The 72,089-nt window shown below is 44.2% G+C and overlaps 1 protein-coding gene across 1 annotated transcript; it reads left to right on the top strand.

Moving 5' to 3' along the window:
• The first annotated feature begins 36,737 nt into the window (after positions 1 to 36,737).
• Positions 36,738 to 63,884, top strand: LOC128502341 (acyl-coenzyme A amino acid N-acyltransferase 1-like). Its single transcript, XM_053472114.1, has 4 exons — positions 36,738 to 36,932; positions 44,287 to 44,780; positions 62,108 to 62,310; positions 62,804 to 63,884. Exons 2-4 carry the CDS (start codon positions 44,318 to 44,320, stop codon positions 63,380 to 63,382), a joined length of 1,245 nt encoding a protein of 414 aa, XP_053328089.1. The 5' UTR covers positions 36,738 to 36,932; positions 44,287 to 44,317; the 3' UTR covers positions 63,383 to 63,884.
• Positions 63,885 to 72,089: the final 8,205 nt, after the last annotated feature.

Genomic DNA, 72,089 nt, shown 5'->3' with positions numbered 1-72,089 from the left:
GCTGCAGCTGGGGAGATGGGACGGACGTCGCATCTCCCTGGAACCCTGTTGCAGGTGCTGGGCAGAGGCCAACGGCACTCTGCCATGTTGCCAGCGCTTCATCTGGGACCAAGGGACCTTCGGGTCCGGCCTGTGGCATCCCCCGCTCCCATCTGCCCCTTCAGGTATAGATTTACAGCTCCTGGTGTATGTCACAAGACCTCAATATGTGTTCAGCAACATTTACCGAGTTCTCTGATACCCTCATGCAGGGGTTGTCGGTTATTTGGGAGGTAAAACGGCACATTTAGGAAGTGCGCATTGTTTTACTTGGAAGTTTTACATCTGGTCCTACTGCCCCAAGTCCTAATAGGGCCATCTTTGAAGTCGGCTAATTCAATTTACCTCATCATACCATACGTTTTCAAAACTAGACACCCCAGGGTATTTGAAATGCTGGTATTTTAACCCTTTCCATGCAAGAGATTCTACCACCAGCCGTTGCCAAAGATTGTGGTAGTAATTATTTTTGTATTTCTTTTCCACACAAATTTTACTTCAGGTATAAATTTATAGCTCCAGGTATACGTCACTATCAAACAACACCTCAATATGTTCAGCAACATCTCCTGAGTACAGTGATACCACACATGCATGGGTTTGTCTTGTGTTGGGGGGCTAAAAGGCCACATTTGTGATCTGCGTTTTTCCCCCCATTATGGTCAGTCTGTTCCTATGCCCTATCTTTGAACCCGGCCACTGATCGTTGATCGCCTCCTAAAAAACACGCGTCCGCCGCCATACAGTGTAACGCCACGGAGAGGGGCCAGACATGGCCCCTGATGCCGATCTCGGTGTTGCTGAATGCCTTGATATTGCGGCATTACAGCAACACCGTTTAAGCCAAAAAAAGTGATTGTGCACGTCATTGGTCGTTACCTGACCGTTTGTGTCTGATGTGCCTGGGCCGTCATTGGACGGTAAGGGGTTAACAGATACGGAAAAGGCTGAACTTGATGGACGCAAGTCTTTTTTCAGCCTATATAACTATGTAATTATGTTCCCTGGCAAACCTGAGGAAACCTTTTGCAGCTACTTGCTCCTCTGGGTAGGTGTAAAAGGGAGATATATTTACAATACTTGGGCATTAAGATTTGAGGAGTCTAAAAATTTCAAGTCTTACTATGACAAACTTGAGGAATATGTTATGCCCAAAACTAATCCAATTTTTTGCCACTAATTCTCAGAGAGAAATTACTTAATCTGGGTGCTGATTTGACACTTGAAAAGGCCATTAATATAGCACAGTGGCATGAAATTGCACAAGACCAGCTAAAGACAATAAATTCACATGCGATGGCAACCCAGTTAGCTCATGCAGTGTGTAGTAAAAGAAAAACACCAACCCAGCAAACGGTCTGGGCAACTTTGAAAGAAAGCAACAAGAACATCGCTAAACACAGGCTATGCAGTCATTGTGCTCTGCAACACAGCCAGAAAAACACATGTCCTGCAAAAGAACCACTATGCTAAGGCATTCGTGTAAAGACCACCAGATACACGAAAAACTGTTAATACAATTGAAAACACAAATATTGAGCAGCTATATGAACTGTTTATTGATGCAGTTAACAAAGAGCACAGAGAATGTGAACAGGATTTTACAGAAGTTCAGTTAGGGGCACAAGCAGATCAGAAGAAAAATCAGGAATTATTGCCAAAGTGCTTGAACCCACTGACTGGGTCAATTCCCTGGTTGTAATAGAAAAACCTTGCGCTGGAAAACTTAGGGTTTGTTTAGATCCTTCAATAAACTTGACTTCAATAAAGCAATCAAGAGGCCACATTACCCTTGTCCAACCTTCAGTTTACTGGATGCAAAATCTGGATACTGGGTGATCAAACTTTCAGAAGGGTCATCCAAGCTAACCACATTTAGTACAGTGGCGAAGAGATACAGATTTCTCCATTTACCCTTTGGACTGATTTCAGCTTAAGACGAATTTCAGAGAAAGATTGATGAGATTTATGAAAGGCTTGATAAGGTGATAGCCATTGTTGACGATATACTTATTTTTGGGGAAACAAGGAACATGATGCAAACTTGCATGCCGTACTGAAGAGAACCCTTGAAAAAGGAGTATGCCTTAACCCAGAGAAAAGTGTTATATGTTTCTCAGAGGTAAGTTATTTTGGGCACAAGCTATTACTTGAAGGCATCAAACCAGCATGTTGATGCGGCAAAGACTGGCCTAGGCACCGTATTGTTCCAAGAAGGTAAGCCAATTCCATATGCTACTAAATCTCTCACACGAACAGAAGAAAACATGTTCAAATTGAGAAGTGGTTATATGCTGTGGTGTTTAGATGCAAATGTTTTCAGACATATGTTTATGGCAGAAAGATTGTTGTTGAATCTGACCACAAACCTCTAGTACCCATCCTGAAGAAACCCCTCCACTGCAGGAATGATCCTGCAGTTACAGAGGTATAACATTAAAATGATACATTGTCAGGAAAAAGAGCCAATAATAGCTGACACCCTGTTCAGGAAATCAATTCCATCTCCCTGTAAGTGGCAGGAAATTGACTGACATTCGAATAGCTACTGAACAGGATCCGCGATTCATTATGCTGAAAAATGTGGAATGGTCAGTGTGATGGGACTGACCTGTACCCCGACTGGGTACTCCCGCCAATCGTTGCTTCCTTCTGCCGGGACACCAACAATTCACCCTTTCAGCGCCGGGCAGAACCAGTGTTGTAGATAGAAGGGGGGACGTCGCTGCACCGGAGCTGCGTTGGCACTGTGGCTATCCGAAGCTTAGCTACACAGTGTGGCTATTGTCCTGAAAAGGACAATAAAGGATCATAGCAGCCCACCCCAAGCATCAGGCAACACTCATGTTGAGGTGAAAACAGGTCTCTTTTATTTAAACCAAATACAGAGCTATATATACAAGCAGGAAAAAGGGGCAAGACAAATATTACATGATCTAATTACCATGTCAGGAAGGAAGTAATTAGATCAAATCCTGCAACACAATATCCGGGGGAAGAACAGAATGACATGAGACATAAATAATTACATTAGTTGGGGACATAGATATGGAATGATGATAGACATATAATTGGCTTGAGACAGGCAATGGCCAGGACATAGAGATAACAGGAGCTCACAGGATTAACAGCTACCTGTTGTGTAATTAATAATTAAGTATGCAGCAGTGACACCTAGTCATACCTACAAGGGGTCTTAAGACAAGGGCTAACTCACACAATAACAGGGGAAACACTTCATACCTATAAAATCAACAATGCAACAACAAGACAATCAGCCTTCTTCCTACAACAGGATGTCCAGCTGACATTACAGTTTTGAGACTCTGAGTAGTAAAACATGGGGCAAATCAGTAGAAACCGACCCCCTGTGTCCACATACAGAAGTCTCTACAAGGCCTGGGCCCATAGTCGATAGGGAGGTGGCTCTCAGGCCTCTCCAGGGCCCCCGGTGATGGAGGGTTCTGTCACAGTCAGGACTACTTAATAACTGTCGACTACTACAGCAGATTCTTTGAATTAGAAAAACTCTACTGAATCACATCAACGACCATAATCCGCAAGCTAAAGGCTATATTTCCAAGACATGGTATACCTGAAAAGGTAATTTCAGTTAATGGTCCTCAATACATATCTTGACTTTGAAAACTTTGCAGTTTATTGGGACTTTGCACATGTAACATTCAGTCCCCACCATCCTTAGCACAACCACAAATACACCTACAAACACAGAAGAACTTAAAAAAGACACTGACAACTCTAAAACATCCATAACAGGTTTTCAGTTTACACGATTCTGGTCTTTATATATAAATGTGTTAGTTTCTTTACAATACAATCTTTGCGTGTTAGGTATTTATATAAATTATAGAGATCATATAATAGTGAATGTGTAATGTTATCAACATGTCATTTGTTATATTTGTTTATTTACATACCATTACATAAGTTATGGTGGGTAAAGGTGATGGAAAACCCTTCCACTAAAATTAAGGGGGTAGTAGAAGCTTTGTCTAAAGGCTGTCCTGTACAGCGGACAATTACTCTCAAGGGATCCATGTGTAAAGTGGATATAGAGGCAAAAGGTGATAATTGTTGACCTTATTTGCATGCGTCTACCCAGAATCCCTTGTGGGTGTGGCAGCACCATGAGATTTCTGAGGGGAAAAAACAAGCTGAGAGAATTCCCCGGTGAGGGGAACTCTGATCTCTGATAGCCGGGGAAGGTCTGCAGCGTAAGTTGTCTACGCGAATCGCATAGATGTCTACACGCTGCGCCAGCTACACACCGGGGACTCAGAAGCGCCGGTAAGTTGGGGGGGCAGAAGGCTCTAGGTCCCCTGCAGCATAGCGGGGGATCTGGATCTTAGTCTCATAGTCAGACCTATTTGAGGTCTGATTTTAAGACGACCCGATTATAAGACGAGGGGTATTTTTCAGAGCATTTGCTCTGAAAAAAACCTTGTGTTATAATCGAGCAAATACGGTATGTTAACAATTTCAGTTAGGATTAATAAACAGTTGGTGACTAGACGCAGATCTTTGATAAGACACTAGTTTGAGTGACTACACAATAACAATACAGGTCCACCCTGTCTTTCTTGCTTACTCCCGTGTCCCAATAACACCACAGCCTTCCTCGACCTGATCCAGAACTGCTATTCTACCCTGTGTTAGTCCAAGGTCAGAGGCATAGCTATCCTAATTAGTAAATATCAACCCCATGAAGTACTAAGTTGATATCTGATCCCCATATTCCTTATATTGAAGATGCCCTTTCCATGTGCTTTGTTTAGTATGGTCCTTTGCTTTGTGGAACTATCCAAATAATGATGCATCTGAAACTTTAAATGCTGTCAGGCCCCATCCGGGCTGCAGAGCTGCATGTCTTTAGTTTCCTTGTCTTGCTACAGTTTCCCTAGTCCTTGCTATAGTTCTCCCTTTGCAGAAATCCTTTCCTGGATTTCCCTATGCTCTGTCCTGCACCTCTGATTCCAGTATTCCTCTTTGCTTTAGCTCTGTTTCCTTTATAAGGTGTGCCTCATCCATGTGTTCTGTTTGTCTCAGTCAGCAGTCTAAAGGTATGTGTTTCTGATATGTGTTCAGATTTCACGTTTGGTTTGTTTAGTACCTCTGTAAGCAGGGTTTAGCATTAGGACCCACTGTCATTGGAGTACTTTGGCATAGTGGTGGGCTAAGCATACTATGACCATATGATGTGACGGAATCTCCAATTGTTATCTTATAGTCCTGTATCCATGTGTGTCAGTGTTTTGTGTACCTTTGCCCTCCTACCCTGAAGCATCTGAGGAGTTCGGTTCCTCTCTCCTCTCCCCATGTCCCAGTTAATATGCCCTATCCTTGCTTAAAGGAGAAGTGTCCGAGGACTCTGGCTCCTCACTCCATCCCCTGTGGTCCTTGCCTTGTTTCCTGTCTTGTGTTGTGCCCTGTATCATGTATGTCTTGTCTGGTTATGTTTCTTGCTTGTTCTCCCTGTCCCTTGCTCCTTGCTCTGCCCCCCTTGCTCGCTCTGCCCCCTTTGCTTGCTATGTTTCTCCTGTACTCTGCTTGGCTTCCCTACTCCCAGCCTGCAGCATCCTGCCAATTTCTATGTTCTGTTATGTCTCATACCTGCTCCAGGGTGCATGCAGGTTATTACTTTGTTTTGAACTGGATAACATCCGCTGTCCCGGGTCCTTACAAATGCACTGACCTCTTCTGCATTTTTTTCTTAATATTTATTTTCAATACAAAACGCATATAAAAAAGACTATAACACAAATAACTAACACAGTAAGGCATTAAGTGAGCTATAAACCGTTTTGCTCAATCAATTTAAAGTGCATATAATTCTTCATAAAGCAATATGTCTATTCTTACAACAAAAGTCTATTATAGTACATTAACACAGGGGCGCCCAACATGCGGCCCGCCGGACCGTGTGAGATCCGCAGGCAGGGCAACTGGGATCGCAGAATCGCAAGGGCCCTGCTGCTTTCCTGTGGGTTGCTCGCACAGCAGTGTCTTTTGTACCGCACAGGGGAAGCGGAACCCAGCGGAGTCACGTGAATGTATGACTCCGCTCCAATTGCTGCTTCCGCTGTTCGGCACAAGAGAAGTTGCTTGCGAGCTACACAGTGGGAAGCAGCAGCCCCTGCATAAGTCTGCGAGAGAGAGATCTGCAGTGCAGGTAAGAAGGTGGGGTTGGGGTTGTATGCGTGATTGAGGGAATGAATCTGTGAATGAGTGTACGTGTGATATCATGGATGTGTAAGTGGGGGGGCATGGTGTCATGCCACGGCATGAGTAACTGGAGCTTGGCACTGAATGGGTTAAGGGATTTGACTGATGCTAGGTCCAGTAACATTTGTTCACACCTTTCCTTTTGGAGCCAGAACCCAAAATAAGACTTGATTACCCCATGCTGGGTATTGTCACAGGGACAGGAAGGGATTCCTGTGGAAGAGTGAAAGGCCAAACATCCTGGCAACATCTCCCTGGGGTGTGGAGACAGGGTATCAATGGACACATGGTAAAATTAATAAATGCATAATGTCCAAAATATGATGAGTGCATAACTTTTGGGCCCCATCGTACATTGCATCCTTATGCCTGTGATGTGCTGTTTTCAGGGAGACCAAACACGCCATGCAGGCATGTCCATAGCAAGTGTTATGCGAACGTGTCCTTGTGCCAACTGATACAGGTGTGAAGTTTGGTATGAAAATGATCACTAGGACCAGAGAATTATGATGATCCTGGTGTCATAATTATGCCAAGCTCAGCCAGCGTCATATTACATATTTTGTGATCCCAGACCAAAGTTGAGAAGATATAACCCCGCCTTCAGAAGGTCATAGTTCTGAACCCCCTACTCCCATCCCCTTGCTCAGGTAACAGGAAAAGGGCGGTCTTGGGGGGGGGATAAAAAGGTGGGCAATTGGTAATGGAGAGAGAGCCTGTTTTTACCATCAGAGAGACAACATCAAGGTTCCAAGGAAGTGTGGTATGATACTCTGTTTTATCCCTTTTATTTTATACTGTTTTGTACTTGTACTATTTTAGTCTATGTCTCTTTTTATATGCATTTTTGTATAACAGCACTGTGACCCATTTTATGCTCAGATTAAACATTTTTAATCAGTTCTGTCTTTGTTCTCTAATCGAACTCAGCCTAGAGATAGCCTTTTGTATACATATAAGTCACGTTACTAAGCGGTTAACTATATAGATATCAGTTTGGGGATTGTGTAGTTATCGCAGTCTAATTGTTTTTGGGTAACCTAAGACGCCCGGTTTTAAAGTTCTTGGTGGTGGCAGCGTGTTTTACACTGGGGGTTTTGGGGTGACTGGTTGGGGTTGGTGGTGGTTGCTTGGTGCCCTGCGGGGAAAGTGACCAAACGCGCCGGAAGTCTGGTTGGCGTTTGACCCTTGTTACGCCCGTACTCCCACGTCACGGCTCGGCCGATAGCCCTGCCTGTGACACATGGCACAGGAAGTCTGTAATTGACCCTATGCTGCTGGCAGCGTCAATACACAAGGGGCAGCTAGCCAGGTTTTAACATGTATTGGTTGACTTGGAATGATAGGAGTGTGATTGCTAACAGCAATCACAGTCCTATCATGCCCAGGTTCCTGAATTTACTGGTTGCCAGGGCATGATAGGAGTGTGATTGCTGTTAACAATCACACTCCTATCATGCCAAATCAGCCAGTACACGCGCGAACCTTGGTATGCCTGGGCATGATAGGAGTGTGATTGCTAACAGCAATCACACTCCTATCATGCCCAGGTTCCAGTATTTACTGGTTGTCTGGGCATGATAGGAGTGTGATTGCTGTTAGCAATTATAAATATATTAATATTGTTGTTATTGTATTTTATTGTTCAATTCTGGTGTGATAACACCAAACTTTTATTAAAAGTAAGTAACACACCAAAACTGGACAAAAAATACAATAACAATATTCATTTTTATATGATTAACAGCAATCACACTCCTATCATGCCCAGGCAACAGGTACACATTGGAATTTGTGTGTGCTGTTAACAATCATATTTATATATATATTAATATTATTTAATGTGTTTGTACAATTTTGGTGTGTTACTTTTAATAAAAGTGTGTTTTTTAAATCTTATTTTTTGTCAGGACCGGGGTCCGTTACCTACCTCGCGGCGGGAGTCGTCGTCACGGGGAGCGGATCCCGGGCGTCAGATGCCTCGCGGCGCGATCGCCCGTCCGCGGGGCAGGCCGTATCCCCGGCCTCGATTCCGCCGCGTACCGCGCTTAGCCAAAGCGCGCGCTTTCCTCGTGGCGGGGGGGCGTGGTTACACCCCGGAGGCGAGAGATGGACAGAGGGAAGATGCTAATCAGGAAGGGAGGGGGAGGAGCTTGCCTCCCGCTCCCATACTCATTGCCATGCCCATGAGAGATGATCAGGTGTGCAGAGGAGGAGACCAGGTATGCTTTGAAGGGGATCAGGTGTGCAGGGGAGGAGACCAGGTCTACTCTGAAGGGGATCAGGTGTGCAGGGGAGGAGACCAGGTCTACTCTGAAGGGGATCAGGTGTGCAGGGGAGGAGACCAGGTCTACTCTGAAGGGGATCAGGTGTGCAAGGGAGGAGACCAGGTCTACTCTGAAGGGGATCAGGTGTGCAGGGGAGGAGACCAGGTTTGCTCTGAGGGGGATCAGGTGCGCAAGGGAGGGATCTCCAATCAGAAACACTATAAAGACCCTGCAAATCCTACACTAGTTGCTTGCTAGTTGAGCCGTGTTCCTTGTGGATACCCTACGACCTTCTGCTTGAAGATTTTGGATGTTCCCTGCTTGACTTTCTGGTGATTGAACTTTGGCTACCCTTTATTGGATTCCTCTACCTGCCTTTGCCCCTTTAATTGGAACTGCGCCTCAGGCTTTGAGAACTGTGCTGCTTACCTGTTGAACCTGGAATTGTTTGCTAGACTACGGTACTGTGCTTGGTGTCTTTTGAACTGTGTGTTTAAATCTACCTTATTCATTAAAGCCTTTTGGTTACCTGATCCTGCGCTACGCTCCGTCTCTGGTTCTGACAAAACTAGCAAGCCATATGGAGCCTGCAGGAATGATGGACGCTATCCAAGCTCTGACCCAGCAAATAGCTGTTATTGCCCAAACTTTGCAAGGGGTACAAGACCATCAACTGAACTTACAAAACCAAGTACAAGCCTTACAGGGGGGGCCGCTTCCTATTCCAGCGGGTCCACCCCCTGTTCCACCCATGGAGCAACCAGGAGGAGGTGCTGCAGCAGCCCCTGAACCGCAGGTACTGTTACCCGAAAGATTCCATGGAGACCGCAGCAAATACCGAGCCTTCATTACATCATGTGAAATGTTGTTTGTACTCAAACCCCGAACCTATGCTACAGACTTTGTTAGAGTGAGAACCGCTATTTCCCTGTTGTCCGGAGGCCCCCTAACCTGGGCCCAACATCTCCTACAGACTCAACACCCTGCGCTGGACACTTGGGTCCAATTCCGCCAAGCCATGGACATTTTATACGAGGACCCCCATACCAGAGCTACCGCCGAGGCGGCGATCCACAACCTACGTCAAGGTCGCCGACCCGTTGAGGATTATATCACCGAATTTCGCCGCTTATCCGTCGAAATAAACTGGAATGAACCTGCCCTACTTTGTCAGTTTCGATTAGGCCTAGCCGAGGCCCTCAAAGATGAACTAGCCCGAGTAGAGGCCCCTGATACTTTGGAAGCCATGATACATACAGTAACCCAAATGGACAGGAGACTCCGTGAAAGGAGAATGGAACGTACACCTGTACCAGGATGGACTACTCGTACTCCCACTCGTCCCCAGACAACCCCAGCGGGGTACCCTTCACCAACCACCTCGGGAGACGAACCCATGCAGATCGGGCTGACGAGGGGACCCTTATCTGAGTCCGAAAAGGCTCAAAGAAGGAGAAACAATCTCTGCATGTACTGTGGAGAACCAGGACACATCGTTCGTGACTGTACCAAGTTGGCCGCCCGAGGTAAGACGACTCCCCTGATTACTCCTGTCTTACTGAGTGGTACCTCCCGGCATTTATCCATTTCGGTCTCATTACAGTGGGAAAATAAAGAAACCTCAACCACCGCCATCATTGACTCAGGAGCCAGCGAGAGCTTTATGGATATCACGCTGGCCCAGACCTTCAAGATCCCTACCCGTCCAAAATCCAGTCCATTAACCGTCCAGCTGGTAGATGGAAGAGCCATTACATCAGGTCCTGTGACCCTAGAGACTGTTCCTATCAAATTATACAGTGGTCCCGGACATATCGAAGTAATCAGCTTTAACCTCGTCCAGTCTCCTCTGTTTCCCCTGATCTTGGGTCTCCCGTGGCTTCGGCAACATGACCCCCTCATTCGTTGGTCATCTGGAGAAGTCACTTTCTCGTCAAGGTTTTGTCAACAACATTGTCTCTCGTCTTCCCTTATTGCAACAGTTCAAGGAGAAGAAGGGATAGAAGCACCTAAGATACCCAGTTCATACAAAGAGTTCAGTCAAGTGTTCGATCCCAAAGAGGCAGAACGACTGCCACCCCACAGACCTTACGACTGCCCCATCGACCTTCTTCCAGGAGCCGCCATACCGTTTGGAAAGATATTTCCACTCTCAGAACCTGAACTAAAGACTCTCAAAGAATACATAGACGAAAACCTGAAGAAGGGCTTCATTCAAACCTCCACCTCCCCAGCAGGTGCGGGGATATTTTTTATTGAAAAGAAGGATGGAGGCTTACGTCCCTGTGTGGATTATCGAGAACTCAACCACATAACTATTAAAAACAAATACCCACTGCCATTAATCCCGGAGCTGATGGATCGACTCAGAGACGCTAAGATATACACCAAGATCGACCTTCTAGGTGCATACAACTTGGTCCGTATCCGCAAGGGGGACGAGTGGAAGACGGCGTTCCGCACCCGGTATGGCCATTATGAGTATCGAGTCATGCCATTCGGCTTATGCAATTCTCCTGCCACCTTTCAGCATTTTTTGAACGATGTGTTCCGGGACATGTTGGATACCTTCGTCATAGTATATTTAGACGACATTTTGATTTATTCTCCTACTCTCACCGAGCACAGAGAACACGTCCGGGCAGTGTTACAACGTCTCCAGCAACACCACCTATATGCTAAACTGTCTAAATGCATTTTTGAAGCTGATAGAGTGGAATTCTTGGGGTATGTCCTCACTCCCGGAAAGATTGAGATGGATCCTAAGAAGATCACTACCATCCTTCAATGGCCAGTACCTACCTCCGTGAAAGCCGTACAAAGGTTCATAGGCTTTGCTAACTTCTACCGCAGATTCATCAACAGTTTCTCCCGTATAGTTCAACCCATCACCGCTTTAACCAAGAAAAAGACTTCGTTTTCATGGAACCCCCAAGCCCAAAAAGCCTTTGAAATCTTGAAACAACGCTTTACAACGGCTCCCATCCTGATGATCCCTGACCCCCAGAAAGCTTACTACTTGGAAGTAGATGCGTCAGAGGGTGCGGTGGGTGCCATCCTGTCACAGCGTGATGGGGAGAAAGACTCTTTACATCCTATCTCATTTTTCTCTAAACGACTGACCCCTGCAGAGACCAATTATAGTGTGGGGGACCGCGAACTCCTAGCCATTAAGATGGCTCTGGAAGAGTGGCGACATCTCCTAGAAGGGGCCATCCATCCAATCACGGTGTTCACGGATCATCGCAACCTCGAATACCTCAGGAAAGCCAAGAGACTATGCCCTCGACAGGCCCGATGGGCCCTTTTCTTCACGAGATTTCAATTGCACATCACTTATCGTCCAGGTACGAAGAACACTAAAGCTGATGCCCTATCCCGGTTGTACGAATCAGACGCCAAACTCCCCACCACGGACACCATACTACCCACATCTCACTTTCTGGCGCTTCACTCTTCGATGGTAGAAGAACTTAGGGAACACAGTCGAGTTCTAGGCGACACCTCGGAAACCTCCTCCTTACAAGCCGAAAATGGACTGTTTTACCGAGGGCGTCAAATCTACGTTCCCCCTTTAACACGTAACACCGTTCTTCAGTACATCCATGATCATCCTTTAGCCGGACATGGAGGCCAAAGACAAACTTTAGAACTAGCTACCCGATCCTTTTGGTGGCCTACCATGAGAAGAGACATACAACAATACGTCCGCTCCTGTTCAACCTGTGCCTGTTCCAAGGGAAGTAACTCTCCACCCGCCGGTCTCTTACAGCCTCTCCACGTTCCAGAGCGACCCTGGCAGGACATAACCGTAGATTTTATAGTGGACTTACCTCCATCCCAAAGACACAACACCATCATGGTCGTGGTGGATAGATTGACCAAGATGGCCCACTTCGTACCCACCATCAAATTACCTACCTCAGCGGAAACGGCCGATCTGTTTATTAACTTCATTTTTCGCCTGCATGGTATCCCTCATTCAATCTTATCTGATAGAGGGGTCCAATTTACCTCCAAATTCTGGTCCGCCTTCTGTAAAGGATTACAAATCAAGAGACGCCTGTCCTCTGCTTACCATCCCAGCACCAATGGTCAAACAGAAAGAATCAACCAGATACTGGAACAATACCTGCGATGTTATGTGACACATCAGCAAGATGACTGGTTACAGCTGTTGCCCATGGCGGAGTTTGCCTATAACAACCACACTCAGAAATCTATAGGCATGTCTCCTTTTTGGGCCAATTATGGGTACCATCCGTCTTTTCTCATCGACTTACCCCCAGCCCGTAATGCCCCACCAGTGGGTGACCGTCTTCAGTTGTTGCAACAGATCCTTCCCATATTAAAGACTTCGCTTCGTAAAGCACAACAGGATCATAAGAAGTTTTACGACAAACACAGGAGTAAACCCCCTTCCTATCAAGTGGGAGATAAGGTGTGGCTCTCCTCAGCACACATCAAGACTACAGGTCCTTCAAAGAAATTGAGTCCACGGTTTCATGGACCCTTTCCCATCACGGCCTTGGTGGGTCCTGCGGCAGTTCGTCTACAACTTCCTCCATCATGGCGCATCCATCCCACTTTTCACGTTTCTTTGATTAAACCCTGGGTCCCGGAATCCACTCCAAGAAAAGGCCAACCACCCCCTCCGGTTAGTGTGGAGGGATCTGAGGAGTTCGAGGTTGAAAGGATTCTGGATTCCCGCATTTGTAGGGGGCGTTTGGAATACCTTGTCTTGTGGAAAGGTTATGGCCGAGATGAATGTACTTGGGAACCTCACTGCAACATTCACGCCCCTGCGAAACTCAAGAAATTCCACCAATCACATCCAGGACGTCCGGGTCCTAGAGACGCCCGGAGGTCGTCTGTAAGGAGGGGGGTATGTCAGGACCGGGGTCCGTTACCTACCTCGCGGCGGGAGTCGTCGTCACGGGGAGCGGATCCCGGGCGTCAGATGCCTCGCGGCGCGATCGCCCGTCCGCGGGGCAGGCCGTATCCCCGGCCTCGATTCCGCCGCGTACCGCGCTTAGCCAAAGCGCGCGCTTTCCTCGTGGCGGGGGGGCGTGGTTACACCCCGGAGGCGAGAGATGGACAGAGGGAAGATGCTAATCAGGAAGGGAGGGGGAGGAGCTTGCCTCCCGCTCCCATACTCATTGCCATGCCCATGAGAGATGATCAGGTGTGCAGAGGAGGAGACCAGGTATGCTTTGAAGGGGATCAGGTGTGCAGGGGAGGAGACCAGGTCTACTCTGAAGGGGATCAGGTGTGCAGGGGAGGAGACCAGGTCTACTCTGAAGGGGATCAGGTGTGCAGGGGAGGAGACCAGGTCTACTCTGAAGGGGATCAGGTGTGCAAGGGAGGAGACCAGGTCTACTCTGAAGGGGATCAGGTGTGCAGGGGAGGAGACCAGGTTTGCTCTGAGGGGGATCAGGTGCGCAAGGGAGGGATCTCCAATCAGAAACACTATAAAGACCCTGCAAATCCTACACTAGTTGCTTGCTAGTTGAGCCGTGTTCCTTGTGGATACCCTACGACCTTCTGCTTGAAGATTTTGGATGTTCCCTGCTTGACTTTCTGGTGATTGAACTTTGGCTACCCTTTATTGGATTCCTCTACCTGCCTTTGCCCCTTTAATTGGAACTGCGCCTCAGGCTTTGAGAACTGTGCTGCTTACCTGTTGAACCTGGAATTGTTTGCTAGACTACGGTACTGTGCTTGGTGTCTTTTGAACTGTGTGTTTAAATCTACCTTATTCATTAAAGCCTTTTGGTTACCTGATCCTGCGCTACGCTCCGTCTCTGGTTCTGACATTTTTAAAGACGGGGGGGTCATTTTCTGTTTCGGTTTCGATCCAGAATTTTCATGTTGGTGCATCCCTAGTATAAATAGAACTATTTAATTTTTACGCATCCAGAAATAAAATGCCCTCCTGAATTTGTAGTCATGTCAGAGAACAAAACTTTCTAGACCCAGAAATCAGTGAGAGGCATTGTAAAGGATTTTGTGTCATTTACTTTATTTAAATCTGCGTGTCTTATTAAAGGCCAACGAGTTGGATTACCGTATTTGCTCGATTATAAGACAAGGTTTTTTCCAGAGCAAATGCTCTGAAAAATACCCCTCGTCTTATAATCAGACCTCAAATAGGTCTGACTATGAGACTAAGATCCAGTTCCCCCGCAGCGATGCAGGGGACCTGGATCCTCCTGTGTTATGCCCTCCGCCCAAAATTTACCGGTGCACCTGAGTCCCTGGTGCTTAGTCCGGGCAGCGTGTAGAGCTCTACCCGATTCGTGTAGACAACTTCCGCTGCAGCAGAACTTGTCTACGCAGATCGCGTAGAGCTCTACACGCTGCCCGGACTAAGCACCGGGGACTCAGATGCAGGGGACCTGGATCCTTCCCCTCCAACTTACCGGTGCTTCTGAGTCCCTGGTGCTTAGTCTGGGCAGCGTGTAGAGCTCTACACGATTCGCGTAGACAACTTCCGCTGCAGCAGAACTTGTCTACGCAGATCACGTAGAGCTCTACACGTTGCCCAGACTAAGCACCGGGGACTCAGAAGCACCGGTAAGTTTGGAGGAGGAAGGGGGAGGGAGTGTTAAACAGGGGGCATAAGGCATTTCTGGAGGCAGAGTGCTCTGTGAAATGCCTTTTAACCCCCTTAATGCCACTCTGCCTCCAGAAATGCCTTTTAACCCTCTATACGCCACTCTGCCTCCTGAAATGCCTTATACCTCCCTATATGCCACTCTGCCCCATAATATGCCTTTTAACCCCCTAAATGCCAGAGTGGCATATACGGGTAGAAGGCAGTTCTGGAGGCAGAGTGGCACATATGGGGTCAAAAGGCATATCATGGGGCACAGTGGCATATAGAGGGTTAAAAGGCGTATCATGGGGCACAGTGGCATTTAGAGGGTTAAAAGGCATATCATGGGGCACAGTGGCATATAGGGGGTATAAGGCATTTCTGGGGCAGAGTGGCAAGCCTGGGGGCAGATGTGCATAACTGGGGGGGCAGGTTGTAAAAAGGAAATAAAAACAAAATATTTTTCTCAATCATAGCTTTTATTAACAAACAATTGTTCACATAGTTTACATGAATCAACATTTACAGGTAAAACTTTTTTCCTATAGGGTCATCTTATATTCAGGCTTTTTCTTTTTTTCCTAAATTAATATTCAGATTTTGGGGGGGGTCGTCTTATAATCAGGTACTTCTTCATTATCTTTTTCGTTATATGTTACGCTATGTTTTATTTTATTTATTTTTCATGTTAACAACCAATATCAACTTGAAAGAAGAATCGTGGAGTGATATATATATAGATCCATGAGTATATTTTTTATATTTTATCATGGTGGTGTTTTTTTAACACAATTTTTTTTATTAATCACCTATAGCTCACCTACTCTCACCTGATATCTGGGGCACAGAGTGGCATATCTGAGGGGCAGAGTCGCATATAAGTGGGCAGAGGGGCATATCTATAAGTAAGATGCATTATGAATTAAGGGATGACCTTAAAATGGCTATTGGTTTTCTGTCTGTATATAACATATGCTGATAAACCGTATAATAGATTACAAAAATGTTAAAATACATGTATTCCGAGACTTCCGGGAGGCGGGCCCCTGAGATGGCTGCTTTTTAGATGAGCTCCGTGAGGGCTAGCACAATCGGCATCCATCCACGCTTTTGACCCGTGACTTTTGCACCAACTTACCATCGTTGCTGAGGTATACCTACTTGGCATTGGATCGCGGGATTATTGGCTACGCTGCCCTCTTTTCTTCACTCCCCGGGAGCCGTGTGCGGACTGCACATGTTAGGCCTGGAGTGGGGTGATTCCTCTACTCTGCCTTACCAGATCCAGCCGCTTCGACGGTGCCGTCCTTCCACTTGCCTTCTGCCGTTCCGGTGATGACCTTTGCCTTTGCCGTGGTCTTCTGTGGCGGGCGACGGAGTTGGGGCTGTTTCCCTTCCTCGCGTGCGCTGGATGAAGGCCTCTGCTGCCCGGCTACTCTACACTGACGACCGCGCTGTGCCTGCGTCTGTATTACACCCTCTGCTGCTGCTCGACGGCCTTACGTTCCACTGCACCTCACTGTATTGCATCTTGCGGCTGACCTCGGTACCTGGTCAGGTAGGCCCCGGCAGTATACCTGCAAGGCTGGTCTATTTTTATTATTTTACTTTCTCTTTTTTCTGTTTTTAGTTCTTTTTCATTTGCCATTAGTTAGCGGGGGTACGGGAGGGTTGTAGTTAGGTTGGGAGGGTTGGGAAAGGGTGTTGGGGACATATTGGGGACATCTTATTGTTTTCCACTTCACTATTCCTCGGGCCACTGGACATTCGGCTGAACTGTCTGCCTCATCATCACGGGACTTTGGGTTTTTTTTTTTTTTTTTTTTTTTTTTTTTTTTTTTTTTTTTTTTTTTTTTTTTTTTGCTCATCATTAGTTAGGTCAGGGTTACGGGTGGGCTCTAGTTAAGTTGGGTGGTTTGGGCCCAATTTGGAAGGGGCGTGCATCATATCAAGCAGGACTGCGTCACGTTCTGACAGCGCGGGGTCATACCTCGGAGTGACTACACCTGGGTATCTTACCTATTGTTGTGATACACTCACTGCTTTTGTGCTATATCCATATGTATATGTATGTTTGACTGCTTAACCTTATCAACATTTTTTGTGATCAGATTGTAGTTTTGTGTCGTATCTCCTTGTGCTGTCCTATTCTTTCCTACTCTTGGGGGTGAGTTCCTCACGGCCTCTGGTCTACACATGGAGAAATATATGGATCCACCACCTAAAACATCCACTCGACAAAGCAAGACGAGAGATAAATCCGCAGCGTCCTTCAAACCGGCTCCGTCTCCTGGGCCGGGCTCTGTTGTAGCGGAGGGCCACTCCGTGTCCGACGCCTCTTCCAAAGATCCACTGACGGCTCAAGACCTTATTGGTGTCATATCTCCACTCTTGGATGTCAAGCTTGAAAAATTGTCTGATTCCATTAATGCCGTTCTCGCTGAGTTGGTCTCTCAAGGACAGAGAATTACTACTTTGGAATCCAGGGTCTCTGACGTAGAAGATGGGAACGTCTCCATGGCTGCATCCCTCCGCTCACAGGATCATTTAATTACATCATTACAGGAACGTATAGACGATCTTGAAAATCGTAGTAGGCGTAATAACCTGCGTCTGGTTGGTCTGCCTGAGGAGGTTAAGGGCCCGGCGCTGCATGACCTTGTAACGACCTGGCTCCCCAAGTCCTTGGACCTGGTGTTTCCTCAAGGTGAACTGATCATCGAAAGAGTGCATCGTATTGGTCAATTACCAGTTTCTACTACATCTCGCCCTAGGGCGGTGATCTTTCGGGTCCTGAACTATACTGACAAGGTCAAGATCCTGGACGCTTATAGAAAGGTTACATCACTCTATTATCACAAGAATAAGCTCTTACTTTTCCAGGATTTTTCTGCGGCGGTCACAGCCAAGCGACGCCAGTTCTCCGAAATCTGTACGGAACTTTACAGTAAGCGTGTGAAATTCGCTCTCCTCTACCCTGCTAAGCTCAGGATCACCCATGAGGGACGTGCCTACTTTTTTGACACCCCTCAGGCAGCAAAAGAATTTCTTCACGCTGGATCCAGATCTCCTCCCTCTCCGACTGAAAGTTCAGCAGTGCCTGAGGCCTCCCCCCCTCCTTCTTCTCGCTCTCGCCCTGCTTCTCTGCCTCGTTCCTCACCACCTGTCTCTCCTAGGGCTCGAGATCTTTGAAAGCCGTTGGTGTCTGGTTAGGTATCTTCCGGCTCAACTTTATTTGTCAATGTACACTGTTTTGTTGGTTCCTAGTTGTTTTTATTTTTTTTGGTTATCCTGTTGTGTTTCTAGGCACACGATTCATTGTGCCATGTTTTGGTTTATGCAAAAAAACAAAAAATGGGAGAAGCTTAGCACTTTACAGCTAGTGATGTACAGTTTTGTTCTCTACATGGTCTGTTGGGTGTTTGGGGGGGCTGGCTGGGACCTCCCTAAGCCACAATGTTCCAGCTCACTCTTTGCTTTATCTTTTCCTCAGCGGGGCATTGGATGAAATCCTGGCTCCGTTGTCACTGTTGTTGTGATACCGTCAGATAATGGATGTGATGCGCCATCTTCTCTGCGAATTGTGTCATGGAATGTGGAAGGCTTAAATACACCTGTTAAGCGTAAAAAAGTTCTTACCCATCTCAAACGTATGCGTCCGGATGTTATTTATCTCCAAGAAACCCATTGGTGTGACCCTGTCAAAAATGCGCTAAAAGCTCCATGGCTTCGCGCTTGTTACTCCGCCATGTATACAAAAAAATCTAGAGGTGCCACTATCCTACTCTCCAAACGGTTGCCCTTTGTTGTAGAGTCTGAGGTTGGTGACCCGGAGGGACGATATATTATTCTAAGGGTTAAGTTGTTTACGGAGTCTTTCACCTTTGTCAATGTATATGCTCCCAATTCTGATCAGCCCGCTTTTCTGGCCAAAGTTTATTCGCTCCTGCTGGAAATTTCGGCCCCTAACGTCATTTTGGGGGGTGACTTTAATTTAGTGGCCGACGCTTCTTTAGATGTGTCTGGCCCTTCCTCTCGCCCGGTCGGCCTCACCTCCTTACCTATGCTGGATCACCTCCGTTTGCGGGATACTTGGAGGTTTCTTAACCCGACGGATAAACAATATACATTCTACTCTCATCCCCATAACTCCTTTTCTAGGCTGGACTACCTGTTCATACCCGTGTTATTTTTACACAGGCTACAGGATGCCCAAGTTGGTCAAATTGTAATCTCTGACCATGCACCTATCTGGGTAGATATCTGTCTGGCTTCCCCATATCAGGTGTCCCGTAATTGGAGGTTTCCTACTTATTTATATACTTCAGAGGCGTTTAAACAATTCCTGATTGCAAAATGGAATGACTATGTCGATGATAACCATGAACATCTCGATGACCCTGATCTATTCTGGGGTGCTTCTAAGCCGGTTTTGAGGGGCCATATCATTGCTTATGTTGTGGGACGCAGGAGGGAGGCCGAAGCCAAACTTGTCCAACTCTCGGCTGATCTTTCCAGGGCGTATGCTGCCCATACAACTCACCCAAGTCCAGATACCCTAAAAACGTATAAAGAAATTAAATCCCTCTACGATGCTTGGGTCACTGAAAAGGCGCAGCTTTCTTATAATTATACTCGTAATACCTTTTTCCGCTGGGGCAATAGATCCGGCAAGCTTTTGGGCACTCTTATCCGTCACTCTAAGTCTAAGTGTCATAATGTGACTCGGCTTCAGGACACTTCCCAATCGGTTGTGACCGAACCTAGTGCAATTACACAACTCTTTGCTAAGTACTTTGAGGATTTTTACTCCTCCGAATCCAATGACCCCGACATGATGCTTCAGATGTTTAGGCAGGCTAATATTCCAAAACTGTCGCCTGCGGACCGCGAGCGTTTGATTAAACCGTTTACCCCTCCTGAAATTGCCGCTGCTATAAAATCCCTTCCTAACGGCAAATCCCCAGGCCCTGATGGCCTGGGGGCTGAATACTATAAACTTCTTTCTACGTGCCTGCCGACACATCTTACTGATGTTTATAACGGATTTCTGCAAGGCAGGATCCCCCCGAGGGAATTTACGGCCTCCCGCATCATAGTCCTTCCCAAACCTCACAGGGACCCTACCTTGCTCTCCTCCTATCGCCCCATTTCCTTGTTGAATCAAGATCTAAAACTATTTACCAAAATTATGGCCTCTCGATTGCAACCTATTCTAATGAAACTCACCTCCCCCTCTCAAACTGGTTTTGTTAAAGGGCGCCACTCCACTCACAATATTAGAGGCCTTATCTCAGCTATCCTTACTGCCAAGCTTACGAATCGCAGGGCCTCTATCGTAATTAGTTGTGACGCTGATAAGGCATTTGATAGAATCTCCTGGCCCTACCTTGTTAGTTTTTTTAAATTCCATCATTTTGGTTTACCTTTCATTCAGATGTTTCGAGCATTGTACCATTCGCCGCTGGCTCAGGTTACGGTGAATAATATGAATTCCCGTTGGTTCTCCCTTGGCAGGGGTACTCGTCAAGGTTGTCCCTTGTCCCCTCTACTTTTTAATCTGGCAATTGAACCTCTAATACGTGTCATTGAGCGTTCCGCCGAGCTTGAGGGAATCAGGGTGGGTGATGTTGAACTAAAGATTGCTGCCTTTGCTGACGATCTTTTGTTGTATCTTTCTAACCCCAAAGCAGCGATGCCTTACCTGCTTGACTTATTTGATCGATTTCATAAGGCCTCAGGTTTCTTGATAAATAAGCTTAAGACTGAGGCGCTTCCCATTTTCCCCCAGGCTAAGCGCGGATGGGGTGGGTCGTTCCCCTTCAATTGGACTCAACTTCCCTCTTTGAAATATCTGGGCCTTACTATTCCCACGAATTTGGCGCATCTTTATAAACTAAACTTTCCCCCATTGTTGCGTCAAATGGAGGACTCTTTTAAATCCTGGTCCAAATTTAATCTTTCCTTTTTAGGTAGATGCCACCTCTATAAAATGGCCTTTTTCCCCAAACTATTATATCCAATCCACATGCTGCCCATTACCTTGAAGAAGAAGGACATCCAATATCATAATGCGTTGCTGCGTAAGTTCCTGTGGTTTAACAAAAAAGCTAGAATTTCGTTGGTGAAACTCCAACAGCCTGCTCATAACGGTGGGGTGAATTTACCTAACCTACTGGACTATAATTTGGCATCAAACTACCGTTATGTGGCAGATTGGCTGCGTGGCAGGTCTAGATTCACTAATGTGACTCTGGAGCAACAGCTCTCTCCCACCATTTCTTTGGCCTCTCTCCTGCATCTGTCTAAGGCTAACTTACCATCGGACGTTGTCTCCAATCCATTGTTATTTCATACGTTGAAGGCCTGGGAGCGTGTTAGACGTCGCCTGGGCTTGGAGGTTCATTATTCTCGGTTCTTGCCCCTGGTCCGTAACCCGCACTTTCAGCATGGGAGGGAGGATGGTGTCTTTAAACGACTCGCCCGGGCGGGGGGTCGCGCCGTGGGTGATTTTCTTGACCCACGAACGGGTAAATTATTGTCTTACTTGCAGTTCCAATCTAAATACTCTACTATTCAGATTCACCCTATTCACTACCTTCAACTCCGTAATTATGTTAACACTCTACTTCCTTACCTTTCTGGGGCTAATTCTAACAACCCTTTAGACCAGATAACAATGTTGTCCCCCGCCACAATGCTCACAATGTCCACAATATATAATCTGATCCGACCGGTCATCGATTGGGAGTCCCACAGAACGGGTGTTACCTCCTGGAAAGCCGATTTTCCGAATTTGAGTCCAAAACGGGTTCTCCAGGCGTACGTGTGCAATTCTAAAGTCTTGGTGTCTAGGGACTATAGTGAGATGTTCCTTAAGATTTTGCATAAAGCATATGTTACCCCCAAGCTCCGGTTTTTAATGGGCTTATCAGACCATTCCCGGTGTCTCAAGTGCCACTTGCCTGAGGCAGATCTTCTTCATGGCCTCTGGTCCTGTAGTTCTATTGCCCCGTTTTGGAAAGCATTACAATTGTACATTACCGACACCCTGGGCATTCGTTTTGCAATCACTGTCGAATGGGCGATTTTTGGTGTACTTCCTGACCATGTTCCTCCCACTGTAGCGAGAGCTAAATTTATCTTGCTCATTCTCTCAGCAGTGGCAAAACGGGCTATATTGTCGCAATGGGTTGCTCCCCAGCCGCCAACGCTACCTTTGGTCCTGTCGCGGTTGCGCTTTTTGTTTCAAATGGATTGGCTTGAAGCCGTTCTTCATAAAGAGAGCAAAGTTACATTTTTGTTTAATCGTTGGTCCCCATATATTGCGACATTAGATGGCGATACCAGGCTGTCGTTATTTCAAACATTTAATACTACTGGGTGGTTTTGCCTTCAGGTCATGAAAGGTACTCGCCCCATACCAGGGTTGTGATCTCGTTGACGGACGGGTTTGTATGTGTGTGTAACATGTTTGTTTTTGTTTTTTACGCCCTATGGTTGATTCCATGATTGTCATCTGCCTAAATTTATATTCGGTCACTCGGATTATTGTTTGCACTGTCTGTGATACTGTATTGTGCATCACTTGTATCTGTATATGCCTATTTTGTCATCTTGTCTGTCTATGACTTTGTCATTATGCTATATGCTTTGTCTTCTCCGTGTAATAAAGAAGTTTAAAAAAAAAAAAAAAATACATGTATTCCTGTTCATTAGATAAAATACTGTTTTACCATTCCACTAATGTGTATTTTTCCTTTAAAAATATATTTTTTTAAAATAGCACCAAACTTTAAGGGTGCGGCCTATATTCGAGCCAATACAGTATCATGAACCCTGAACAGTACCTCTCTGAATGTTCTCTCCCTTGCATCTAGTGGCAATTGAGTGGGCAATCCTGGTTTCATCTCTTATTCTGATAAAATCCATACATTTTGAGTACAGTTTCTTAGTATGTTGTAGATTGCATAATTTAGAGAGGCATTGTAAGACTTACCCTTCTATATTTTGTACGTGATTCTTAACACTCTCAAACATTTTAAAATATCAGTGTCAGGTATATTAAATTGCTGTATCAAAATAGGAAATAAAATAATTTGTCTCTGTTGAATAGCTGCTATTTTTATCCCAGAAGTCCTCCAATCCTCTAGGTCCTTTACAACGTTTTCTAACAAGAAAGAGATCAAGGGTTTCTAAAACTTTGTCTTTTATACCCATTTTTTCTTAAGGGAAAACCATGCCAGAACTATCCCCTCTAGAATCATATTTTTTCCTTTTAGTAGGTTAATCGCTGCTGCAGTATCTAGTGAACAATCGAATTTAGATTTTTAACTCTGCAAGCCCTACATTCAATCCCATACCATACTTCTAATTCAGAGGTTTTCATTTGTGTTTTAATTATATGAAATAATATATTTGCCTCATATAATTGTTTAACCAAGGGAAAGCCTCTTCCTCCATCCTGTCCTAGCCCCCATCGTTTTTGCATTAATACTTGGATGTTTACCCTTCCATACAAAGTTAATAAAGCTAGTATGCAAAGAAGAGCGCCTAATTGAAGACTCCTCATGCCGCCTTGCTTGTTCCCTAAGTGCCATTCTCCTGAATGGATCCGCAGGAGGCATAGAAATCATAAAGCGCTCTGGGGGAGAACTGACAAGCTCCATTACATTACATTACTTTTATTTATAAAGCGCCGGCTGATTCCGCAGCACTGTTGCATTCATTAGAACAATTTATAAACACTGGTGCAAAGGAGAAGAGGGCCCTGCTCTTGTGAGCTTACAATCTAGTTGGTGGTTGAGGGGAGTGAGACAATACGAGAGGGCTGCTTGGGTGGGGATGAGTTTATCTGGTTGCGATGATGTGTTGAAGCTGTTTGTTCAGATGGCTTTGATTAGGATGATGGTTGGGAGCACTGTAAAGGAATGTTGCACGCTTCCCTGAACAAGTAGGTTTTCAGAGAGGTTTTGAAAGTCGCGTACGGGGGCGTGGTTTGGACAGTGATGGACTAAGTCGCATGGTAGAGGAGCTCCTCCAACATTCTTTTACAACTGCTGATTTTACTTGGTTTTCAACGAACTACCTGTGAATTTTTATACTCCACGTCTCGGCAATGTCTACCGGTAAGACTAAATCGTCTTCCCGTAATATTCCTACCTTTTCCGAATCCAAATCGAAGAGAAAGATGCCTTCCCGCGCTTTGCAGGCCATACAAGATGGCGATGAGGATTCTGAGGCCTCGCAAGGTCCTGATACCGGCTTTACCTCTCATTCTCCATCTCTGTCCATCGATGATCCTGATAATCAAAACATTACCATTACCGCTATGAAATCTTTGCTGGATGATATGCGGCTGAAATTTAAGCAAGATATGACGGACGCGCTCTCTGCTATTCAGAAAGACCTCCATGAGCTTGGTGGCCGCACGACCCATCTTGAGGAAAAAATGGAGGAATTTTCTACGGCGCACAACACTGTAGTGGACTCCTGCAACTCCCTACAACCTGAAGTGGACTCTCTTCGTGTGAAACTAAGCGACTTGGAAGACCGATCTCGCCGTAATAACTTGCGTATCCGTGGCATTTCTGAAGATGTCGCTTCGGAGGAATTACTTACCTTCGTAACCACGATGATTCGGTCCATATTGGAACTCCCATTGACGGAGGAGATCAAGATCGATCGTATACACAGGCTCCCTCGCCCCAAGGGGCTTCAAGGTACTCCGCCGAGGGATGTTATCCTGCGTATTCATTTTTATGACCTCAAAGATAAATTCATGCTGAAGGTAAAACATAAGCATGATCTTCCTGACCGTTATCGCGACCTACAATTTTTTCAGGATCTATCTCAATACACCTTACAGCAACGCAAGGCTTTCTCCAACATCACTGCCGTGCTGAGGGCGCATAAGATCCTTTACAGATGGGGTTTTCCCACACGTCTCCTTATCACCAGGAACGGCGTTACACATTCTCTCAGGACGCCTGCTGAAGGTCTTCAATTGCTTGCGGACTGGGACTTACCTGAATCTTTGGCGTCGTCGGATCCTACACACAGCCGTCTTCCTCCTCCTAGATCTCCCCCCAAGAGGCTTATTAAAGAATGGGAGACCATATCTTCGAAGCGTTCCCCTCTCCGCCCGTGATTTGCTTCGCATTGCCAAACTACACATTTCGACTGAGGGGTCGGATCTACTTACCAGCATTACTCATTTCTTCCCCTGAGGGGTTTTTAATTTTTTTTTTTTTTTGAAACACATAGGGCTCTATTTTGCACCCGGAATCACCTTCACCCTTCGAGCACCGTTCTGTTGTTTACGTCCCGGTGGACATGTGTCATCTTTCTCTGCAAACTTTCTCGGATATTGACTATGCATTATCCTGCTCATACTGTTCAGTTATGTCCTTACCGGATTTGGACTCATTTTATACCTCGGTGGTGAGCTCTGACGCCTTATGCTGTGATATTTCTTGTTTTACTCTGTGCACATGTGTTTTGTATTCTTCCTCCTGCTGCGCCGCTATTGTTTTTTTTCTCCAGCGGTTCTTCTCTCACGTATTTCTCTTACTCCCCTCTCTCTCAATACCTTCCTCTTTTCTTACACAACCCTTTCTTATTTTTTTTTTTTTCCTTTCTCTGTTTCTATGTACATATGTGCGTATATCTCTCTACATGGGTGTATTGTAGTGCACATTTTTCCTGAATGCTGGTTCTTTCTGGCCTCCTCTGACCTTGTCCATTGGGGAGGTGTATGCATGCCGTCCTGTCGCATGCCTGTTGGGATTTCCCATTTCTCTGCACCTCACATTGTACACGCTCTTACCTTTGCCGACTTGCATTCACACAGGTTCTGTCACGTTTTCTTTTCTTTTCCGTTTTCATTTATTACATGTTGGGGGACTCCTTGCTCGGTTTGGGACAATCCATACCTTGCTGTGGTATTTTTCTCCACAGTTTTGGTTCCCACCCCACTCGCCGGCCCTAGGCGACATGGGCCGAACATTGTTATGGTTTGGTTCTGAGTTTTATTTCTGTTTTATTTTTTTTTCTGGGAACAGTCTCTTTATTACTAGATTATTGTGCTGTATGTCATGTTTTGGCTCATACTCTGATGCTTTTGATTTCCGCATTTTGGGTAGTATTATATGCCTTACATGGTCTTTTTGTGGATTGGGCATGACTTCCTTTGTGGTTAATTGCTAGATGTGTGGTCCTGGGGGTCTCTGTTGATTTTCCCTCTTTATGTCGGGTTTTGCCGTTTTATGTTCGCATTTATATTCTTTATACCGTTCAACTCATGGTGCCTTCTTTTTTTTTTTCCATATGGCGTCCCTTAATTTTTTGTCCCTGAATGTTAATGGCCTTAACACTCCGCATAAACATAGAATGCTTTACTCTGAGGCCAAGAAAGCGCGTGCTCATATATTGTGTGTGCAGGAAACCCATTTTAAACAATCAGACCCCAAAAATTTTTTTGTAAAGGACTTCCCTTGGCATTTTCACTCCATGGCAAGATCCTGTAAAGCGGGAGTTTCCATTTTTCTTTCTAAGCAATTATCTTTTCAACTTGTTAAGAAGACAGCAGACCCCCAGGGTAGATTTTTAATCCTTAATTGTGTTATTAACTCCGTTGACTACACTCTGGTATCTTTCTATGCACCTAACACGTCACAATCCCACTTCCTTAAAAAATTGTTGACCAAAGTTGACTCTCTTAAAAAGGGCAGCCTTATTCTTTGCGGTGATCTTAATGCTTTTCTTGACCCTCTATTAGATACCTCCTCGACCCTTACTGGTTCCTATGGTCGCCAGATGAAGAATCTCACTCGCAAACTTTCTGCTTCCTTGCACTCATTCCAACTCTATGATGCGTGGCGTCTTCACCATCCCTCTGAGAGGGATTACTCTTTTTTTTCTGCACCACATCAGTCATACAGTAGAATAGATTGTATTCTGGTAGATAAACTTACGTACAAGCGATTCGGGACTGCTCTATTGATGTTATTGATTGGTCGGACCATGCCCCTCTTCATTTGTCATTGCGCGTTGTTCACCCTTTCCAAGGTAAAGGCTCCTGGCGCCTTAATAATTCTTTACTCACGGATGATTCGGTCGTGTCACAAATTTCTTCCCACCTGGACCTGTTTTTTAGAGAAAATCAGGGTTCTGTTACCTCTGTTGAAACCTTATGGAACGCTCATAAGGCGGTGATTCGGGGTCGATTTCTTAGTATAGCCTCCCACTTTAAGAAACAGAGAGCACAGGAGGATAGCAAAGATGCTCTCCTCCTTCGCCTTTATGATCTGGAGACCCTCAACAAGCAGACCCCTTCCTCTCAATATTCTGATGAAATTGGGCGTATAAAACTTAAATTAGCTGAAATTCAATCTCGCCTTACGGCGCAGATGTTGTTGAAAATTCGCCAACGTTTTTATTCTAAAGGGAATAAGGCCGACACTATGCTGGCTAACAAACTTAGACATTTCTCAGCCCTGGCGCGTCCCTCCTCCCTCCGTTCGTCCAGAGGGTTACTTTTGCAAAATCCTGCTCATATTGCCAATGAGTTTGCTGACTATTATTCTTCTCTGTATAACCTTTCCAAAGATGCTTCTACTCCCCAACCTACGCTTGATTCGATTAACGCGTACCTGAACTATGTTTCTCTACCCTCTCTTACAGAGGATATGAGACTTAGTCTGGATGCGCCCATTGAGCTAGAGGAAATCCAGGTTGTTACGCGTCAATTAAAGAAACACTCTGCTCCCGGTCCAGATGGTCTGACAGGTTACTATTATAAACTCTTCTTCCCAATCCTAGGCCCTCATCTCCTTTCTCTTTTTCAATCTTTTATGACCAAGGGTTGTATTCCATCTGAGAATCTCCATGCACATATTGTCACGCTTCCCAAACCAGGCAAAACCCCTGATAGATGTGCGAATTTCAGGCCCAATTCTTTGTTGAATAATGATTTTAAGATTTATGCTAAACTGCTGGCCAATAGACTCTCCTTGATACTTCCTTCTCTCTTACATTCCGATCAGGTGGGTTTTGTTCGACATAGGCAGGCAATAGACAATACTCGCAAGTTTATTAACCTTATTTGGGAGGCTTCCCGTCGCAAAACCCCGTGTCTTTTTATCTCTTTCGATGCGGAAAAAGCCTTTGATAGGCTCTACTGGAGGTTTCTTTCGCTGGTCCTCGAGAAATTCGCTTTCTCGCCCTCCTTAATTCGGTCCGTTATGGCCCTTTATTCTTCCCCTTCTGCCTCTGTCCAATTTTCTGGTTTTCTGTCCTCTCCGTTTCTGATCTCTAACGGGACGCGCCAGGGTTGTCCACTTTCCCCTTTGTTGTATGTCTTGGCTCTAGAGCCTTTAGCCCAACGCATTAGATCTCATCCCCTGATTCGTGGTTTCCCCGGTCCTGAGGGTGACGACTCCATCCTTGGGTTATTTGCGGACGACGTTTTAGCTGCTGTTACTCAACCTTCCATTTCTCTGCCGGCACTACTCGATCAATTCGCTCAATATTCTGCGGTTTCATACCATAAGATTAATATACACAAAACGCAAGCAATGCCTTTTCACTTACCTGCCCCCTTGTCCGTTACTCTTCCAGCTTCGTATGACTTTGATTGGCGGCGGGACTACCTGTCCTACCTGGGTATCAAACTTCCTAGGATTTTGTCTAAGCTCCATGATTTTAATGTTATTCCGCTATGGAAACACATACTGACCATGATCCAGGGGTGGCGCGCCTTTGACTTTTCTTGGCTTGGACGCATTGCGTCTATAAAAATGATGGTCCTTCCGAAAGTGTTATACGTCTTTAGAGCAGTCCCGGTTGCTATCCCTCATAGATTTCTCCTTCAAATCCAAAGGATGCTCGTAGACTTCATCAACCTTTACAGGGCGGTCTAGGATCTCTAGACAGGCTTTCTTCTCCCCTAGATTTAAGGGGGGTATGGGTGCCCCTGATATTGTAGCCTATTACAGGGCCACTGCTCTCTCCCAGGCAGCTGCCTTTCACTACCGTTCCGAGATCCCCCGTTGGGTCATACTGGAAAACTCCTACCTTCACCCATATTTTGTCTCCCAACTACTATGGCTTCCCAAACGATATCGTCCCCCCCTCCCTTCTCTCCCACCCACTACGCTCTGCACGCTCCTTATTTGGTCCCAAACTGCTAGGTCTGTCCCTTCCTTACATCATATCACTCAGGCTACCCTGCTTCGCTCACTGGAATTGAAGGTACCGTACTACATGTTTGGTGGTCGTGCCCGCAGATACTCGAGGTCTGGACTAAGATATTTCGGTTTCTGGAAGACTCGCTACAAGTCTCCCTCCCTCTCTCCCCACAAATTGCACTGTTACACATGTTCCCTGACCATTTACCCGCTCCTACTAGGAAACTCATTATACACTTTTTTCTGGCTGTTAAATTGCTTATTGTCCGCCATTGGAAATCCCCGGAGGTTCCCCGCTTGCCTTCTATCCGTTCCCATCTAGAACGCATCCACATATTGGAAAAACTTTCCTACCGCAATGACCAATTAATGCTACTATATGACAAAATCTGGTCTCCTTGGCCCGACCTCAGTACTGATGTGTTTTGGGAGAGTTGACTTCTGGGTTTTTTTTAATTTTTTTTTATATTTATTTCTTTATTGGTCATTTATTGTGTTTTCCCTTATTTACTCTGTTGTGTACAGGAGTCTTGCCCAGTCATGTTCTCGATTTCTATCACTGTTTTTCCCATGTGCATCATTGGCCATATCACTGCGTCAGTCCTCCTACATTTCTGTCAGGTTGCTATGTTTTTTTATGTCTGAGGGCCTTGCTGTGTACTACTGACTGTTCCCAGACTTCGCGGTCCGTGACCGTTTTTGCTTATGTGTTCATTTCAGGCACTTGCTTGCCTTGGTTTGATCTTTTATTGGCGCCCCATACGCGCTACTTACATTGTCTGCTGTTTCCTTTTTAATTTGTTTTCTTTAGGTATGAGAGTGCCTACTGTTGGGTACGGTCTGCCTTATTGTATCTTCTATGGATGATATTAATGCGATTGTCTATATTTTGTGCAATATTCCTGGGAGATGTATATTCTTTCACGCCATCTGTATGCGGACTGTATTCCCGTTATTTCTACTTTCGTTCTCGACATTTGTTACTGTACTATTTGTCAGCTGTGCCTTTGCTTAAGGACAAAAAAAAAAATAAAAAAAAACTTTAAATTTAAAAAAGAAAGTCGCGTACGAAGCTCCAGACTGTACCCTCTGGAAATGATGCCCAGGATCCAGGCATCCGCACCAAAAAGAGCTCATTGATGAAGAAGAAAACTCTTCAGCCTGTCCTCTACCGCAATGTTTCTGGCATCATGCTTTCTTAGAAGCCCCGTCCTCCTGTTTAGAGGAGGAAGGTCTGCCTATCCCGAAATCTGGACTGGGGTCTGGAATCCTGACCTCTAGATGCCCAAAACGGGTTGGGACAAAAACGTGGCAGAGGTTTAGGCAAAAAATACTTGTCACCAGTGGCTTTCTCCAACAAAACTTCTAACTCCTTCCCGAATAGCTCTTTCCCAGAGAAGGGTATCCCACATAAATGGTGCTTGGAGACTGCGTCTTCAAGCCCTTCTGGAGACTACGGATAAGGCGGAGGCACTAGCAGCCATGCTAGGACACACAATAAGTCAGCCGCACTCTTCACATCTGAAATGCCTCTTCTTCTCCTGCACCGCATGTAACATACAGTAAGCATCTCTCTCCCTTTAAGGGAAGAGGACTCTGGACAGGAAACAGGAAGTGGGGGATTGGCTTGCTGGGAGCTGGGACATGGAAGGAGGAATATGGTGATGTTAAGAAAGAAAATAAAGAAAGTTGCTGTTAAAAGTCATCTCTGAGTGTCTGCAGTTTCTGACAATATTACAATTGGCGACGAGCAGGAGAATTGGAGACTTACTGCACACAGAAACAGTTCTGCTGCACACTGGTGAGCAAAGCTAAGATGGCAGATTTCCTCCACATGTTCCCAAAGTTTGATACAACTGATGTTAATAACCTGGCTCATAACTGGAAGAAATGGCTTACTAGATTTGACAACTTTCTGGATGCTATGGACATAAAAGATGATAAAAGAAAAAGAGCTTTATTACTACACTATGCTGGCACAGAGGTATATGACATATTCAGCACACTATCTGCTGCAGATACTGATACATACTGTGGCTGCTCCAAAGCTTTAACAGATTATTTCAACCCTAGACAGAACATTAGATATGAGAGATACAAATTTAGGATTACTAAGCAACTTCCAGAAGAATCCATGGACACATATGTCACACGCTTAAAAGAACTGGCCCAAGGATGTTCTTTTGCTGATGTTGATGATGAAATTATCACACAAGTAATTGTATCTTGCACATCATCTACTATACGACGCAAAGCATTACAGCAAGACTACACTCTGCATGACCTTCTTAAAATGGCTCGTGCCATGGAAATCACTGATTATCAGGCAGCTTCAATGGAAAAGGAACCTGATTCACATGTACATCACATGCAACATAAAATTACACCTGACATCCAAACAAAAAGGAATAAAACATGTTACAGATGTGGGAAGAACTTTCCTCATATAAATAAATGTCCAGCTTTAGGCCAGACATGCAGAAAATGTGGGAAGGAGAACCATTTTGCTGCTGTCTGCAAATCAACAAATACCAAGACTTCATTCAGCTCAGCAAACAAAGCTAATGTGAAAATGTTGCATGAGGAGGCAGAGGAGATTTCCACTACGACGGGTGACTATGTTTTCATTACCTCTACTGGTAAATCTGCACAGTCTCCTAGTGTTACGCTCACTTTATTCAGCACTGACATTGCATTTACTATTGACACTGGAGCGTCAGTGAATATCTTAGACAGTGACACATATGAACTATTGAAATTGAAGCCTGTTCTGGAAAGTGTTCACATTAAAATCTTCCCATATGGTTCACAAATCCCACTACCTACTATGGGAAAATTTGATGCTGACATTAGTTACAAGGATAAAAGTCAGAGGACAAGTTTTTACATCTTACAAGGATCTGGAGGCTGTCTTCTTAGTTACCATACCGCCATGAACCTGGGTCTCATCCAGATCGTTCATACGATAGTTGATCCTGATGACAAGAATGTACAACATATGCTAAATGAATTTTCTTCTTTGTTCAGTGGCCTTGGAAAATTGAAAGACTTTCAGGTACATCTGCGTGTGGATGAGAACATTCGCCAAGTTGCACAAGCTCATCGGCGAATTCCATTTCATCTGAGACAAAAAGTGGAAGAAGAACTCCAAAGTTTAGAAGAGCAAGACATCATTGAATGTGTCACTGGTTCCACTCCATGGGTTTCTCCAATTGTGGTAGTTCCAAAACCAAAATTTCCTGACAAGGTAAGACTTTGTGTTGACATGCGCCTTCCAAACGTTGCCATTCAGCGAGAAAGACACATCTCTCCCACAATAAATTACATTATCCATCTGCTAAATGGCGCAACTGTATTTTCAAGACTGGACCTTAATAAGGGTTACCATCAGCTGGAATTGAGCCCGGAATCCAGATACCTGACAACATTCTCTACACATTTAGGCCTCAGAAGATATAAACGGTTAACATTTGGGGTTTGTTCTGCTGCAGACATTTTTCAAGATGCTATAAGGAATGTAATTCATCATATTCCCTAATGTTTTCAACTACAGTGATGACATTCTAGTATTTGGTAGAACCCAGGTTGAACACAATTGTGCATTACGTGCTGTTTTTGAGTGTTTATCATCTTAGGGTCTTACCTTGAATAAACAGAAATGTGAATTTACCAAAACTTCCTTGGAGTTTTATGGTCACATCTTCTCGGCAGCTGGAATGCAGCCTGATCCAAATAAGGTACAGGCAATTAAAATGGCCACAGTTCCTCAGAATGTAAGTGAAGTTCGTTACTTTCTTGGCATGTCCAGCTACTGTGCTAGATACATTGAAAACTTTTCAACAATTAGTGCACCATTGCGAGAACTCACCAAACAGAGCTGTGAATTCAAATGGTCTCAAGAATGCCAAGCCTATTTTGATGCTATTAAAAGTGAACTCTGTTCGACAACAACAATGGCTTATTTTGATCCAGCCTTACGCACTGAATTGATTGTGGATGCAAGTCCAGTGGGACTGGGAGCTATCCTAGTGCAAAAAAAAGCTATACTAGTGTATAAAGCTAACAACTCTGATCCATTCATTATTTCTTATGCCAGTAATAGCTTAACTAGCACAGAAAAAAATATTCTCAGTTGTCTAGGGATGTGAGCATTTTCATCTGTTTCTCTATGGAGCTCCTTTCACCATTGTAACAGACCACCAGGCTTTACTTACCATTTTTGGAAATCCACAAGCCAAAATGCCTGCAAGGATTGAATGGTGGAGTCTGCGACTCCAGGGCTATAATTACAAAATTGTTCATATACCTGGACAATACAGCAATACAGCTGACTACATTTCAAGACATCCCACAGAAGTGAATCAACCTACTCATTGGTCTACTGAAGACTATATCAACTTTGTCACAACTCATGCAATACCAAAGGCACTTTCAGCTGCTCAGTTTGTAGCAGCGACTGCGAATGATAAGACACTGTGTGCCTTAATCCACATCTTCCAGAATGGAAAATGGCATGAAATTCAAAGAGCAAAATTTCCAGATGCTGAAATAAATCTCAAGGAACTGAAATCATTCTCCAATGTAAGGGCAGAACTGTCAGTCACAGAGGAGCGTGTCATTCTGCGAGGCACCAAGCTGGTTGTTCCTAAGACTACGCCACTTAGTGATACAGATTGCTCATGAAGGCCATCTGGGAATTGTTGGTACAAAAAAACTTCTCCGGGAAAAAGTATGGTTTCCAAGCATGGATCAATTAGTTGAAAACACTATAAAACATTGCTCCACATGTCAGCTAGTTACCCATTCCTCAAAGTCGGAACCCTTACAAATGTCTCTTCTACCTAAAACTGTCTGGGAGGAAATAGCAGTTGATATCTATGGGCCGCTCCCTAATGGTCAATACATTTTGGTGACTATTGATGAATATTCAAGATTTCCTGCAATTGCATTCATCTTGTCAACCTCAGCTTCTAGTATCATACCGGAGTTAGACAACATTTTCTCAACATTTGGCATTCCAAAAGTAGTCAAAACGGATAATGGGCCTCCATTTAAAAGCCATACGTTTGTACAATTTTCGGAATATCTTGGATTCACTCACAGGAAGATAACACCCTGCTGGCCACAAGCAGATGGAATCGTAGAAAGAATTATGCGCATGTTAGGGAAGAGAATTAAAGCAGCTCATTTGGAGCATATACCATTGAAACAGGCACTGTACAGATTCCTGCGCCACTACAGAAATGTACCACATTCAACAACTAATGCTGCTCCTGGCCAACTAATTTTTAACAGAACCCCTCGCATTCGTATCCCTGATGTGGCTACACATACACTACCAGACAAATCTACTGTAAGATCAACAGATTTGCATAACAAGGAGAAAATGAAACAGTATGCAGACAAGAGAAGTCGTGCCCAGCCATCATCTCTACACAGGGGTGATAAAGTTGTTGTACGTCAAAGGCAGCATAATAAGACTACTCCAGTGTATGACCCAGCAGAATACTATATAACTGCCAGGAAAGGAAGCATGGTTAGAGCGGAGCGAGATGGACACTCCATAACAAGAAATGCTTCACACTTCAAAGCTATACCTACAGCAAATGTTGGTGAACCATATCAGACCGGCGAAGCTGTTACTGCACACAGTAATGCTCAAAAGGACATAAATAGTTAATTGGAAAACAATGGTCTCAGCCATACAAGACGCTATCCTGTGAGGGAAAGAAGAGCCCCATCAAGATTAATTGAGGAAGCATAGTCATGATAATTTAAATCCTACTTGGGGATTATTAACCTTCCAATAATCGTAATGTTGTAATGTTCATGTTTCAAAAGAGCTCTCCAACGAGCTCAAAAAACAACAAACGGGGATGACTGCACCTACCCAGAATAGGCCAGGAAAGAACTGTGGGTAAGGGGGAGGTTCTGGGGGTTTAAATCTTTCCTGCCCTATTCGGATAGGCGGAGCCATCTCTCATATCCTACCGGGAGTGACAAGGGAAACACCAATTACATATACTATTGATGGTGTTAATCCATTCAACCCAACATAACAAAATATTTTTTTTTAGAACTCTGCTATTTATAATATTCTCTAACTGAACTGCTTAAATGCATTTATATCAGTGTAAAAATGAAGTCCAAGGTTGGGAGCTCAAGAGTTAAAAGACTGGTAATTTGTGAATACCTAGTCATTTTTTGTTTTTACTAGAAACACTTAAATGGAATTTCATCAAGCTTGTTTTGCATGTGGGTTCAGTAGGATAGTAAGAGATTACAATTGTCGCCGCCATGCAGAGTGTATTTTTGTAGAGTGTAAGAAACATAGAGTCATTCACAGTTAAAGGAAATATCTGGTAATACTTACATACAACACATTTTTGTGACCACAATGGCCACTGTTTCCAGCACACACACATCATTTTCACTGACCAGAACTGGTAACGTTGGGTTATGCAGTTTGTAAGACATAACCGATTTCCTTCAGTATATTTATACAGAGCACATTGTCAACTTCTCTAATTATAAAGAAATAAAAGTATGTTGCTTATGAGTAGGGAAGGTCTGACACCTTCTGGGTTGGGCCAGTGTTGAGTGTCTGGTTGTATTAGAGTCAGTATACATGTGAGTTAATATGTCTGCACAAGGTGGCTGTTATTACAAGTCCTAAAGGACCTTCTATGCACAGTCGGGTCAGTGCTCAGATGGAGGTTTTCACCGATAACAACCCTTTTTCTTCTATGGGGTGAGCCCCAGAGTACTCCACGGCTTCCAGGACTTTGCTGCACCCACCTGGAACACTTCACTAAAACCACTAGCGTGATAAGTAAATAGAGACAACATCGGAGAAATCTGAAGCAAACAACAGGCGCCAGGCCAAACTCAGGTTTAGGATAATAGGGCTTAGAGTACATATAAACTTGGGTTGTTATATAAGCTTTGTATACAGTTAAAGTTATTTAATTTTTTGAGATGGTGAGAAAATGTTATATTTTATCACTGATTTTTTGGATTTTGTGAACACTTTTAAATCATGGCATCATTATTTGCAGGTGTCTTAGCTTTACATGTTCATTATACATGGTTATATTATAAACACATGATTAATTAATACATTTTTAAATGATCCAGTTGGTTTTGAAAATGTCTGGCATGAAACATGTCTGTGCCTATTCCTGTATGTGCAGTAGACCCCCAGGAAATTAAACAAGCAGCATTTATAAGTGAGATTGTTTTAAGTATAAAAAATATAATTATTAAACACGTCGTATAAACATGCATTCTTCTTATGACAATTTGCATTTACATAAACAGATGTGACATAAGACCAACTGTACTTTGACCTCTGCCTGTTATCCAGGGAGAGGGAGTGTACTCTGTTACTGAAATAAGAGGCTTTCAGTAAGTTGAAAATAAAGCTAGAAAAGGAAAAGGAGCCATGTTCATGATTTTATAGTTGGAATGGTCCTTCAACTACCTAGGGAAATTAAAATAAAGACAGCAAGGTGACTTGTGCCCTGCAATATTTGTAGCGTGAGGAAGTTCTGAAGAAATACATAAAAGGAAGTACATCCAAACTTAAGGAGATCAGTGAGTACCATTTTCTGGAATTAAAGTTTTATCTTGGGAAGATTTGGTGGATAGTGTATATGTGAAAAAAATTATTGTGCTCAATTGTTTTTCAGAATAGACTAAAGAATCTCAATATGCATAGCTTAAATGGGAGAGAGAGGATATGTGATAGAAACATTAAAATACATAAAGTGATTTAACAAAGTACACAAAGGAAGTTGATTTCAATGGAAAAGAACTGTTAGAGAAAGAGTGTATACAATTACAAGCCCAATGGCTTAGATATAATGTAACAATGTTTTACTTTATTGACAAGGTGTTAAAGCCTCTCAGTGGAAGTGGTAGAGGGAGTTATGAAATATATACATACAGGGGATAGTCATATGGCTATCCTGAATGACAAGAGTAAAGCCTAAATAAGTCTTAACATCAAGAAAAATGTACTGACTTCTAGTTTTGGAACTTTCTTTTGTGGTGCTCAGAACCATAGCTGGAATCATGTCTGAGGACAGGTCTGGATGTAAATTGGAAGCTGCTAGAACTGTTGTTTTTATTGTGATTTTAGCGTGTATTGAAGTTACTGGGTATAAAGTTATACAATCATTGTACATGCTATTAACAACCTGTTGCCAATTGCCATCGCCTGCCCCTGTTTTATACAATTGCTGTGTTTCTTAGTTTTAACAAGTTGAAATATATGGTTTAAGGGAAAACACATGTTTCTGAGGATCATAGTGTAGTGATTCTCTTTCACAGCTTCAGCTGTGAAGCAGGTTGGAAGAAGTGACAAGCATTGTTATTACATCAGTACATGTTTTGGGAAGAAAGTTTCAGAAGCAGGTATTAATTACAGAATCGCACCATTTGTTGATCTGTTCTGTTCTGGTGTTGTCACTTGTACCCATCATTTTACCCATCCTAGGATGCTTAGTAACATTGTTTTCCATTTGGTACTCATAATTGGCAGAACTGAAGTTGGAAAAATGTTGATATTCTATTTTTGTTTTATATACTCTCAGTAAAAGAACATGTGTTATGTATTCAGTCTAGATGTAGCAGGCTGCAATGGCCAGTTAAAGGCTGTGAAGTGTAGTGGGTGTTTCAGGTTGGGGTATTGGTGGGCTGCAAATACTGAAGTGGCTTGTTGCCAGAGCTGCCATCAGTGGTACAACTGGTACAAGTGTAAGGTGCAGGGCCGCCCTGCTCTCTTACCTGAGATGGCAGGGACGCCAGCCCCCTGCTTGGCCTCAGTGTCTCTACTACCACAGTGTCAGACATCACCCAGAGTCCCACAGACCGCAAGGCGTGGCCGCCCCTTTAAGAGGCCTGGCTGGACTTTAACTCACTGGTGTGCCATCACCTAGTTCTGTTGTGGACTGAACCCTGCCCTCACCTGGCTTCGTCAACAAGCTTTAAAAGATCAGCCTCACCTCCAGCCCGGTATCTGGTTTTTGCTTCTGGATGTGCTGTGATTATATGCCTGATTCCCTGGACTTTGACCTCTGCTTTTGTACACTGTTTGTGAAACCTGTCTGCCGGCCCTGACCTCTGCTTATGTTTGACTCTGCTTCTGGAAATCCCCTGTCTGAACTGCGTACCTGTTTCGGCCCCGTGCACACTCTCACTGTTCAAGTGATTTCCCCATACTGTTCCACTGAGTGGTGTTATTTTGCAAGGGTGTGCATCATCTCCTGCTACTGGACTCCAACTCCTGGTATATCCTTACACGGAGAGTCATGTAATGCATTTTACATGACCCTGCGGTAGTAGAGGCATTGGTGTAAAGGAGGGCACCAGCTCCACCAACCCCTCCCCTCAGACATACCACTAGGCCAGTGGTGCAGGACTCATTTCCTTAGGTCCAACACATTTAGTAATTTTCTGGGAAAATCAGACAGTGTGTAAGGACCTTGATGGAGCAGAGCAACGGGATGGCCGCCTCGTGAATTAAACTGCATATTCAAGGAGGGGTCTTACCATGGACCTGTAAAGAGTCAGAATAATATCTTCCTCCCATGAGTCAATACTCCTTTCAATACATGCCAATATCTTATTTGCCTTTGCAGCAGCTAGCTGGCACTGTGCACTACTGCTAAGTCTTTTATCTAAAATCATTAGTAGATTTCCCCAAGGAAACACCTTTTAAATGATATGTTGCATTTTTATTATTATGCCCAAAATGCATAATTTTACATTTGCCATTTAACAGTCCAGTTACAGAATTTTTCTAATTCCTCTTGCGGTGAAGACACATCTAGTTTGCCAATGACACAAAAGTAGGGTAATAAAGGCTAACACTGAAACCTGGCTCCCTATGCCCACTGGGAGTTGGCACAAGATCCATTAAGTCCTGTAGGTTGCGAGGTGGGGCCTCCATGGATCAGATTTGGTTCTCCAGCACATCCCACAGATGCTCAATTGGATTGAGATCTTGGGACATTTAACTCATTATTGTGTTCCCCAAATCATTCCTTAACCATTTTTGCTTATTATTATTATTGGCAGGGAGCATTATCCTGTTAAAAGAGTCCTGTCACGTTAAACCTTTAAGGCCAAGAACGCATGGGGGTATGTTGCATTTCTGGGGAGGCTTGCCTGCCTGCCCAGTCCCTTCTTATGTCTAAGTAACCCTGTGCTCATTGGGGGCACAGGGTGACCGAGAAACACCGCCTGGTCTGCCGGAACCAGACTGCCATGGACTAGCCGGCTATGGGGGCTCTACAAGTCGGGAAACGCTCTATGCGCCTGACCGGGACCTAACCACAAATTCATGGAACTGTGAGGCGGCTAGGAACTGTGGCAATGCCTGGCGACAATTGAAACAGCATTGCTACCAATGCCCTTTGCCCTACCACATTGATCTTTTGAGGAAACATTAAGCTTTGTGGTGGGCAACACTCAGTGGTGGTTACAGAGAGGGAGCTCGTTTGGAAACCCTGGTTTTCTTACTAATCTTTAGTACCGGGAATTACCCAGCCATGGCTATGGAACTATGTCGCTAAGGGTTAAGACGTCGGATCATGTTGCATTTTGGATCATAACATCTTCGGACTCTGAGCTCTACATTGGTACCCTGGCATTGACACCGTTCCCTCAGGATCGACCCGAAATAGTGACTCTTTGTCGGGTGGGTATTGCTGGCTATAGAACTGTATGGTGGCGCCAGGCTGTCTGGCGGTTGATGGGATTATACCTTTAAATCTATCATGTTTGATATATATATATATGTATATGTATGTATGTGTGTGCTGTTGTCAGGCACCACCCTACTCAGCCTGTACTATGCTGTAATTCTAAACCCTCAAGGATTACCTGCAACCACTAGTGGCCGCCCTTCTCTCTCTGGAGCACCGAGACCTCATTAGTGCTAGCAGCTGTGCCTGGTTACCTGGATCAGCCTGTCTATATAAACCTGCCCTTCAGTCAGGGCCTTGGCATTAATGTTTGAAGACTGCTTTGCTCTGGCCCTGTACCTGACCCTGTATTGTTCCAGCCGTGCGCCCTGCCAGTGGGCCTCCAGCCGTGCGCCCTGCCAGTGGGCCTCCAGCCGTGCGCCCTGCCAGTGGGCCTCCAGCCGTGCGCCCTGCCAGTGGGCCTCCTGCCGTGCGCCCTGCCATCGAGCTTCCAGCCAAAGAGACTTATTACCTGTATTTACTTGTCCTGTCAGTTTCCCCAATATAGACTATGTCCTAGTATTCTGCCTCTGGTGTCTTCCACAGTGCCTGTCTGTATCATCCCTCAGCTATGAAGCATCGTGGGGTACAGACAGTATCCCCTGCTACTGGGCTCCTATCCAACCTGCTTGCCTGGTTCCTGACAGTTGTCCTCAATAGAGTTCTGTTTTACCCCTACACTAAATCTTGGCTAGTGCTTGGGGGAATATGAAGGGTTAATCCCTTGAGCAATTATGCTTTCAGCGGCAAGGAAGATCTCTACGGTGGAGCTACTCAGTATGGGTTTCCGTCACAAGGCCCATGCCATCAGGGAAAACTGTGTCTATGAACGGGTGTACATGGTCTGCAACAATGCTTAGGAAGGTGGTAAGTGCCAAAATAACATCCACATGAATGGCAGGACCAAATGTTTCCCAGTGGAACATTGCCAAAGCAACACGCTGCCTCCGCCGTCTTGCTTTCTTCCCATAGTGCATCCTGGTGCCATGTGTTTTCCAGGTAAGCAATGCGCCCACATTCTGCCATCCACGTTATGTAAAGAAAATGTGTAGGCGCTTTTAGCAGTGGACAGGGACAGCTACTGCAACAAACTGTGATGCACTGTGTGTTCTGACACCTTTCTGTCAGAACCAGCATTAACTTTTTCAACAGTTTGAGCTACTGTTGGATTTGACCACACGGGACAGCCTTTGCTCCCTACGTGCTTCAATGAGCCTTGGTTGCCCGTGACCGTCGCTGATTCACCTTTTTTTCTTTCCTTGGACCACTTTTGTTTGCAGGCACTACAGCCCGGGAACAGCCTAATAGAGCTGCAGTTTTGGAGATGCTCTTGCTCATCGTCTAGCCATCACAATTTGGCTCTTGTCAAAGACTCAGATCCTTATGCTTGTCCATTTTTCTAATACATCACTTTTGAAGACCAAATGTCCACTTGATGCCTGATATATCCCATCCACTGACATATTCCATACCTGTCAGTGATCATAATGTTATGGCTGTTTGGTGTATATTGTTAAAGTCAATGGGTGCGTGTTAGTGTATGGTGTATGTGTATGTTTGTGTGTCAGTGTATGGTGTTGGAGTGTCAGGGGTGACCGTAGGTTTAGTGGTGCCTGAAAGGGGAGGAAGAGAAGCATGAAAAAGAATGTGTATATGCAAAATGCTCAGTGGTAGAGTGAGTCGGTGTTTAAGAGAGTTTAGGTGTTAGTATGTATGAGTATTAGTTATAGGGACCTTGAATAAATACTGCACCCAGACACCACTATCCCTAGGCTTGCCCCATTCTCATAAGGTTACATAGTTACATAGTTTATAAGATTGAATAAAGACCTAAGTCCATCAAGTTCAACCCTTCTACTTAACCTTCCTATTCTTGATCCAAAAGAAGGCAAAAAACCCTAATTAAGCTATTTTGAATTCTGCATCAGGGGAAACAAATTCCTTCTTGACTCCAAGAGGCAATCGGTTTTCTCCTTGGATCAAGAAGCTCTAAAATATTAATGTTATTCTATTTATATCCCTGTATGTCATGCTTTTCTAAGAAAATATCCAGACCCCTTTTGAAGGCATCTAATGTATTGGATAACACCACCTACCTTGGAAGTGAATTACATACCTTTATTGTCCTCACTGTAAAGAATCCCTTCCTTTGTCGTCTATGAAACCTGCGCTCTTCCAGTCTCAGAGGGTGACCTCTTGTTCTTTGTACATTTCTGCTAATGAACAGGTCACTGAAGAGCTCTTTTTATTGGCCCTGCATATATTTATATAATGTTATCATATCCCCTCTAAGACGTTTTCCTAGTGTGTATAATTTTAACTTTTTTAGTCTCTATTCATAACTGGTATCTCCCAATCCCCTTATTAATTTCGTAGCCCTCATTTCTAATTCCATAATGTCCTTTTTAAGGACCAGTGCCCAGAATTGTACCACGTATTCAAGGAGAGGTCTTACCAATGACATGTAAAGAGGCAAGATAATATCCTCCTCCCTTGAATCAAGGGCCAACCTTATTGGCCCTTGCAGCTGCTTGCTGGCATTGTGCACTGTTGTCAAGTCTGTTGTCAACCATTATTCCTAAATGCTTTTCCTTGGTAGTTTCCCCCAAGGATATTCTATTTAAAGAATAGGTTGTATTTTTATTATTTTTACCATATTAATGCATGAACCTCATCTGCCACTTGCACGCCTAGTCCCCAACTCTGTCTAAATCTTCCTGCAAAGAAGAAACAACAAGATTAGTCTGAATTACCCAGCCTAATTCTGTGTCATCAGCAAAAACTGTGTGTCAGGAACCACTTTTTCGCTGCCTGTACCATGGCTTTTTCATACCTGTGGTATATAAATCTGCTACCACTAGTGGCCGCCCTCTGGAGCACTCAGAACTCAATTACTGGGATCAGGTGTGTCTTGTTACCTGGGTTGAGCCCTAGTCAATACATCCAGCTGGGGCTTGTTACCTGGATTACCCTGCCTTTATGAATCTGCCCTGCCCTTCAGTCAGGGCCTTTGCAAGTCTGTGGACCTTTCTGCTGTGGCTCTGCACCTGTACCGTTCCTGGTTACCTGCTTACCTGCTTACCTGCTTTGTGTCCTGATCAAGTGGATTCCCTGCCTTTTGTGCCCTTCCAAGTGGGCTGTGTGCCTTTCGTGCCCTTCCAAGTGGGATCTCTGCCTTTTGTGCCCTTCCAAGTGGGCTCTCTGCCTTTTGTGCCCATCCAAGTGGGCTCTCTGCCTTTTGTGCCCATCCAAGTGGGCTCTCTGCCTTTCGTGCCCTTCCAAGTGGGCTCTCTGCCTTTCGTGCCCTTCCAAGTGGGCTCTCTGCCTTTCGTGCCCTTCCAAGTGGGCTCTCTGCCTTTCGTGCCCTTCCAAGTGGGCTCCCTGCCAAAAGACTTATTACCGGTATTTATTTATCCTGCCATACGTCCGGTTTCTTGCTTACAGACTGTATTACCCTTATTTGCTTGTTCTGTCATATACTTACAATACATTGCATTACCTAGATTTCTGCTTGTGGTGTCTTTGTTGGTATAATCATGCATCGTGGGTTACAGACCGGACCCCAAGTATCCCCTGCACACGGGCTCCTATATGACCTGATCACCTGAGTCCTGACACTGTGACTTGGCTCTCAATGCAGCTTGGGAGATCATTTATGAATAAATTAAAAAGATGAGGACCGAGGACAGACCCCTGAGGCACTCTACTTAATACCTGCGTACAGGCTGAGAAACATCCATTCACAACAACCCTCTGCATTCTATCTTTTAGCCAATTTCTGATCCACATACAGACATTTGCCCCTAAGCCTATTTTTGTTAATTTATAGAGTAGCCTTTTATGTGGAACCGTCCAGAGAAATCACATCTACAGCCACCCCCAGGTCTATATTTTTACTAACTTCTTCATAGAGATGTACTTTTGGAAGGATTTTAAGGCAGAGTAATGGGTGGAGCAATAGGTGAGGCAGTGGCTTGGACATGGGTGGGGCATGGGCGCCTTAAGCATGTACTCAGCCCCAAGATTTGTGATGGCGGCCCTGCGTGTTGCTGCAGTAGTAATATCTCATATTTTCTATTCATCTCTCTCACCCTAGTTGTCTCACCTTTTTTTGTAACTGACAGCTTCCCACAACACATCTCAACAAAGAGTTTGTGTCTACATTCCCTACTTTACTTGTATTGTTTCTTTTATTTTAGGTTATCGGGATTACTACAGATACATTAAAAAATGGTTGTCCTCAATGTTTTTCCAGATGTTGGCATGGCTGATGAGTGTGTGCAAATTACTGCTACAGGTCTCAAACCTCTACAACCAGTGACCATTCGCTTAACACTTCAGGATGACAAAGGAGAGTTCTTTCAATCTAGGGCATTCTACAAAGCTAATGCTCGAGGAGAAGTCAATTTAGAAAGAGATTCTGCTGTGGGAGGGACATATTGTGGTGTGGAGCCAATGGGTCTCATATGGTCTTTGAAGCCTCTAAAACCATTTAAGAGACCGGTTAAGACAGCAATAAAAGATAGTCCATTTCGATACACAATAGACCTCTTTGATTCCTTGCAAATAGGAGTGACAGCTGATTCACAACCTACAATTACTAAGAAATTTGAGAGATGGTTCATGTCTCTTGAAACACAAAAGATTACAATAAAAGATGGAAGAATTCGTGGAACACTCTTCATTCCTTCAGGTATGTAAAAAGTTACTACATTATTTATAATACACAGCCTCCTATCTTATTCATTAACAGCCCCCAGCCTGGGCCCTCTACAATTTACCACAATTTTAGACTACAAAAGGCAACCTTCCCATTTACAGGCTAATGAATTAGCCCATAGAACGTGTAGTTTCCTTCATAAAGGCCACTTGTTAGAACTGTCATTAGAAATGTGTACATCTCTTGTCAATTAATACGGGCAACAGAAGCCAACAGAAAGCAATAAATAACATTTCAGATTTTTATAATCTGCCATAATCTGATTTTAAGAATCTTACTGGCCCATGGAGATGAAAATGCATTGGACATATGTGCTATTGCAGCACGGACCTCCTTTGCAGCTCCCACATAGCCTCCGTGTGACATTAGCGCTGATGGTGGGTAAGGTGGGTGGATGGCACACTTTCTGTCCTGCCAACATCAAGGGACACACATCCCTATGTCTCGTCACACCCAAAACACAGTTGTACCGATTGGGACACTGAAATGTTGGCTGGGGGCATGACATTCCATAGTGCTATTATAATATGGAAAGGAAAATGTAAAACTGGTAATGCAAGGTAAAGTATATAATAAAACATGTCTCCAAGTTACATAAACCTCAGTTTATGCATAGAGTTGCAGAACAATCCACTTACATAAGTCAGAGACTTTCTATGTGTGTGTAAATACGAAGGACATTCAAAAAGTTCCCGCACTTTATATTTTCATTGGAAACGGTAAAGGCGGGGGGGAGTAGTACTTGGTCGTGTTTTAGCATGTCATGTGACTAGTTCTGTCTGCAGTGGCGTCTCCAGCTTTCATATTTAGGGGGGGCACATGGGGGGCCAGGGACCAAAGTAGGGGGGCCAATTATAAAACGGGACATATAATATATATATATATATATATATATGCGTTAGACATGCATTTTTAACTACATCATATGTACTTATCTCTTTGAAGTGATTGAAATATGATTTTAAAATAACAGCTGAACTTGCAGTTATTTTTCATTCTTTAATATTAGCCCCTGCTGCCTTATATATATATATAAATATAAGACCCTGCTTCCGATATATATTAATATTAGCCCCTGCTGCGGATGTATATTATTATTAGCCCCCGCTGCGGATGTATATTATTATTAGCCCCCGCTGCGGATATATACCTATATTTTACCCTGCTGCCGATATATATTAATATAAGACCCTGCTGCCAATATATATATAAATATTAAACCCTGCTGCCAATATATATAAATATTAAACCCTGCTGCCAAAACATATATACATATTTGCCCCTGCCGCCAATAAAAATATAAATATTTGCCCCTGCTGCCAATATATATATATATATATATATATATATATATATAAATATTAGACCCTGTTGCCAATATATTTTATAGTGAAAAAATTGGACCCTACCCAAGCATTTCCTTGGGTCCCGCTCAATGCTCCCTTGCATGCAATCACTCCCTCCGCTACCACACCAAAAAATATATTTGCCACACTGGCTGCAGATCAGGGGAAGACAGTGAGAGTCAGTCCTTCTGACTGCACCATGACATTGAGAGGCCCTGTAATCATCCCTTTGTCCCCTCATTCACTAAACCATTCCGCTATTTTACTTACACCCTGTAGTTCAGGTATAGATCAAATAAACAACACAACAGAATAAGAAATACAAACCCTGTATTTGCAGGTATACATAAATAATGTATGGACACACAAACCCAGCTATGCAGGTACAGATCAACTGGAAATCACATAACAACTAAGCATTCACAGTATAGGTAAAACCCCCTAAATTACAGCATAGCTCACAGGATGCAGCTCACCAGCCCTGGTGTCCACACTGCCCACATAGAACCCGACCAGCACCAAGATAACATTAACAAATTACAGTCGAGAGTGAGCCAACTTTGTCCCCAAACAGCCCAGCGTGAGCCAATTTTGTCCCCAAACAGCCCGCCCTGACACCAGTACAGGCTCTGCAACACCGACACCCAAACACACACACCAGGACAGGCTCTGCCACACAGACACCCAAATACACACACCAGGACAGGCTCTGCCACACAGATACCAGGACAGGCACTGCCACACCGACACCCAGACACACACCAGGACAGGCTCTGCCACACCGACACCCGGACACACACACCAGTACAGGCTCTGCCACACCGACACCCAAACACACACATACACACACACACCAGGACAGGCTCTGCCACACAGACAGCCATACACACACACCAGAACAGGCCCTGCCAAATCAACACCTACACACACACACACGACAGGCTCTGCCACACCGACACCCAAACACACACACACACCAGGACAGGCTCTGCCACACAGACAGCCAAACACACACACACCAGGACAGGTTCTGCCACACCTACCCCCAAACACACACACACCAGGGCAGGCTCTGCCACACAGACAGCCACACACACACCAGAACAGGCCCTGCCAAATCAACACCCACACACACACACACCAGGACAGGCTCTGCCACACCGACACCCAAACACACACACACACACCAGGACAAGCTCTGCCACACAGACAGCCAAACACACACACACCAGTACAGGCTCTGCAACACCGACACCCAAACACACACACCAGGACAGGCTCTGCCACACAGACACCCAAATACACACACCAGGACAGGCTCTGCCACACAGATACCAGGACAGGCACTGCCACACCGACACCCAGACACACACCAGGACAGGCTCTGCCACACCGACACCCGGACACACACACCAGTACAGGCTCTGCCACACCGACACCCAAACACACACATACACACACACACCAGGACAGGCTCTGCCACACAGACAGCCATACACACACACCAGAACAGGCCCTGCCAAATCAACACCTACACACACACACACGACAGGCTCTGCCACACCGACACCCAAACACACACACACACCAGGACAGGCTCTGCCACACAGACAGCCAAACACACACACACCAGGACAGGTTCTGCCACACCTACCCCCAAACACACACACACCAGGGCAGGCTCTGCCACACAGACAGCCACACACACACCAGAACAGGCCCTGCCAAATCAACACCCACACACACACACACCAGGACAGGCTCTGCCACACCGACACCCAAACACACACACACACACCAGGACAAGCTCTGCCACACAGACAGCCAAACACACACACACCAGGACAGGTTCTGCCACACCTACCCCCAAACACACACACACCAGGACAAGCTCTGCCACACTGACACCCAAACACACACACACACACACACCAGGACAGGCTCTGCCACACAGACAGCCAAACACACACACACCAAGAAAGGTCTTGCCACACCTACCCCCAATCACATCCAAAATGCTTTCCACACTGGTTTGCTGTTTGTTTGTTTTTCCCCCTTGTGTATTGATGCCCCAGCCAGCTCCCCTTTGGTTTTAATGCATTTCCCCCCACAACCTTGTGTATTGCCCCATGTGGATTTGTGCCCCCAGCCAGCCCCCTTTGTACATTATGCCCCAACACCCTTGTGTATTGATTTATGTGATGTCCCCAGCCAGCCCCCCTCCCTTGTGTATTGATGCCCCCCTTTGCATTGTTAATGACCCATGTATATTGAACCCAGCCACCCACCCCCCATCTTTGTGTATTGATTTATGTGGTGCCCCAACCACCCTGTTCACTGCTGCTGTCCTTCACAGCTGCTGTCCTCCAACGTGCTCTTCTACCTGTCACGAGGAACTGTTCCTTGTGACTCCGCTCCCTTGAGCGGCCCATCACATTGACGATGTGACGTGCCGCTCAAGCGGGCGGAGTCACACAGAACAGGACACTGGGCGGCACTGTGCAGGCACGCTGGCCGCTTAATGATTTTAAAGCGGCCAGCGTGTCTAACCGCCGCTTTAAGACTCGCAGCCACATCGGCTGCAATGGCGTGCCGGCATTAAATGGGCGGCTGCGCGGCCGTTTAATGTACTGCCTCCGCGTCTTAAAAAAAAAAAAAGACGGCGTTTCAATTGGGGGGCACACGGGGGGGCACAGCATGCTGTAGGGGGGCCATGGCCCCCTCTGCCCCCCCCTGCCGACGCCACTGTCTGTCTGGCAAGCTGGTTGCCCTTTCAGTTTAGTAAAGGAGTTTTCACCCTCGGGTGAAGATGGCTGCGAAACTTATAAATTGCACCAAAGAGGAACAGCGTTCTGTCATATGCTTTTTGTAGGCAGAAGGTGTGCTAGGAGCACAAATTCGTCTTCGCATGTGTGCTCAGTATGGGGATAAAGTTCTCTCTTGTAGATTTGTCTATGAGTGGAGTGAAAAGTTCCAAAATGGCAATACTGGTGTGACGGATGCAGAGCGCTCCGGTCATCCAGCTACAGCCACGACTACGAGGAATGGAACTGATTTGCGAAAGCAGAAGAATAACAGTTGAAGAGGTTGCAGGAAAGCTGAATTGAATGTGAGTGTTGGATCTACCTATGCCCTGATTCATGACAGCTTTAAGGTCAATAATGTGTGTGCCAGGTAAGCAGCTGACAGAAGCACAAGCGCTTAGACGTTTGTTCCGGACACATTGCCCGTTATCGCGAAGAAGGTGATAATTTTCTGCAAAAGGAAGGTGACTGTAGAAAATTGATCTAATTTGTTTTTGATGTCATTTGTTTTGAAATTAATAGTAAAAATAGTAAAAGCGTGGAAACTTTTTGAACGTCCCTCATATGTATTAGACATGTCCAAATAGGCCAAAAAAAATTTCAGTTTGTTTTTGGCCCATTTGTCTTTGGGCAACAAATTTCGTCCCCTGCCTATTCGATTCTACTGAAAATTCAGGGGCATTTTTAATTCGGGAACAAAATTTGTTGCAAGGTGCCAACATTCAGTCTCTCCCATTCTTTTTCACTCATACTCTCTGACGACCACTCCCTCTTCTGCTGGCCACATCCGCATGTTGATCTTCTATCTTTGACCTGCTATCTTCAATTTTCTCTCTTCGTCCAGATCTCCATGGACATCACATTCTGCCACAATGACGACGCTTGCAGTGACATCCACTCCCCGATCCTCCAACAGTAGAGAGGACGTCACTGAAAGGACCGTCATTTTGCCCAAACTTGAGCTCAGGGCAATAGGTTGTCACAGAAAGCACTGCTTTTTTGCCCTAGGGCAAATTTATGGCAAACAAAAATGTGCCCCCAACCAACTCACTTACCTTATCCAGCCCTTTTTTTTGTCTACTCTGATCTCGCTGTATATAACCTTTTGCGCCCTGTCTTTGTTGTTTCCTGGGGAGTTTGCATTTGCTAATACTTAATAAACAGCATGTGTTAGATTTATTGGACTCATAATGCTTGTTCCCACTTTAACCAAGTTTTCTGGGAATGGTGACAAAAATGCTAATCATAGTTTGTGTGACTCTGCCTAATCCCAAAAAAATTACATTTTGTAGTTACCAAAACCATCCCAGAAAATGTGTATGAGGAAGAAATGAAACAAATAAACAAACTTGAAATTTCAGTGGTTTTGCCATTCTCTGTCTTTTACTGGACAGGACTGGAAAAAAGCAGGACTGTCCACGAAAATGTTGGGTGTGTTGGCAGGTATGCGAATGGAAAAAATGTGGGACAAGAACTAAAAATAGCTTAGGGTTAATGTACGGTTATGTACATTAATGAAATGGAAAAGGCGAATGAGTGGGCAATTGGCGACCCACTCACCTGTTTCACCCCAGGGCAAAGCATTCAAACAACTGTCATGACCCTTGCACTGCCCATACCCAGGAGGTTCCCCACTTCCCAAACCCGAAATAAAAGACGGACACCAGCAGGATTGGATTTAGAAAAGGCCGAGACATTTATTTAACAAATGTCACGGCATAACTTTATTTAACATCTTATAAATTATTGTAAAAAACACTTTAATAATAACTTCTGTATAAATACTATACAGTCTTCTGTACACCTGTGTACAAACAGCTGAGGGTTCCGCACCTAAACACAGACAATGGATTCACACAACCCTTTCTGCCGGATACCACAATCGCCCAAGCGACCACGGGTCGGATAGGGAAGCTCCACCTTAACGCTTTGCTTAATCCTTTACAGGGAGGGCATTAACTCTAACCTCTAACCAAAACCATCAACTCGCCACTCCCATTATCCTTCAAACTTCTCCAGGGAACTCCTCCGCCATCAGCAAAGAAAACAGATCCTGCAAAAAAAGAAAAAGAGGGAAAGGGGGAAAGAAAACACCAGCCAACATGGAAACACACAGCCAAAAAAACAAAACAAAACAAAATGGGAAGGGCGGGCGGGAAACTGCTACTGTGGTGTTCAGTAATTGCCCCCTGCACGTGTGCTTAGAGGGGCTTTATAGCCCTGTCCCCTTCCCCCTACAGTCACGTTCCTTGTGACTTCCCCTCTCGTTCCCTGTGCATTCTCTCCTCGTGCTAACCCTTGCTGGGTTAACCCTTTCCTGCCCTAATACCATGTGCACCGTCCTGGCAGGGTCATGTAGTGACTGGCAGGGTCATGTTCCCCTTACACCTATGACTCCAGGGTTTCTGTCCTAGACGTTTGGCAGCGGACTTCCAGAGCTCAGACACTAGGCCCTAGCGTAAGCTGGCTACTCCAGGGGAGGTAGCAGGCGTTGCCACACCGCAAACAGAGACAGCCAGAGGGGAGAAACTACCCTTACCATTAGGGACATTTTGGGCGTGACTCTAGCCAGGAAACGAACTGGCAGAGAAGAGACGCTGGCACCACCACCACCAGCATTGAAAAATGGAAAAGGCGAATGAGTGGGCAATTGGCGAACCACTCACCTGTTTCACCCCAGGGCAAAGCATCCAAACAACTGTCAGTTCTAGACGTTTTGGCAGCGGACTTCCAGAGCTCAGACACTAGGCCCTAGCATAAGCTGGCTACTCCGGCGGAGGTAGCAGGCATTGCCACACCGCAAACAGACGCAGCCAGGGGGAGAAACTACCCTTACCATTAGGGACATTTTGGGCATGACACTAGCCAGGAAGTGAACTGGCAGAGAAGAGACACTGGCACCACCACCAGCAGCAGCATTGGGAAAGGAGAATGAGTGGGCAATTAACGACCCGCTCACCTGTTTCACCCGAGAGCAAAGCATCCAAAGACTGTCAGTCCTAGACGTTTGGGAGTGGACTTCTAGAACTCAGACACTAGGCCCTAGCGTAAATTAGCTACACCGGCAGAGGTAGCAGGCGTTGCTATACCACAAACGTGCAACCAGGGGGAGAAACTACCTTGGACATTTTGGACATTTTGGGCATGTCACTAGCCAGGAAGCGAACTGGCAGCGAAGAGATGCTGGCACCACCACCAGCAGCAGCATTGGGAAAGCAGAATGAGTGGGCAATTGACGATCCACTCACCTGTTTCACCCCAGAGCAAAGCATCCAAAGACTGTCAGTCCTAGACGTTTGGGAGCGGACTTACAGAACTCAGACACAAGGCCCTAGCGTAAATTAGCTACACCGGCGGAGGTAGCAGGCATTGCCACACCGCAAACATGTGCAACCAGGGGGAGAAACTACCTTGAACATTACAGACATTTGAGGCATGATTTCAGCCAGGAAGCGAACTGGCAAAAGATGCTGGTACCACCACCACCACCAGCAGCAGCATTGGGAAAGGCAAATGAGTGGGCAATTGGCGACCCGCTCACCTGTTTCACCCCAAGGCAAAGAATCCAAAGACTGTCAGTCCTAGACGCTTGGGAGCAGACTTACAGAACTCAGACACTAGGCCCTAGCGTAAATTGGCTACACCGGCAGAGGTAGCAGACGTTGCCACACGGCAAAGACGTGCAACCAGGGGGAGAAACTACCTTGAACATTAGAGAAAGAAAATTAACTTTCCAAGCTAGGAGCTGGGAAACCCAACTTGGGCAGATTGAATTTAAGAAAGGCAATCTGCTCCATCAGATGAGATGATGTTTCCAGTCATAGAAAACACGTGCTCACTTTGAACAGTGGTTGGCGGACATGATAGTTGCTGCCGCGCAACCCATGAGAGTGCAGGTCACACACTCTTCTTTTCATCCCAGTAGCTAAGAGGATCAACATTAGGCGCAGAAGGAACTTCACAGAGCTAAAGTTTGACCATTTCAGCAGCACTACTCTCCTTTCTGCTGCTAGCTCTGTCAGATGGTCCAACTATACTCCCAAGTGCCTCTTCCCAAAATGCAGCTGCTCCACTCAGCTGTGTTGTGCTGCTTGTGGCACTGCTGCTGATGCTGCTGATGCTGCTGCTAGGAGTAGCAGACAACATCATCTCTTCCTCCTCCTGCACCTCTCCCTCCTCGGACAGCATTCCCATTTTACGCTGCCAGTCACGCACCTTTTGAACCAATTGCTCCCGGTAGCTACTGAGAACATTAAATTTCATTGCTAGCTTTCCCTTAATTCTTGGATCGCAAAGGCACGCTAGCATCATTTCGGGACTTTCTTCCATACGTTTGCGAAGGACTTTTAGCAGATCCTTCAGCCTCCTGACTATGGCTGCTACGTCAGGATGTAGAGTGCCACCTTGAACAGCCTCACGGTTTTCAAGGAACACATCCATATTGCTGCCTAGATGGGAGAACACGGGGATTACCTGGGCCAGACTGGCAGTTTTGGAGCTTACATTTTCAGTGGCATCCCTGAATGGTTTAAGGACTGCCACTAGCTGGGCGATCACTGTCCAATCCTCCCTATTCCTTGGAGATGTAATTCCAATATTATGCTCTGAGGCAAGATTATGGATTGGCCTCTGCTGCTCCAAAATCCTCTCCAGCATCTCTAAAGTGGAGTTCCACCGCGTACTGACATCCTGTCATAGGCAGTGTACGGGAAGACCTGCCCTCTCTTGCTCTTCCCTCAAAAGTTGGCTAGCCTTAACAATGGTGAAAGTGTCCAACGATCTTTCTGCAGCGGGACAGAACTACTGCTGCTACATTAGTTCCTTCTGACATTGCTGCCTTCACTACAAGATGGATGATGTGGGCTGCAATATGACCATCTTGCAGCGCTTTCACTGACCTCCGTCAGTTACCACAAAACCAACTTCAACATTGTTGCCCGCCTCTGCTCCCACCCAAAGGCTAAACATTTTCCTCATTGCATGCAGAATATTTCGGGAAGTGTGCTTTTCATCCATCACTTCTGCATGGAGAAGGCATGATCGGCAGCCTGCTGCAGCAGCTTCCTTAGACACACCGGGCTGCCACCAGTGTGCTGTCAAAGAAAGAAAGGCATGCTGCCCACTAGGTGCACTCCACAAATCTGTTGTGAAATGAACAGACTGACCAACAGCCTTGGAAATCTCCTCTTTCACTGCTGAAACACAGGACCGATAGAATGAGGGGACAATGTTCCTACTGAAAGTGGAACGTGACGGAACTGTGTATTGTGGAGCCACAGCCACCATCAATTGTTTGAAAGGCTCCCCTTCAATCATGGAGAAGGATGCCCCTCCAACAGCAATGAACTGACCAATAAGTTGCGTTACTTTATTGGCCCAAACACATTGTTCTCTTAGAGTGGAATGCCACAAATTGTTCCAGGGTGGGCTGGACATGCAGTGTTCCAACCTGCCTTGGTCTCTGGCTGCCAGCACTAGCTGCTGCTGCTATTGGTTCACAAGCAGCTGTTGGGGTTTTTCCACTCTCCCTGGAGATGGTACTAGTTGTTGTTGTAGTACCATGGCCACCAGCTATGCTGCCTGCACTATGTTTTTCTTCTGCATCTTTCCCCAATAGCACAGTGTTGTGTTGAGTGCTGAGGTGATGCTTCATGCTAGCACTGGTAAAATGGCCAGACACTTTCCCTCTGCTTATTAGCTTCCCACAATGTTTGCACTTTCCATAGCGCCCTTCTTCAACATTTTCAAAGTGCTCGCAAATTGTGGGGCACATAGCCTTGGAGTGTGCCTTGGGTGCTGCTTCTACTGCTCGGGGTGGATGAACAGCAGCAGAACTAGTGGTGGTGGCACTAGTGGTACTACCAGTACTGGCCATAGTGGAACTGCTAATTGCTTTAACTCTACCAGATTTGGTAGGTTTTGCTGCTGGTGGTGGTGATGATCATAGCGGAGAAAGTGGAGGCTCAGGGTAAAATTGTGCAATAGTCATTTGTACACAGCTCCCTGAGGAATCTGATTCCTGACCACTCATCTCCTCTACTTCCTCCGGCTCATAGTCTAGTTCTTCATTAGCCAGATCAAATGGAATTCCTGCTAGGCTGGAGCTAAGACTGATATCGTGCGAGAAGGAAGAACAGACTCTGCACTTGGCCTCTCAGTCTCAGGCTCCTCTGGTACCTCGCTAGGTAGATTTCCACTATGTGTAGCCCTCTCTCTAACTGTCTTTATAAAAATATTGTAAGGACTTGGTGGCTTGCTAGAGGTACTAGGAGGACATGGGGTGGCGGTACCGGTGGGAACAGTAGGCGCAACACTAGTGGTGGTAGAGGTGGTGGTGGTGGTTTTCCCTACGAAGATATGAGATCGCTTTGGTTTGGGAAAACCCCTCTGAGTCTTGCTGTTAATTTGGCTCTGCTTGGTACCTTGCATGCTGCTTGTGGATGGGGAAGATGCTGCTTGGGGCAAAAGGCACTTTATTACTCACTGGGCTAGTAGAAGTACTAGTTGTGCTACCCTTTAACTTTGAACGTGCTTAGCGGCACTACTACTGCCTGCTTTTGGTGCCTTTCGTTTACTTGATGATCCTTCAAGCAATGCTTCCCCAAATGATAAGCGAGAGCTTGGCCTACTTGGCCGACTAGACTGACGCAAAGGCTGCATCTTAGAACTGGTGGTGGTGCTGATGGTGGTGGTGGTAGATGGAGCTTGTCCCTCCTTAGTCCCAAAAGGAGGATCCATTTCAAATTCTTTGTTGTGTGTGTAGTGTTTAAAACTATATATATATAAAAAATTTAAAAAAAGGAAAAAAAATAAAAGACAAAAAAATTAGAAGTTCTCTTCAGTGCTATTGCTGAAAAAAGTAAAACTATGTACAACTGCACTGTGCTGTTGTGTGCAATCTGCCACAGTGCTCAAGTTATTTAAATTATTAACTCAAGATTAACTATTTATATTAACTAGCAGTATATTATTTTTAATTTGAATTTACACGGGCCTAAAAGCCTAGCCTACTACTATGCTAAAACTATATTTCCTTACTATTCTAAATCTAACTCTAGGCAGACACTCTCAAGCCCACTAAGCTAAAGTGAGGTTATATCAGATTCAGTATATGATTTATTAATTAATATTAAGTTATATATTATTAATAGATTAGAATTATTTATATTATGGATTATAGATAGTATATAGATTATGAATTATAATGTATTATGTTATATAATATATATTAGAAGAATTACTTATATTATGGATTATAGATAGAAGAATATAGATTATGAATTAGAATTTATATTATATTATGTTATATAATATATTATAGATTAAGATTAAAGATTAGAATTATTTTAGTACTACAGCTAGTACCTTGAAGCTTTGCTTAGTTGTTGTCGTCACACAGTCAATCTTTCTTGAAAAGAAATTAGAAAATAAAATGTCACAGCAAAACAGTTAGCTTCACTGCTTGCTGAACAAAAACACACAGCACTTACGCGAAAATGAATGGATCTCTCAGGCAAACTCTGGTCTTATAAAGGCGGTTTCAGAATTCAAAAAACCGCAGCACAGGCATTGGACGAGACCCTTAGCGTGACATCACAAGAGCGAGCTGATTGGACAGACGAGGATCAGCTCACTCCTGTTTGAAATTTTGGCGGCTGCACGGCGAAAACAAAGACGATCGAAGATTCTTCGTGGTTATGAGTCTTCATCTTCGCCTATGGTTTGCCGGCACTGTATTCTGTTCTATGTTCCTTCGGAACGAACAAGAAAACGGACTCTTCGTGCTCGTTTTCATGTTCGCCCGAAGACGAATGCACAAGTCTAATAGTCAGGCGTATGATACCAAATTGTACCAAACAGGTGCTAATTACCATGAATTTATTATGGAGGTTGAACCATTAACTGAAACAGAAACAGCTATGTAGGAGGAATAAAACTGGGTGAGGAACAGCCAAACTCAGTAACAAGGTGAGGTTGCTGAAGACAAAGGAGTTCAAAGGACAACTGAAGTGGGGAAAAATGTTTCTTTAAATTCTTTAAACTCTAATAACATATTTGTTGTAAAATGCAAGGAAATACATTTTTCCAGGTCCCCGTCTGTATGTGACATTTTGCTCAAAGGTGGCAGCTGTTTTTGTTTCTGGCAATAGCATCACAATGAGTTGCGACGGCCATTTTGTGCATGGCTGTTTAAATCTTTGTACACAGTGCCTGAGCCCCCTAACCAGGGGCGGGCTGGGCCGGGGGCAACACTAAAGTGGCCGATGTGGTCGCTCGACCGCCAGGGCTGTCTTTAATGCGGGAGAAAAGTCTGCAGCAACTGTAATTGTAACCCTCGCGATCACACGGAGGGAAGCAGTGGCCCCTGCGGAAGTCTGCGAGTGGTACCGATCGCTGCAGTTCAGGTAAATGAGTGGGGGAGGGTGTGTGAACAGGTATGTGTGATTGGGGGAATGAAAGAGTATCTCTGAATGAATATATAAATGAGTAAATGTTTGTGAACGAGTAAATGAATATGTGTGTGATAGCATGGATGTGGTAGTGGGGGGAAAACATGGCACATGGAGGCTGTTTGAGGCTTGGATGCCACAGGCAGGTTCTTTTGGGGGCAAAGGTGGCAAGGTCTATGCTTCCAATCTAGGTGCCAGGGCTGACATGAGACTCGGGGGAGCATTAATTCACAAGTGGTGTCTGGGTGGGGGCATTAATTCACAAGGGGGTAATGGCTGGGGGCATTACATAAATCAATACTAAAGGGGGGTGCTGGGATAAGTATACAATGTGGGGCTAGCTGGGGGCAATACACAAGCGAGGGGCAGGCTGGGGGAATAACGGGGACAAACACAAAAGGGGGGAGTGAACGAAAAGTGGAAAATACTTTTACATTTTTTTTGGTCATCTGTTTCTTGGGGCTTTACTTACTGTAGGAATAAATTGAATTATTTAATTTGTACTTATCCAGACATAAAACGCCCTCCTGAAGTTGTAGTCACTTCAGTCACTTCACTTTTTTTTAGTGTACTGATGTACTCCCAATCCCATCACATTACATCAATATGTCAGGAAAAGATGGCCACTTGACTAGACTTGCCCCCCAGACCTTAGTTCGCTCAACTATTCATATATGGTTACTTTACCATAAATACCATAAAAGAGCAGCAGCAATTTGTTGAGTCTATTTTTGAAATAAGTCTTACTTTATACCCCCTGCACCTGCCTAAAACCTTTGCACAGCACTGTATGTGTGTGTGTATGCATATGCTATATGTTTATATACACTCTCTGGCCACTTTATTAGGTACACCTTGCTAGTACTGGGTTGGACCACTTTTGCCTTCAGAACTGCCTTCATTCTTTGTGGTATATTTTCTACAAGGTGTTGAAAACATTCCTCAGAGATTTTGGTCCATATGGACATAATGGCATCACGCAGTTGCTGCAGATTTGTCGGCTGCACATCTATGATGTGAACCATCAGAAGGTGGGTAAACTGTGGTCATAAAGGGATGGACATGGTCAGCAACAATACTCATGTATGCTGTCGCTTTTAAACAATGATCAATTCATACTAAGGGGCCCAAAGAGTGCCAAGAAAATGTCCCCCACTCCATTACACCACCATATTTACCGTATTGGCTCGGATATAGGCCGCCCCCATATATAGGCCGCACCCTAAAAGTTTGGTGCTTTTTTAAAGAAAAAGTTTTTTTCTTTAAAAAAGCACCAAAAAAACATGCTGCCACTCTGTCTCCCCCCAAGATATGCTGCCCCCCTCCCGAGATATGCTGCCACTGTCCTCACCCCCCGAGATATGCTGCCACTGTCCTCACCCCCCGAGATATGCTGCCACTGTCCTCCCCCCGAGATATGCTGCCACTGTCCTCCCCCCCGAGATATGCTGCCACTGTCCTCCCCCCCGAGATATGCTGCCACTGTCCTCCTCCCCCCGAGATATGCTGCCACTGTCCCCCCGAGATATGCTGCCACTGTCCTCCTCCTCCACCCCCCGAGATATGCTGCCACTGTCCTCCTCCTCCCCCCCGAGATATGCTGCCACTCTGCCCCCCCCGACTTACCAGAGCAGACTCCCGGGTGTCTTGCGGAGCTGGCGGGGGACATCTACGCAATACGCGTACACAACTTCCGGTGCCGGCACATCCGCTGAGTGCCGGCACCGGAAGTTGTATACATATATTGCGTAGATGTCCCCGCAGGCCCCGCAAGACACCCCGGAGTCTGCTCTGATAAGTCTTGGGGGCAGAGGTAAAACGCATCGTGGGGACAGTCACCGGCTGCGGCGATGCGGGTAAACAACCTCCGCTGCCGGGACATCTGCACGATGTGCTTTAACAATCTCCCTTGCCGGAACCCCCCCCGTGGCTGTCTGAGCATATCAGAGAGTAGGATGCAGGTCCCCTGCACCGCTGCGGGGGATCTGTATCCTAACCCTGCTGCCTGCCCAGCGCCCGGAACTGCATGTCCCGGGCGTTGGGCGCTAGACCCCGAATATAGGCCGCACCCCCACTTTAAAGACTTAAAGTGGGGGGAAAAAGTGCGGCCTATATTCGAGCCAATACGGTATTTTTGTTATTTTAGGTTTCATCACTGAGACCTTTTATGAAATTTACTTTTCACAGTAGTCATTGAAATCTCATGATGTGAGATAAGATCCAATATCTCAAGGCAAAAATAAGAGATTTAGAATTTGATAAAATTAGTAGAAATCTTGAAAAATTAAAACAACGATGGTATTTTAAAAATAACAGAGTGGATAAAGCACTAACTAATAGGCTCAAGAAAAAAGAAGCTAATAAGCGTATTTATAGAATTGTCGAAAATAATAGGAGTTATACCTCTCCTGAATCTATAGGGCAGGCCTTCAATAGATACTATGCTACTTTATATAATTTGAATAACAATAGTAAATTAGAAATTCAAGAGTATCTGAAAACAATACCTATCTCTAAATTAAATAAAGATCAAATAAATCAATTAAATAAACCGATAGAAGAGTCAGAAGTTATTAAGATAATAAATAAGAGTAAGAACAATAAAAGCCCAGGCCCAGATGGGTTCAGCGGTCTCTTTTATAAAACATTCAAACGGGAGATTGTGACATATCTAACAGCTTTATTTAATGAATTAATGAATACAGGGCATGCCCCGGAAGAACTATTAAGAGCTAATATTATCCCTATACTTAAACCAAATAAAAACGCTGAAGTCATTACCAATTATAGGCCAATTTCACTTATCAATGAAGACATGAAGTTATTTGCAGGCATATTAGCAGAAAGATTGAAACAAGTAATTACTATGTTAATACATCCGGATCAAATAGGCTTTGTGCCTAATAGATATACATAACAACGTAAGACGTATTATTGATATTATAGACCTCGCTAATGTGGAGAGCAGACAAACTTGCCTATTGGCACTAGACGCTGAGAAAGCGTTCGATCGCATTAACTGGAACTTTTAACGTGTTCCAAACTTTCAGTTCATATGGACTGGAAGGGAATTTTCTCTCGGCAATAAAAGCGTTATATTCGAATCCTACTGGTAGAATAGTGGGACAAGATATTAAATCAAATTGGTTCTATATTAATAATGGCACACGACAGGGATGCCCATTGTCACCAATGTTATACATATTAACCATTGAGATTTTAGCAATTATAATAAGGACTAATGAAAAGATAAAAGGTACGTCCTATAAACAACAAGAACTAAAAATTTGTTTATATGCGGATGATATACTATTGACAGTAGAAGATCCTGTACGGTCTATTAAAGAACTATTAGAATCTATAAATAAATACGCAGAGATGTCTAATTACAAATTAAATATAGACTAATCAGAAATTCTATATTTAAATATATCAGGACAAACTAAGCATATAATACAAGGAGATTATAAATTTAAAGAAGTTTCGCAAGAGTTAAATTATTTAGGCCTTAAATTAACATCAAAGGTACAAAATCTGATGGAAAGAAATTTTCTCTCTTGTATTAAAGAAACTAACTACCTACTAAATAACTGGAGAAACACCTTGAATTCATGGGTCGGTAGAATAAATATAATAAATTCATATATTCTCCCTAAATGGACGTACCTTTTTAGACATCTTCCTTTAAAAATGCCAACCTCATGGCTGAATATGATTCAAACGGCCTTTAATAAATTTATTAATAGAGGTAAAAAAACAAGATTGGGAATTAAACTTCTTTCACAAAAAATGAATAAAGGAGGTCTGAATTACCCGAGAATAGAGCGCGCATACGAGGCATGTATGATATTACACATTTACAACACACAATTAGAAACAAGTGCTACGCAGCCATGGTATAAATTAGAACAATACCTTTTAGTTTACCATCCACAGAAATATTCCCTTATTTGAGATTAAATTTTTTTCTGAAATATGCCCTTTTTAAAGCTGATTCGGATAATCAATTAAAAAAGGGCCATATATTGAACGGAACAGAAATTAAAAAAATACTGACAAGAATATATGAAATGTTGAGAAAAATAGACGAAATAGATCATATTAATACTATTTCAAGATGGTCTAAAGTAATCCAGACACCGATTACAAAAAAAAGCTGGCAAAGCGCAATATCAATAACTTATAGTATAATACATTCAATTTCACTAAGAGAAAATTATTTTAAAGTTTTAAATCACTGGTATTTAACTCCGTCAAGGCTAAGTTCTATGTTTCCGGGGACATCTGATATCTGCTGGAGATGCAATAGAGAAAAAGGCAACTTTATTCACATCTGGTGGTCATGCAGTATAATTAGCCAGATGTGGGATAAGGTTTTTGATTGCTTTATAAAAATCTCTAATTGTAAAATAAACAAAAAATAAAATAAAATAAATAAAAAAATTTCTTTTTTTGTTATGTAATATTTAATAATATATATATTGTATATATATTATATATTATAAATATAATAACATTTATGTAACAATTTTTTCTTTTCTTTGTCAACTGTTTTTATCCTATTTATATGTATAAAATCAAATAAATAAAATTTGAAATTAAAAAAAAAAGAAATCTCATGATGTGTACAAATTTAAGGTTATGTACGGAAAGGAATAAATCGGAAACCTGTATTTTCCTTGCTCAACTTGTTCTTGTAGGTAAGGGTCCATTTCCTGGTGTCATTGATATGTATGGCGGAGCTGGAGGCCTTGTAGAGTACAGAGCAAGCCTTCTTGCCAACCATGGGTTTGTAGTCCTAGCACTTGCTTTCTTTGCATATGATGACCTTCCAAGATCATTTCACAAGCTGGACCTAGAATATTTTGAAGACGCTGCTGAGCTACTTTTGAGTAATCCCAAGGTAGTATAACAGTTACCATATAAATACAAATATACTGTATGTGCATTTAATTAGAAAGCAACAAACACATCCAAAATAGTGTTGATTGTCTTGATGCCTTAATTTAATTTTAAAATGTTCAGAATTCAAATGTTGTACCCCTGGTCCCACACCTTTCATAAATATGGTCTGCAAAAAAGTCCCCAATCTTTCAAGTAAAATGGGACAGCTGACCAAAGGAACATACTGTAAATGCCAACCCCCCGAATCAGGAATGCAGATATCTATGTAGTAATCTGTATGCATTCAGCTCCCTTTCGTTATCCATATTTGTTGCCTAGTATTTTTAGCACAGTCCAAGATTATTCCCAGTCATAAAATGGGAGGCTAAGAAAAAACATTTTAACTGTGAATATATCTGGCTGACTGGTAGCGCAAGTCACTCTGTGTGGTTAATTTGAACAATCATTAGACTGCACTGTCTAAATTATTCATTATTTCTTCAATTTCATAGGTGGCTGGACCAAAAGTTGGTGTTTTAGGGGTCTCAAAAGGTGCAGAGATTGCACTCATGATGTCTTCCTTCTTGCCACAAATTGGAGCTACTGTTAGCATTAATGGAACTTGCAACCTGTATGGAAGTACATTTTACTATAAAGGCAAACCTATTCTGAAAGGCACTAACTACAATCAAGAGAAAATGATGATAACTGAAGAAGGTCTGATGTGTACCACTGGACTATATGATGAAAACTCTGACTCCTGTATTCCAGTAGAAAACGCATCTGGTCAGATCCTTTTTGTTGCTGGTGAAGCAGATCAATATTATAACAGTACATATTTTGCTGAAAAAGCTATGGCTAGGATGAAGAAATATTTAAAGACCAATGGGAGATTAATGTCCATGCCTGGAGCAGGCCATTTAATAGAACCTCCTGGTTTCCCTTTTTGTTGGGCTTCAGATCTCCGTGGTAACAGACTACCAGTTTTGTGGGGTGGGGAGATGTTCCCTCATTGTTTAGCTCAAGATTTCATATGGAAGGAATGCCGATCTTTCCTTCTCAAACACCTGAATCAGGCTAGTAAACTATAAAATGTTATATCAAATAATCAACCATACTAGTAGAAATTGCTATACACAACATTATTAAGCCCTAATGTTTGTTGATGCAAACAAAAACATTTTATACATTAAACTTTAATACCAAAACAAAATGCACATTCTGTCATGAGCTGCCTCTGTCTCCCAGGACATATTAAATAAGCATACAATCAATTCTTTAACCATTATTGAGATTGTACTATTTGATAAAGGTTTAAGTGCCTTATTATTGCTGCCATATTCCCAGCGCTGGGAATTTTCTGGGTTTTCCCCAGAATCTGTGATTTTCTCCTGCAAAAAGGTTTGAGTTGTTCCTGCATAAAGATTTCTTAAACTGATTTAGGTATACATTCTACAGGGCAAACTAAGCCACTCGTACAGAAGAAGCTTATTGGGCTTTGACGTTCCTAAATATCAGCGAGTTGAATGTTTTTTCTTGTATCATGCAGTGTTAGAGTTAATTAGAAAGTAATGAAAGCCCTTTTTATACTAATCAACACTTTGTATGGTGTTTTGATTTAAACAGAAATGCCACCAATTATCAGATTAAAAACAAAGTTTTTAAAAGCATTGTGTTTTATTTTTCAGGCAGCTTCATATTAGCAATGTGTATGTGTCCTGGCTCTGTTGTCTCTGTCCATCTTATCACACTGTCTATTGCAAACAATAGAATGACTCAATCTAAATAACCCAGTCTAATCCTTTGACAAATGATAGTCTATAGAGGAACAAACTTCATTAGCATTGCCATAAAACACCAGCTCAGTGCAGTGATTGAGAAGGGAATGTCACTCAAAATATCACATCCAACAACGGTGGCCTCTAAGTCTTCAGATAAAAGCAGAGCAAAAATGAGATAAACCAAGTTTTTGTCAAAGCTACCCTACATTACTGTATACTAGACTTGGGAGCTGGCCAAGTCTTCATGTTCGTCTTCGGGGAAAAAAAATATTCGTACTCCACGAATATTCTGACTTTCTCATGTTCTATTTGGGTGAATATTCATGTGCGTTCTTCGTGTTTGTTTTTTTTCCTTCGTTTTTTTGCCGTTTTTTTTTTAACGCAGGGGTTAATACAGGGTTAACACGGTAAAAATATGCGGCAGCTTTGGCACCAGGATTTTAAAAGTCCGTAAGAGCGACTCTATTGGTTGATGCCAGACAAGCCCCCTGGTGGTGACCAATAGAGTCGCTCTTACAGACATTTAACTCATGACGTCGAAGCCATTAGTCTCCCCAGGCCAAATGTTTTTCCTAGTCAATGAAGATAGGGAATTACAGCACAACACAACAGCAATTTGATCAAGCAAAACTTTAATACAGAATTCTTACTACAGCAGAAAGAAAATAGTTATATGTGTAAACTTATATGTATGCATGTATGTATGTGTGTGTAAAATGAGTTAAGCAATCAACCAATCAATATCATAGCAACCAATGCTATAGTGTCAAATGTCAATACAGTACTACATCACCAAGCCAAGTATCTATCACCCCTCTAGCTGATCAACTCGCAACTCAGCAGGGATTGGGAAACCCTTCAGAACAGTCTTTTTGAAGAGCCACTTGCTGCCCTTCATTGGTTGATGCCAGAGGAGCTCAGTGCCGGCGACCAATAGAGTCGCTGAAACTAACCTTTAACTCCTGGAAAAGGAGTCGCGACTTATCTGTCCTCAGGGGAAACTGTGTTTAGACACCACCACTCTCGCTCGCGGCAAACCAGCAAGCCACGAGTTCCTGCTCCACATCTTTCGGGGTTACCCCCCACTGTGTTCCAGTGCTCCCTCGTCCGGATAGCAAGGATCGATAGATCAAAGCGGGGCACGCATCATGACAACCTGAGAATATGCATGTATAGGTCTTAAAGGGATATTTATATTTTTTCCCCTCCCCCTGATTAGAGGGATAGGAGGGTTTAGAAGCTTGGAGGGATATTTAGCTCAGTTTGTATTCCACATTGCCTGTGATAATGCCTCAGTACTTCACTAGCGTTTTGACTATCTCTGTTCCTTTTGGCTTTGAATTCTGCTTGTTCCTGACTACTGCTGTTTGCCGCCTTCACAGAACTGTGCTACGTGACCCCAACTACTCTTTTGCCTGACTCGTGTTTATTGTCTAATTTCTCCTGATTTCGACTTGGCTCTTGACCACTATTAGTTGTGGTTCTTCTGCCTGCTGCTGAGTGATTCTGTTGCTGAGTTTCCTGTTAACCGCTAGGGGCAGCATTCTCCAGTTTCTGCAGCGAGGATCCACTTCTAGCTCTGCCCGAAAACTACACCCGGTTCCTGGCAGCAAGGGAGTTACTTAAGAAAGGATCACTGGAGCTGCTTATAATGTAGGCTCCACTCTGTAAATAGTAACAGTAATACGCGAAAAAAAGATGAGAGAGACTGGGAAACAGAGGAGCAGGTACTCACTGCATACAACTGTATCAGCATCAATCATAAATTAAGAAAAAGTAGAAACGTCAGCCAGGATAATCTGTCAAACCGACCAGTTTCGGCGTTAACAAACGTCCTTATAAAGGTAAGACATACAAATGGTTTTCACAGGTAACCTTAAATACCCGCCCTATAAGGTCATGTGACCTGAATAGGGCTTTAGCTCAGACAATCACTAAATTGGTTACTAACAACCTAAATAATGTAAAAAACATATCTGTGCTTAATACAATGTTATTATTTTTTTTTTTTAACACTTAAAGTTTATTGGGTTTACAATAGACCACGCCAAGACAAAATCAGCAAATGTACATAGATCTGAAATATAACAATGGCAATGAGAACCGAAATACACGGAACCGAGGTTCCCAAACACTCTCAATACATAGTTGTAAAATGACATGTGACACGTGAGAATAAAGAAATAAACATCATATAATGGCAGGCGCAGAGACATGAAAGACACCACAGAAAACAGAGAAAACACAAGGACGCACAAAAGGGAAAACACACCAAGGGAGAGACGAGGAGGGGGGGACAAGGATAGGAGATCAAGGACTAGGCCGGAACCAACCGTTGATACGTCTGAACTATGAAGCTGCAGTAGCCTTGAGAAACCAAGGCGTACGGAGTGACCCCAATATGAAGCCCGAAGGGGTATGACCAAATTGATTGTGATAGAATGTAAGCCAGCCTTCCCAAGTCTCCTCAAAAATATGCGGTGTGTTATCAGCAAAATGAGCCGCCCTCTCATATTGACAAGTCGTTGTAAGAGAATAAAGGACATCATGTATAGAGGGGGGAGATACAGACTTCCATTTCCTGGCGATACTAATTTTCGCAGCAATAAGAACATGCGCCAGCAGTTTCCGACGAGGGCCAGAGAGGTCATCCGGAAACATGTCCAGGAGCGCCAGTTCAATCGACCTAGGGACCTGGCAGGAGAGAAGGTGAGCACCCAGATCAAAGACGTCAGCCCAATAGCTACGCAGGATGGGACAGTCCCACCAGATATGTGTCATCGAGCCCCGGGCACCGCAATGACGCCAGCACAATGGAGAAACCGTCGGGAATATGGACGCCAGCGTAGTAGGTACATAATACCAGCGAAACAAGATCTTCCTATTAGTCTCAAAGTGCGTTACATTTTTGGAAACACCACGGATTGTAGATAGCGCCTGAAACCAGTCGGAGACATCAAATGTGCGACCCAATTCTCGTTCCCACGCGGCCATATAAGAGAGCTTGTCATCCGTACTGGGATTCAGCAGAGCTAGGTAGCATAGCGAGATGGCTTTGTAGACCAGCGGAGCCCGAAGGCACATCTTGACGACAGGTGTAGCCGGAGCATGTGATACAGATTTCTGCAAAACAGAGTGGAGCTGAAGGTATTTGAAGAAATCCTGTCGCGGGAGACCGAACTCAGCACACAAGTCCTGGAATGAGCGGACGAGTGACGAAGTAAAAAGCTGGGAAATCGACCGGATACCACACCGGATCCAGGCATCCAGGGACGTGTGCGGCAGGATGGCCTTTACGGCAGAGAGCGGAGCATATCGGGAAAGCAGTGGCGGAAAACGGAGAGAAAGTCTATGTTTATCCCAAAGAGCAATGGAACGTTTCGTAGTAGGCAAGGCGTCCGTCAACGGTGGCCGGAGCGACTTAGGGAGCCACAGAAGATCTCCAACGCCGTACCGTCGAGTATAAAGGGTCTCCTGATCAACCCAGGCCACCCGGGAAGTATCCGAGAAAAGCAGCATAGCCTGAGCCAGATGGGCAGCCAAATAATAGAGCTGAACATTCGGAACCCCTAAACCTCCAGAGAACTTGGGCCGCTGCAGGAGCTTCGTACAATGTTATTATTTTTATTATTTATACACATATTAATGAAAAAATAAAATAAAAGGAATGAAAAATAATATATGAAAAATAAAAAAGTAAACTAATATTTATAAAGACTGCTGTTTATAAAAACAGAGACCAATTAACCCCTTAGTTCCCCTATAGACGTACCGGGACGTCCAAAAAACGCCCACAAAGAAACCCCTATGGACGTCCCGGTACGTCCAGCCTTTCGTGCAGCGTCAGGGACACATCCCTGCCGCTGCACGGGAGACCAGGCTGTCGTTTGACAGCCTGGACTCCCCCCTGGCAGCAGAAGCCGGCATTGCCGGCTTTCTGCTGCCCGATCTCCCGTAACAGCTTCCGGCATGAAAGCCGGTAAGCTGTTATCGTTGAAAGTACCCGATCGCGCGATCGCGCAGTTGCAAACGCGCGATCGGGCATTCCCTTCCGGGTTACGTCACTGCTGACGTAACCCGGAAGGTCATCGGAGGACAGGATATCCCCTGCGGGGATATCCTGCCCTCCGACGAGGCACAGAGACGCTGCGATCTCTATGCAGGTCTGTGAGGACCTGCATAGAGATCACAGTGTGATCGGTGCAGGGGGATCGCGGGGAGGGGAGTGAGAAACCATCTCTCTCACTCCCCCTCCCGTCCTGTAACAGAAGAGAAGAAAAAAAAAAAACGGTTAGTCATTTAAAAATAATATTAAAAAAATCATTAAAATATTAATATAAATAATACAAAAAAAAATTATAATGTGGGCTGTGATGTCATTGTGACATCACTGGCATGTTCAGGAGGTCCCTAGGAGGACCTCTAACCATTACTGTGTAAAAATAATATATAAAAAATAAAAAAAAATGTAAAAAAATAAAAATTAAAAAAAAATTTAAAAAAAAATATATAAAAAAAGATAATAAAAAAATTATTAAAAAACCTTACTTCCCATTGCCCTAGCATAAAATCTACCCAGTATAACCCTCCTGCCCCCGTTCACAACCCCCAAACCCGTTAAGCCATAGGCATAAAAATTATTCAAAATTGTACACCTAATAGAACGCTCCCTGGTGCTGGGAAAGTCTGGAAAATCTATATAAATTAGGTATTTCTGAAATCAGGACACCTGAATTAATAAACTTGGAGGGGATTTTCCATCACTTTACCTAATTTTGTGAGGATTCAGAGGGAAAATGTAAAAAAAAAATAGTTTAATTTTCTAATCTTCGCTAGTTTTTACTAAATTTCTCATCCTAAATTTCCAGCTAATCATCCAACTATGGTATCAAATGAAAGCTCTATCTCTCCTTGAAAAAACGATATATAGTTTATATGGGTACACTATTCACAGGAAAGGAGAATCATCGCTAAACTGACATACCCCAAAAATGGCAAAATTGCTCTGGGCTTTGAGGTACCAAAAACCCCTGGGATTGAAGGGGTTAATCTCCCTGCTAAGGCCTGCATGGTTGTTTTCATTTTTCAAAGCTCATAATTCGGAAATCCAAAAGGATTCACAGCGTAATAAAGCCCTCACCCTACCCCTGCCTCTATGTTGAACAGGGACCATCTCCAAACCGTAAAATCTCAAGGATTCCGGAGATCCATGGCCTGCCAGATGGTATTAGTCCCAATAATTTTAATGGCATTGCGAATGGCCAATTTATGCTCAGTTATACGTTCCCTTAGAGGTCTTTGGGTAGATCCTACATACATTTTGGAACATTGACAGAGAAGAACATATACCACAAAGGCAGTGGCACAGTTAATAAAGGAGTTGATGTAAACATTATTATGGAAACCTGTGTAAGGATGGTTAAACCATTTGGCATTATTCATGTTGTTACTACCCTTAAGGTTAATGGGTTTTAAATCGCTATGAACTAAAAGGTTTCTAAGGTTGCACTGTCTTTTGTAGGCAAGGCTGGGGCGATGAGCAGTAAAATCTTACAATTTGGACTCTTGTTTAAGAATATGCCAATGGCGGAAAATAATCTTTCGAACTTGGCCTGATAAGGGTGAAAAGGCTGTGATGTATCTGCAAATGGGGTGTTTAGGTACTTTCTTGGGAAAAGTTTTACTACTCTGGGCCTCTGTGAACTGGAACTGCAATAAAGATTTATTGAGAATGCGGTCAGGATAACCTCTACTTTTAAATCTGGGTAGTAGGGGTCTGTACATAGATTTGACTCATAGGAATATTGGCTAAAAGAAAGGAGTGGTGGCAAGAGTTAAAGTGCAAAAGTGAATTAACTGCCATGGGCTTCCGAAACTTTGTGGCCAAATCAGTGCCAGATCTATAGATAACCATATCCAAAAATTCAACCTCTATGAAATGGTAGTGGAGGGTGAATTTTAGACCTCCAAAATTCTCATTGATGTATTGGTGAAATAATATGAGCTGGTCCTAAAGCCCACTCCAAAAGAATATCACATCACTGATGAATCTATGACACCCAGAAATACACTGAGAAAACGGATTCCTGGGGGCGTAGATCACCGACTCCTCAAAAATACCTACATATAAATTGGCAACATTTGGGGCCATAACAGCTCCCATAGCGATGCCACTGGTTTGGGCATAAAAGTTTGTGCCAAACTGGAAATAATTGTTAGTGAGGGCAAAATGTAAAAGTTCACCTAAAAAATTGGAAGGTGGTGCATCAGGGAGTGGAGAATTTAACCACAACTGAGTTATGAAAGAGACAGCCCTGGCTTGAGGAATATTGGTGTACAAGGACTCAATGTCCACAGAACATAAAAAAGTAACATTATCAACGTTTATACACTTGAATGTACCACTATCTCTGAGGTAGGCCAGATGTTTAACCACATAGGGAGCCATAAACATGTCAATGTATGCTCTAAAATAGACCCTATACAGGCTACAATGGGCCTGCCAGGTGGAGGTCTGATGGATTTGTGTATTTTTGGTAACGTATAAAATACAGGCACCACCGGTTCAGGGGTAATGAGTTGTTTATGAATAGACAGAAGAATGTAATTACTGTCTAAAGCAGTCTGCAAAAGAGCCAACAATTTGGCTTAGTGGGATTAGTGTCCAAAGGACAGCAAAACCTATCATCCAAGAGGTATCTCTCTGGATGCGGTCCGCGACCGCATGGTCGGCAGACGAAGACGCCGGTGTTCAGAGAGGTCCCCGCCGGGCGAAGTTACACGCGGACGGCGGAGGTTACTGACAATTACGGTCCTGAATGACAAGGTCTCCCCCCTTGTCAGCAGGGCTGAAAATGATAGTGTCACCAAATGGTAGGAGATCAACCCAGGCATCCTGATTATCGTTCACAAATAAGTGCAGGAACTGGTCAAGGTGCTTATTAGCTCTCTCAGCTGCTCCGTTAGTCTGAGGATGATATGCTGAGGAGAAGGCAAGGTTGATTCTGAGAGCTATCACGAACTCTCGCCAGAAGCGTGCCACAAATTGCGTTCCGATACAATCTCCATGGGCAACCCATGTAGTCATACCACCTCCCAAATGAAGACCTTGGAACGGACTGCAGCATTTGGGAGTTTCTTCAAAGGTACAATTTGTGCCATCTTGGAGAAGCGGTCAACTATCATAATGCTCACGGTATAACCCTTGGAATTGAGTTGGTCAACAATGATGTCCATAGCTAGATGACTCCATAAACAACCTGACAAACCCATGAGATGTTGCTGAGCACATATGGGTGTGACAGGGACATATACCAGGAGCTGAAAATTCATACCTTATTCAACGTGTGTGAGAAAAATTCACACAAAAAAATACTACTGCAAACATTGACAAAGGCTGGTGGTAAAATGTGTGCATGCAAAGAGTTAAAATACCAGTATTTGAAATCCCGAGGGGGGTCTAGTTTTTAATATGGTTTTATAGGGCACATTCAATTGGCCAGGCTCAAAGGTGTACTAAATAAGGCATGGGCATCACCAAATGCTCAACATTGAAAAATGTGCATGCCCCAAATGTGTCCCTTTTGCTCCCAAACAGCCAGGCAAACACATGCATGGGTGGTATCACTGTACTCAGGAGATGCTTAACACATATTGGGGTGTTGTGTGACATGGAAAGAGTTAAAATACTAGCATATGAAATACCCTAGGGTGTGTAGTCCCCCTATACGCCAACGTACCTCTCTGATATGCCACTCTGCTGCCAGATATGCCTTATACCCCCTATTTGCTACTCTGCCCCCAGATATTCCTTTTACCCCATATATGCCACTCTACCCCCAGATATTCCTTTTAACCCCCCCATTATGCCTTTTAACCCCCCTATATGCCACTTTGCCCCCCCAGATATGCCTTTTTACGCCACTCTGCTTCCAGAAAGCACTTATACCCCCCCTATATGCCACTCTTACCCTCCCCCAACATACCCCATTCTTCAGATTCCTTGGTGTCTAGTGAG

The sequence above is a fragment of the Spea bombifrons genome, chromosome 7, assembly GCF_027358695.1.
Source record: "Spea bombifrons isolate aSpeBom1 chromosome 7, aSpeBom1.2.pri, whole genome shotgun sequence".
Lineage (NCBI taxonomy): Eukaryota > Metazoa > Chordata > Amphibia > Anura > Pelobatidae > Spea > Spea bombifrons.
Note: the sequence above shows the minus strand (reverse complement) of the source record. Positions and strands in the feature narration are given on the sequence as shown.

Excerpts from the sequence above, each read along its gene's own strand:
- LOC128502341 (XM_053472114.1), top strand. The coding sequence starts at position 44,318 with ATGGTTGTCCTCAATGTTTTTCCAGATGTTGGCATGGCTGATGAGTGT. Across the intron at positions 44,781-62,107 it reads AACACTCTTCATTCCTTCAG|GTAAGGGTCCATTTCCTGGT; the intron begins GTATGTAAAAAG and ends TTGTTCTTGTAG. Across the intron at positions 62,311-62,803 it reads TACTTTTGAGTAATCCCAAG|GTGGCTGGACCAAAAGTTGG; the intron begins GTAGTATAACAG and ends TCAATTTCATAG.